Below are 60,098 nucleotides of genomic sequence, written 5' to 3'. Positions count from 1 at the left end.
GTAGCTAGGATATATGGACTAGTCACTCATCATTTGGCTGTGTAGGAAGGGCTGATGTTTGTGTGGGCATAATAAACTTTCTTGATTTTAATATTATGAATCATGCAATCTTAAAAATTAGAGAAGTAAAAAGCTTTCTTCTAGTTCACCCCTTGCCAGTGCGTACAGTTTAAATTACTGGGCCCTGGAATGAACACGGCTTCTATTGCATTCTAGACTCACCCTACCCTCCCTGCCTTGGAGGGCAATCAGCAGTACAAATGTTGGGCTAGATTGTTTTATGGGTATTTTGGTATCTCTTGTTACATTGCACAATACTAGCAGGCTTTTTTAAGCTAATTGTGATATGTACTGGGTTGGAAGTGGTGAATACATTTGTCTTGTATGACTGTATACATGGCTGCTTCCTCAGTTCCAGGTATCACTTGTGCCTCATTTTACAGAGCTAAAAAGAAGTCAAAGTGATTATAACTATTTGATATCAGTGCTTCTCAAAGAACCCAGTTCAGGGTTTTCCAGCTTTTATTCAGCTGACAACTTTGCTGGAGAAATATTGACTCACCTCCTCTGCCAATTCTTCACTTTGTGGTTCTCAGAACATTGTGGACCCCCAGAAAAGACTCCAAGGGCCACGATTAGAGAACTGTTGCTGCAAAGGAATCAAATTAGCTTGCAGTTACATCAAAGAATTCCTTCATTAATAAATCAATATATGTTATATTTAAACAGATGCAACACTAACAACAAGCAGTCTGCTTTTAAATTGGGTGTAATGAATGTTATGTATAGAGTACCCTGTGAACACCTTAATGCCAGCCTATAACATTCTCAAAATGCTTCATTTTTTGTGGCCAAAATTTTCCATGCTTGAGTCCAAAGGCTGAGTGAAGTTAATTCATCCTGATTATGTCAGCGTTAAGGGGGATGGTGGGAAATACAGTTTCTTCTTGTTCTTTCGCTAACTAATAACTGAGAAATAATTGAACAAAAACATTTCAAACTTAGAATGTGGCTAGTCCTCCATGAGGAAGAATCTTTTGGCTAGGGATCTGATCCTGCAAACGCTTACTGTTGTTCATAGTCCCATTGACATCTTAGCCACTTTATTTCAGCTAAGAATACTGCTGGAAAGTTTCCAGCAAACAAGCAACAGATATTTATTTTGAAGTTTTGAGTTGGTAGGTCTAACCTGATTGGTGCTTCAGTGTCTGTTTTACCTTAGTTTGAAAAAGCTTGTGATTACTCATGGTAGTAAGCACTATACCCACTAGTAAGAGTCGGGGGAAATCTCATATGAACCTGTTCAATATACTAAGATTTTTAACGGGACCTAATGAGGTCATTCCCACGTTGACATTATGCAGGTGGCAGAAAGGACTGTACATTCTCCCTGTTGCTACTCACTGGGACAGTATATAGTCTGAGTAAACGTGGCAGGATGTGACCTGCAGTGTTTAGCATTTAAAAGGTAACAGTGCAGTATGTTAGACATTTGTTGTAAATTCACTGTAATGGAAGAACAAAGATGCGTGTGCTAACTATTTGCTTCTGTTTGCACTGATCATTGTAAATTAAATTTGCACTCAGAATAACGTCTGGTATATAGTACCAGCTACAGGAGCAGAATAACATTTTTAATAGCTATACAAGATCCACTACAGGGACATCATGGAAATGAATGTCACTTAGTTAAACTTCTCTTTTAAAGACTCTAGCTAGATAGCTCTCTGTATTTGTAACTTGTTATACGTACAGATGTGCAATAAACATTTTGTAAGACCAATAGAGAAATGACTGGTTTTAACAAAACTAGAAATGGTATGTACTCCACTTGCAAGCATTTTTAACTGATGTAAAGTAGGTCTTGAAGCATTCAGTCAAGCTAAACCCACATTTTAAAATAAATTTGTTATAATTCACTGGCTGGAAACTTTGTGTGATGGTGAACCTTAACTGAGCTAAAGTTTGGTCTGTTTTCATTTGTTGCATATTTAATATGTGATAGAGCTTGAGAAGGCAGAAAGGATTGGATTCTGAAAAGGGACACTTGATTCTTAATTAGTAAACCCTCAGTCATCTAATACATGTGATAGTCAGAGAGTTAGACTGCTCTGTGTAGATGGTGGGTTGGCTGGGGGAAGTATTGCATCTCTCTGCATCCTGTGGCAAGTGGGTCTATCCTCCTAGCAGCAGCTGAGGATAGGACACTGTGAAGCATTGTGATAGCCACCTATGAAGAAGCTGATTCCCGTCGAACAATCCAGTTCACTACCTGTTTACCAGCAGTTGAGTCTAGGAAGTATTTCAGTGCTTGCCTGCATCTATCCAGTTCGGTTGACACACACACAATCCAGGCCTTTAAAAATACACACAACTCTGTTCTCTTATGTTGGTTTAAATTAGTCGGATTTATTAGCTAGGTGTTCTCCACACTCAGAAGAGCTCATCTTGTTTGGTTTTTTCCATTGCTCTGTGGAGCATCCTGCTGGCCTCTGCCTCTCCCACTTCTGCTAGCAGTAGGGATTACACTATCAGTTTAAAAGCTCCTTCAGCATTTAAAAGAACAGAAGAGTGATGTCAACATGATCCACTCTGCTCAGTCTTTTCTACTAAAAAAAAAAAGTCACTGACCTTTTGTTTGTGGCTTATGCTGTGAAAGTGGAAGAAAAAAGTCAAGTTGCACAGAATCTGCTCTTGTAAATAACAAGTGACAATAAATGCCTTGTTTATTCCATCAGGACTACATGAGAATGTCAGTAGCTGTTGGTGAATTATCATCAGCATTCCATTTTTATGTAACAGATTTTGGCTCTCTCTTGTAGTGTGTTGTGCAATCTGTGGGACAGGGTTTTGGCTTCTGGAACAATAAATATACATAATATGGCTTCTAATCCAATCTCCCCTTCCCAGCTTGAAAGAATATTTTTCATGAGGAATTTTCCATAATAAAATTTCCAGATTCCTGTGCAATTGTTTACTAAAATGACAGTATCCTAATTCTTAAAGAGATAATACAAGTGCACTGCTGGTTTTGTTTGTCTATGGGACTGCTATTATTCTCTCTTAAATGATAAACCATTTTGCTGTTTTCATATCCCATTTGTGGGATGAAATAAACTTTCATACCACACTGACCATGGGGGCCCTTTATTAGCAGAATCCTCTCAATTGGCACTACATGGAGGAAACTGGATCATGCCAGCTCAGATTAGTGATCATCCCAGTCCTCAGAGGCCTTGTACAGATACACTGGATTGGGAGAAACTGACTTTTCTTTCATGCTATGCTTATGCAAACCAGAATGGCAACCAGTAGGGACTCCTATTTCAGCAAGGGAGGCCATTGATGGTAGCAGGATAGGTACTGCTACAGTGCCGCTCTGTGCTGTCAGGGCTCTGTGGTGATATCTTGAGTGTCCTGGAGAACTGAGATTTATTGCAGCTTTGGGATATACATTCTTCATGCTTTAACAAGAAACTTTTATCTACTATTCTCGAACTCCTTCATAGTGCACAGCACCCAGCTCCTGACTTTGACTTACAAAAGTGAATACACCTCACGTATAGACTCTAAGGTCAGAAGGGACCAATATGATCATCTAGTCTGACCTCCTGCACAATGCAGGACACAGAACCTCACCCATCCACTCCTGTAATAGGCCTCTGACCTAAGACTGAGTTATTAGAGTCCTCAAATCATGGTTTAAAGACTTTAAGGTACAGAGAATCCACCAGCAAGTGAGCCGTGTCCCATGCTACAGAGGAAGGTGAAAAACCCCCAGAGCCTTTGCCAATCTGCCCTGGGGGAAAATTCCTTCCCGACCCCAAATATAGTGATCAGTTAAACCCAGAGCATGTGGGCAAGACTCACCAGCCAGACACCCAAGAAAGAATTATCTGTAATAACTCAGAACCCACCCCATCTAACATCCCTTCACAGGCCATTGACATATCTACCACCAGTAGTCAAAGATCAGTCAATTGCCAAATTAGGCTGTCTGAGCATACCATCCCCTCCATAAATTTATCAAGCTCAGTTATGAACCAGCTAGATTTTTTTGTGTGCCCCCACTGCTCCCCATGGAAGGGCTATTCCAGAACTTCACTCCTCTGATGGTTAGAAACCTAATTTAAAATCTAAACTTCCTGATGGCCAGTTTATATCCAATAGTTCTTGTGTCCACATTGGCACTGAACTTAAATAATTCCTCTCCCTCCCTGGTATTATCCCTCTGATGTATTTAAGGAGAGCAATCATATCTCCCCGCAACCTTCTTTCGGTTAGGCTCAAGAAGCCAAACTCTTTGAGTCTCCTCTCATAAGGCAGGTTTTCCATTCCTCAGATCATCCTAGTAGCCCTTCGCTGCACCTCTTCCAGTTTGAATTCATCTTTCTTAAATGTGGGACCAGAATTGCACACAGTATTCCAGATGAGGTCTCACCAGTGCCTTGTATAATGGTACTAACACCTCACTATCTCTACTGGAAATACATCGTCTGATGCATCAAGGACCACATTAGCTTTTTTCATGGCAACATCACATTGGTGGTTCATAGTCGTGCTGTGATCCACCAATATGCCCAGGTCCTTCTCCTCCTCTGTCATTTCCAATTGATGCGTACCCAGCTTATAGAAAAAGTTCTTGTTAGTCCCTAAATGCATGACCTTGCACTTTCCACTATTAAATTTCATCCTATTTCTATTACTCCAGTTTACAAGGTCATCCAGATCTTCCTGTATGATATCCCGATCCTTCTCTGTATTGGCAATACCTCCCAACTTTGTGTCATCTGCAAACTTTATTATTACATTCCTACTTTTTGCACCAAGGTTAGTAATAAAAAGGTTAAATAAGATTGGTCCCAAGACCAATCCCTGAGGAACTCCACTAGTAACCTCCCTCCAGCCTGACAGTTTACCTTTCAGTATGACCCATTGTAGTCTCCCTTTTAACCAGTTCCTTATCCACCTTTCAATTTTCATATTAATCCCTATTTTTGCAATTTAACTAATAATTTCCCACGTGGAACCGTATCAAAAGCCTTACTGAAATCTAGGTAAATTAGATCCACTCAATTCCCTTTGTCTAAAAAATCTGTTATCTTCTCCAAAAAGGAGATCAGGTTGGTCTGGCATGATCTACCTTTTGTAAAGCCATGTTGTATTTTATCCCAATTACCGTTAACCTCGATGTCCATAACTACTTTCTCTTTCAAATTTTTTTCCAAGACAATGCATACTATTGAGGTCAAACTAACAGGCCTGTTGTTACCTGGATTACTTTTTTTCCCTTTCTTAAAAATAGGAACTATGTTAACAATTCTCCAGTCATACAGTACAACCCCTGAGTTTACAGATTCATTACAAATCCTTGCTAATGAATTTGCACTTTCATGTACTAGTTCCTTTAATATTCCTGGATGGAGATTATCCGCCCCCCTGATTTAATTCCATTAAGATGTTTGAGTTTGGCTTCTACCTCGGATGTGGTAATTTCTACCTCCATATCCTCATTCCCATTAGTCACCCTACCACTATCCCCAAGCTCATCATTAGCCTAATTAAAAACAGAGGCAAAGTATTTGTTTAGATATTCAGCCATGCCTAGATTATCCTTAACCTCCACCCCATCCTCAGTGCTTAGTGGTCCCACTTCTTCTTTCTTTGTTTTCTTCCTATTTATATGGCTTTAGAACCTTTTACTATCGGTTTTAATTCCATTTGCAAGGTCCAACTCTACTTGGCTTTTGGCCTTTCTCACTTTATCTCTACATGTTCTGACCTCCAAGAGGTAGCCTTCCTTGCTGATCCCTCCCATCTTCCACTTCTTGTAGGCTTTCTGCTTTCTCTTAATCACCTGTCTGAGATGCTTACTCATCCACCTTGGTCTACAACTCCTGCCTATGAATTTTTCCCCTTCCTTGGTATGCAGGCTTTAGATAGTTCCTGCAACTTTGACTTGAAGTAATTTCAAGCCTCCTCCACATTTAGATCCATGAGTTCTTCAGTCCAGTCCACTTCCCCAACCACTTCCCTTAATTTTTTTAAATTAGCCCTTTTGAAGTCAGAGATCCTAGTCACAGATCTATATTTGTTTATCCTTCCATTTAGTTTGAACTGAATTAGCTCATGGTCGCTTGAACAAAGGTTGTCCCCTATAACCAGTTCTTCTATGAGGTCCTCACTACTCACCAATACCAAATCTAAAATGGCATCCCCTCTTGTTGGTTCCGTAACTATTTGTTGAAGGAATCTGTCAGCTATCACATCCAGGAAAATCTGGGCCCTGTTATTACTACTAGTACTTGTCCTCCAGTCTATATCTGGGAAGTTAAAATCTCCCATAATCACAGTTCCCAGTAGTTTTTACTTCATTAAAAGTCTTAAAGAGGTCTGTATCCATGTCCAAATCAGATCCTGGGGGTCTGTAGCACACCCCAAGCACTATCCCAGGGGAAACTCTAGTCACTTCCCCCTCTCCTTTCCCCCTCCCCCCCCCTCCCTTCCCAAGCAGCATGCTATAAAAATTTGAGCAGGTAAAGGATGAGGGTCACATACTGAAGCCCAGATCCTACTCAACTGTATGGCCAGTTTGCTACATACTACCTGGGGAAAACAGCCCTAGGGCTACTGTAAGCAGCCACAGGAGGATCCCCCCTAGCATCAGATAAGCTTCTGGTGGCATAGAGTTAGTGTCATTGCATCTATGCTACCCCTTTCTTCCCTTGTTGCCAGGGTAGAGAGCATGGCTCTAGGAAAAGGGTGTGAGGCCGAAGCATCCTTGGAAACTAGAGCTGAAAGAAATATTAGATTATCTTTTGCGTACTTGAATTGGCCACTCCATCTCCTATGCACTCTGGAAAAAATTCTCACAACTAGTCCCTGGTTTTAGGGGCTGCAAATTCTAGGTGCCCAGCATTTAGGCACTTGGGGCTTGAAGAGCAGAAAGTGCAAAACACCACACATTCCCTCCAGCCACAATTATCATTGTGGTGCTGGGGATCAGCCCCCCTGAGAATCGTTTTGATACTGATGAGTTAACATTGACAGAAGTGTGTGTGTGATATTTTTGGGATTGAATAGCTGCCATCGCTTCAGAAAACAGCTGTTCAGCATGACTTGCATGAAGCTCAAAGAAATCTGCAGCCATAAATGATGTCTGCAGCAATAAGCAATCATTTTTACTTTCTTTCACAGAGTTCAATGTTTTTAAAAGTTCTATATGCTCAAATTCAAAGGGCTTCAATTTTTTTAAAGAATGAAAAACATTGCTTCAGAAAAAAATTCTTTTTAACAGATAGTGAAAGATGCCAGAACTCTAGTCATGGCCTGAAGCCCTCTATTTATCTACAGAACAGACAGTATGGGCAGTAGCACTGCAAGCTTCCTACACTCCCCCGCCAATGTGTGTCAGCAGGCGGGTATGTGCTATTAAGCACTTTGCTTTGAACAATCAGAGTGCAGACCAGCAATGCCAACAAGAACAGGTGCTGTACAAGAAACATCCCTAGATATATGAAATCTTCCTTCCGAAGCCCTCTTCGCTGGAGCATCTTTTCTCTGCTGCTGTTGACATCACCATCACCCTCCCTGGCTGTACAATGCACAAACCAGAGGTCATCTTTAACTCCTTCCTCTCCCTTGCCCCATACATCTGGATTGTGTTCAAATCCTCCCATTTCTTCCTCCACAGCATTTGTAAGGCCTGCCCTCTTCTTTCTGTCCTTATGAGTCTCATTCAGACTCTCATTGCCTCCCATCTTCATTATTCTAATCTTCTCCTCTCCAACCTCCCTGACATCCACATTTCTCCATTTTAGCCCCTCAAGAATACCATGACAAGGCCATCTTCCTGGCCCATCATGTTGACCATGAAGCATCCCTCTTCTTTGGATCCCTCCTCTGGCTTCCCTTTCTCCACCATGTTGAGTTCAAACTCCTTGTCCTCATTTTCAAGGTCTTGCAGAACTCTGCCTCTTCCTATTTATCTGCCCCTGTTCCTTTTTGCATCATTCAAGTCTCCTCGGCTCCATCAGTGATGCCAGCCTTGACACACAGTTGGTCTGCTCACCCTCCAAAACTGTCTCCACAATATCATTCACACCAGCTCCTACACATTAGGTGACTTTGTGAAGTTGCACTGCAAGGTCTTTACCCTCTCTACATTCAGGTCCTTCCTGAAGACCCACTTCTACCATGACACCTATATGAAAATGATTTCCATTGCTGTTCAATCTGGGACTTTGCTGAGCAACATTTGGATGCCACTTTGATGACATACCAGGGCAGACCATGAAAAGATTGTCATCACCTACCCCAGCTTTCTTAGACTTCTCTGCTGCTTACAACACCATATGGAGGAACAGCCTTCTTCTGAAAGCCAGAAAAGTTATCCTGTGCAGTGCAAGATAAAATTCTTCTGAGAAATTCTAACTAATCATAAGGTTTATGTTTTCTTTGGTGACCAGGCCAGCAGACCACATACTCTCAACAATGGTTTACTACAGAGATCAGTCCTTGCGACAGTCATGTTCAATATCTATACCAGCGACCTTCCTCAGTCCTCATCATGGAAATTTACCTATGCTGATGACATTGCACCTGGACAGGATTTAGTTACCATAGAACAAATCTCATTTCTTACTTTGGTGGATAAAACCAAACCCCAAGACTGGTGTAAGCATTTCATTTAAACAATCAAAGGACTAGGGTGGAACTTCAAATGGGCTTCTGTGGCCAGCAGATAAAACACTATCCCACCCCCAAAACTTCTTGGTGTGACATTAGATTGAAGCCTGACATACAACGCACACCTGAAAAATATCCACGACAAAATAAAGATGCATGTAAACTCATCCAGAAATTGGCAGGAACGACCTAGGGAGCCTAATGCAAGTACTCTGGATCTCTTCATTGGCCCTTGTTTACTCTACCACAGAGCTCCCACACAACACTCACCAATTCTCAACACTGCCATATGAATCATTATGGGAACATTAAAATCAACACCACAACTGTGGCTTCCCATACTGGCACACATCCACCTACCCCGAATTTGTCATGACATGAGCATCCTTCAGGAGTCCTATCATATTCAAGAGAATAAGAATCTCCCAATACATGACAGCCTAAATAGCATACCAAGATTCTGACTCAAATGTAGAAAACCTTTTTAGCTTTCAGTGCAAGACTCAGGAGTTTTCCTGTGAAGATCAGTGGCAAGCAAAATGGAAGGATGCCAACATCCTGAACAAACATCTCAACTAAAGAACCTAGGTGCCTTTTCCCTCCCACGGTCCACTTTGAATTGCATCCGCACATCACGTGGCAGATGCACCTACCTCCTCCATAAATGGGGACTGAGCTACAAACGTATTTGCGACTCCGGAAACTGACTTCAAACTGTGGAACATCTTGTCAACCAGTGTTCCAAATGATTATATTCTGGTAGTATCTCTGCCATCCACTCTGCAACATCTGAAGCAATCAAATGGGTCGCCAATTTAGACTTGAACATCTAACGTTGCTGTTTTTAAGCCATAAGAAAGAAAACAACCTACAAGAAATAAGCTGGCTAACAGTGACAATGCTGAGGAACTTCAGGATACCTATTTAAAAAGATATATGGAGTATCTCATCATCACTGTGTTACCAAGATGTGGTCAACCATTACCTTGATTACTTTACTTGTATATAGTTCGCCTTTCCCTTTACCCCTCTCTGTTTGTTTTCTTATATTACAAGCTCTTCAGGACAGAGACACTGATTTCCTTTGTTTGTACAGCACCCAGCACATTGCAGGCAATAGCAGAAACTAAAAACAACAAATTACAATAATACAAACAGGAAAGATCCTGGGCTCCCCAAGTTTAGAAATCATAGTTTTCAGTATGTCAAACAGATATATCTTCAGGTATTTCTTAGCTATCACCTTTGATATGGTAGTTAGTCCATTAGATTAAAGCAGTGGTCCCTCTCTCTAGCACCTGAGAGATTTTCTTAAATTTCATAGCTTTAAATATTAAATTTGATATGTTTCTCAGATTTACAGGCATGAAAATATTTACCTGATTTATTCTATTTATCAAACCCTGGTTAAATGAATCAGATTTGGTTTAAATTTAAATGACCAGAAAGTAGTGTTTTAATATGAACTGAGAAAAGGTTTTCTGAATCAAATTCTTTCAGCCTCCTTTTTGGTTTGACAAAGCTAGTGTAAAAATGGAAGCCAATGCTGACAGGAATTCTATAGATCACTGTCTTGGAATACCTGCAATTTAAGCTTCCTAAAAATTGGTGAATGTATTGTATGAAAACATTGAGAAATAGGATCAGGAATTCAAGATAAATGCTCAGAGCACTGTGGGTTTGATCAAGCTAAATCTGTCTACTACCCTTCAAAGTATCTCAAATAATTTAATTGGAAACAGATGCTAAAACATCAGCTGAATATTAGTTACGCAATATAGCTAGAGGTTAGTAGTGGTGGTGGTGGTTAAATCTGCTTTGAGGAATCCACAAATCAAGGACTTATAGCATCTCATTTACCATTACATTTTATTTGGCTGATCTCCCCTGGGCAGCCCAGGTCTCCATCTGTAACCAAGCAGATGGAAGCTGGCCAACAATTTAATAAGTAAAGAGAGACATGGATAATAGGGTTGAATCAAGGCATCTAAAATATGTTACTTATGTGGCAGAGTGCGTATCCAGTTTGATCCTAGAATAGTTCAAGATTTTTGGTAGGTCAAACTGCAGCCTCACAGCAGGACCAGATCCTGCACTCCTAGGCTCAGGCAAAATGCCCATTAACTTCTAAGTTTTAAGAGAATAAGGAATACAGGATCAGTCCCATAGCACAAAAATAAATAAACAAACAAACCCAGGAGGTGCTGTCATATACCTGCCAGTTCAGCTGTTACGGAGTGAAGGCAGAGTTGGAAGGACCATGTAAATGAAAGGTAACTTGAATTCTGTCTTTTCTATTTCCATAGGATCTGTGATCACTGATTACTAATAATGAAACCTAAAACTAAATATCAAATGGCACAGGATGGGCAAGTGCAACCATCCTTGAGAATATCACTTTTATCCCCCCAGAAGCCCTTTTTTCTCAAGTTCCCAAGCTTTTATATTCTTCTCTGTTTACAGACTGGGATCTCCCCCTTGATAAACGGATCCACTGAGCAGAAGTGGGACATCAAAACTAATTGTTCTAGCATTGGCCATTAAGTATTGGTAGACAAGCAGCTATTTGAAGCCACTGTTTTTCCTGCTTATATGTAAATAGCCTCAATTAATTTTACAATCCCCCCCCCCATACAAACATACAGTAAATAGTCCAATATTTCATCCTTTATGTTCATGTAGAAGACCCCTTTATAGCAGACAAACATAGAATGTATAATACTCTTGAATTATTACGTAGTCGCTCTATGTCCCATCACAGTATGTATGGGATCCTTTGGCTGAAAGATATTTTACACAAACAAAATTACAAAAAACAAAACTAAACAAAAACAACTTGTCTGATTGGATTATTTAGTTATACTGCAATCAGGGATAATTCTCTGTGAGCAGAATGCTAAATAATTGTATAGATAATGGAGAAAGGGTTGGTTACTGTTTGTTGCAAAAAAAACCCCCGCAAATTAACAGCTTCAGAAATAGCCCTGACTATGACAGCTAGCTCTATTATATTACTGAGAAGCTAATGTATTATGAACCAATGCCAAGATATTTCTGTGTATCACAGAAGAGATAAAATGGAAATTTCTATTTTGGGGATCTGCTTTGTAGTGTACATGTAATAAACAAATGCCTAGATAACAAGGAGTGCATAGAGAACCCTGCTAATTATGAATAATTATGTAAACGGTTATAATCAGAGCATTGTGCTTATCTGCAGGATGAAAAGTACATACAAATTAATAGATGAGTAAGATGCACTTTGAAAAGGAACTTGCAGAAAGAATAGATTTAAAAAAAATTCTTATTGCACTCCCCCATCCTTACTATGTTTTTCCAGCCACATGCCATTAAACTCCCTGGCTAACAAAATAGAGGGAGTCACTGTTTGGTAGGGCTAGACTACAACAGTGTGCCAAGATACAAGCTCAGTCAAATGTGACATACAGTACTAGCCCACTATTTATCTGTGATTATAATATAGCAAGCTCTAGAATGGGTTGCTAGTGACACTGACAAACATGGGTTTCTGGCTCTGTTGTATTTATGTGTGTATAACTCTTGGCTAAAGCAGTACTTATGCTATATCACACCAAGAGTGTGTACTTTGTATAGTATTCTGACCTTTCAACATAGAAAATGCATAGCTGCAAAAGAGCTGAACTTTTAAAATAGGTCAACACCTATTTCTTTCAGTTAGTAAACTGAAGAAGCAAATCTAAAAGAGTTACTTGGTTGGAGCATCTGATCTCAGAGAGATGGGCCCATACCTAAACAAAAGAGCCAAAGACCCTCTGCACTCGAGTTCAGATCCAAGCAACAATACCTATAGGCCAGCCAACACAACCTTTATATTTTTCAAAATTAAGTATACACATGCTCTCCGCAGGCACTAGGCAAGTATTTGGGATAACTGATGCAGGGAATGGCTCATTTAATATGCAGATAGAATCCTTAGCCCATTTGCTATCTTAAATTAAGAACAAATGCAGGGCCTGGTTCTACTTCCATTGAAGTCAATGGCATTTTTTCAATTGTACGGATTGGGAGAAAGTGGAGAGTTGATCCTGTCTCCAGAAATTAAACAAAAACAAAAAAGTTACACCAGGGATAAACTTGGCCCATACTAAATTCAAACTCTCTTGACAGTCCTGTAGTCATGGCTAGGGACATTGAACAGAGTGTGCCATGGAAATCCCACACTTTACATGGAGTTAGTATGGCTGGTTTGTATCTTTGCTTTCTGACTAGGTACAACTTATTCTGCTTTTGACTGCTGCAAGAAATGGACATTTGTCAACTTTGTTAATTAATTTACTGATGATTGTCTTAGAAACATCCATCAACTGCATTTGAATAGACATATCATATGAACATCTTGCACATTTCAAAGTATCAATAACTGAACACTCCATAGAATGTGTACTTTGTTTGGTTTTATTATTTATTTATTTGGTTCACAATAGGGCACTCTGGGTAGAAAAATAAGATTGAGTGGAATTGAAACCTCTTCAGGGAGAGGAAAATTCAAGAGAATTGGAGGAATGAAAGTCTCAGGGAAAACAGGAATGATTCAAAGAGATACAGGATTAGGTGAAATAAAAATCCAGTTCTGTTTTAAATTATACAAAGATCTATTCAAATACATTTCCAAACAACTTGTTAAGGTGTATAGAGGTTTTGAGGGTATTTATTTGAAGGAAAAAACTCAAAACTTCCCTAAGATGCTAGGGGAAAAAATCCACAGAATTTGTCTATTTCTCCTCCCCTCCCAAGATTTCTAGTACCCTAGTTTCATTTTAGAACATAACTCTGGGACTGAGATACCAAAGTCCATTCACTAAAAGCAGAAGAAAGAGATGGCTTGGAAAAAGATTTACTGGGTAATACAGTCCACCCCTTCAGTGTTTGCTGTCATCCCTAGATAAATGCACCAAACTTTTCCATAGTATGGATCTCCTGTTAAAAAAGTGTGTGTCCATGGGCATATACTCAAAGATATTTAATTGATAAGAAAAAGATAGTTAGGGCTTGATACTCTGCTGCCATGCACTTTGTGTAACCTTTTGCACCTGTTCAAGGGAGGGTAATGTTACCATTCTGATGTGGTAATGTTTAACATCAAATTGGCATTCACTTTGCACAGGTGCAAATGACAACAGAAAGGACAAGAAAGCAAAGAATCATGCTCCAGTTATCTACCTTTCTTTTAACTTTATGTTGAAGTGAATTGAAATTCATATAGTATTGTGCACATGTATCCATAATTAGTACAGTGATGAGAATTAAATTATGTTTCCTTCAAAAACTCCCAGAATCTGACTTAAAGAGCCTGTGAACACTTGGAGAATTTCAAAAACAGGCCTACATTAGGACCAAAACTGAACCTAAGCCACAGTGTTTGGATACAGATTTGAATCAGAGTCTATAAACTTTCCCACAGTTTGTGGAGTGGAGGATTCATATCAGGGATTCCAGCTTGATTCCTTTAGAGAGAGAAGCCTGAGGTGCAGAGGTATCATTTGGGGGGAGGGGTTGGTTTTGGGGGATGCAAAGTAGAGATTGGAATTCAAGCCTGCCTCTAATGAAAACTAAAATGCATTGTTATATGCATTGCAATAAAGGCCTGACAAGGCAAGGCATTTCACAGCTGTCTCTGAACGTTGTATATGTCAAAACAACATGTTAATACATTGCTTAATGCATGTTATTCTGATATGAACACAGTAATAAAGAGTGTTAATGCTGCCTCATTGTCACATAACTATTTCCTTCAGTAAGAAACCTAATGATTTATTACATACTTATTTCTGTATTTGTAATATAATAGTTGGTTTTATTTACAAGTCAGTTTTTTGTTCATGTAATTTTTTTTCTAAAAGCTCACCTTGATTTTCTTTTAATCAGTTTATTTCCTGTTTAGAACCAAGAATCCCCTAGGTCACACGTGTCCCTTTATATATTCTGAAGGTGATTAAAGCCCAGTGCTTAAGAAAGTACTACTATAAACATTCTTAAAAGTCCACTTCTAAATCTGCTATTTTCAAATATGTGGTGTTCTAAATGTTAAGTAGCAACATTTTCAAAAGCACCTAATTCCCACTGACTTTCAGTGAGATGTAGGCTTATAAATGTCTCTTAGGCTCTGAAGTCATCTAGTAGTGTTTGAAAAGTTTCCCAAAAATGTATTTGTTACAGTAAGATTTTTTCCCTGATGTTTCAGATAAGTCACTTGTAGCAAAAGGAAAGTTTCCCACTCACAAGTACAAGTCTCAATGGACTAAGTCCTTAAGCTTTACTCAGACAAAATTCACAGTTTCGTTTTGATTAGAGTTTTGCCTCTGAGTTTTTTTCAGGTCTATAATTGAAAATACAACATAGTGAATGATAGTTTAGTATAATGTAATGGCAAAAAGAAGAAGATAATGCCATAGTTTTAAAAATTCCTCAATTTTAAGGAATATTCTCATGGAACATTTTCCTAATCTAAATTCAAAGAGCCCACCCACTTTTATTTTGGCTCATGGCTTTTAAATGTTTTCATTAACTATGAGCCCAATCCTGCAACTGTTCTGGATTTCAAGGGGACCAACTCATGGGAGTGAGAGCTATTTCACAGTAAGTAAGGTTTGCACAACTGGGCCCTAAATGGAACGATGTTGCATATTATGGGCCAAATTTTGGCTATGGACAGTGCATAGACAATCTAAAGGAGCATGGCCAGAAAGGATAGCATGGAAACAGGAAGTATTCTGGCTGCATCAGACAGGCAATTTTATGAGGCCTTGGCATTTTCAGGGTATGAAGTTCAAAACACACAGCATAACTCAGAGCAGAATTTGGTCCTGGTTTTTTACCCCTATTTTGCTCCTTTCCCCCCCTTTATATTTAATGGGATTTTCCATTAAAGATAAGTAGTTAGTATTCAGAGATTTAGGCAGAAGGGACCAGTGTGATAATCTAGTCTGACCTGTCCAAAACAGGGCTTCCTTGAATTAATTCTTGCTTAAATTGGAGCTTATCTTTTCTTTTCTTTTTTTTCCTTTTTTCTTTTTTTTCCTCTTTTTTGGTGGGGGAGGGGGGGAATTACACTGCTGCTTTCCCTATCATATTAGAAAGACAAGAAATTACACTGCTGCTTTCCCTATCATATTAGAAAGACAATGGTAACTTAAATGGTAATGTCGTATTGCTTCCTCTGTTTTGTAAACATGAATCAGGCTATGGATTCTAAATGTAGTTTACCATATAAAAACTATATTAATACTGGCCCAGGATGGAATGTAGGTGGAGTTCCATAAAATTATATATAAGCAGCGGTTTCTTTGAGATTGAGTGTATATGACATGCCTGTGAATTTCTGTAGGGGCCAAATGCTGGCTGTCCTGGAGTCAATGGGAGTTTTGCACAACAGGATCAGAATTTGGCTCCAAAATTCTTACTATGTGATTGAATAATGTGAATGTTTATTGCTAGATAAAAGTGACTTCAACTGCATTTATAGCAAAATCGTAGTGACATGAAGTTGTAAATTCTTTATTTTCCACATAGGTTTCTCAGAGGGATTTCTCCAAAGGGTCCCCATACTTGTTTTTCCTATCTAAAGGTGTCAGTATTAATTAAAATAATTAGAATATTTTGGATTCCATTTGTGCTGCTCTGATGAAAGGAATGTTAATACATTCCTATTTTAAAGGATTTATAAATCTGCCACTCTGGATTGGCCATTTGTTAATCCTACGGAAAATTAATCTGGAAAAATCTCTGTCATGATCATGTACTAGGGGTGTGGTAGAGCAGGAGATATCTGATTTCCATACCAGGGCCTGGGATTTTAATAGCCAAGGGTCCCCAGAGTTTCTGGAACTGGTTAGGTCATTCTTAGGCTTCTGTGTCCAACAATCCGCTTTGAAACCAATGAATTTATAGGTGAGAATTATAAATTTAGTTACCTATGCCTAGGCCATACTACATTAGTATGGACCTCTTGCTGTGGACCTTTCCCCTAGGCCTCTAAGCCCAGAAGCATACAGTTGCAGGACATTTTGTCCCCAATATGCCACATACTGTATTCAAGATTTACAATTTCTAACTCTAGACCTCAGATATAGTAAAGGAATGAAAATATTGTCATAATGAAATATCAGCAACACAACATTGTATGACAAGATTGGCTTCATAACAGCAGGACTATAGGGGATGATACAATCTACTGAATCCAAGTATGTGTCTGAGGTACAAAGGATTTCATATTTTGCAGTCTCTGAATTATGCAGCTGATTCTAAATCTAACACATACCTGTAAATTGCCTGCATAACTTTCCCAATACTCATATTCTCCCTGATCCCTACATCCCCAACGTTTCTTGGCTGCCTCCCAACATGACTCTATGCACAACTGTTTTGAGAAAGAGTTAGAGAAATGTAACATTCCTTGCCATAGCCTCCCTTTGTTCCTGAGCCTGCCTATAGTAATGTGCATCCACTTTTAGGCCATGGGTAAGATCCGGTTTCATTGAAATCAATGGGAGTTTTGCCACTGATTTAATTGGAGCAAGGATTTCACCATTGAATGTTATGAAGCAAGGCTTAAATTCTCTTGAAGTATTTCTTGGAGCACCCCAGACTGCTCCCATTATCCACCTACCAGACTGGATCAGGGGGTAGGGAGCTTGGGGCTCCAGCCCCACAGTGGAGGGTGCTGGGGCTGGGGCTCTGAGCTTTAGCCGCGGGCCCTGTGGGCCACCAGAAATTGACTTGTGGCCCCCCAGAGCTGTGAAAATATTTATTGGAGCTAGGCTCTAGACGGTTCCGACTGAATTTAAGCCCTGTTATGAAGGCATAAATATAGGATCAGCCTGCCTGCTGCACACCATAGGACATAATGAGCTGGAACGGCTGACAATCCCACAATAAATCTTGACAAGAAAGGAAGCAAAGCTAACTCTGACTGGCTACCTCTGGCAGGACCCATGACTTTGGAGATGGTCACACATTCAATGTATGTTATAGTTCATTTGAGATTTTAGTGTGTTCTCCAATTTATGACAAGTATAGCAACTGTGGCATCCATTTGTGAGGTAGGTGCTGTATGTACATATCCTGAAGAGCTTATGATATAACTGTACAGTAGAACCTCTGAGTTACCAACACCAGAGTTACAAACTGGCTAGTCAACCACACACCTCATTTGGAACCAGAAGTACACAATCAGACAGCCGCAGAGAAAAAACAAAGCAAATACAGTACAGTATTGTGTTAAATGTAAACTACTAAAAAAATGAAGGGAAAGAAGCATTTTTCTTCTGCATAGGAGTGTTTCAAAGCTGCATGAAGTTAATGTTCAGTTGTAAACTTTTGAAAGAACAACCATAACGTTTTGTTCAGAGTTATGATCATTTCAGAGTACGAACAGCCTCTGTTCCCGAGGTGTTCGTAACTCTGAGGTTTGACTGTACATGATACCCCTCTAATTGTAATGACATTTTGGAGAGGAGGCGATGAGGAAAGCGGAGAGTGACAGCAATCAAAGGGTAAGGCTAAAGACTTCTTTCATTTCATTTTTAGTGGCTTGTTTGGGGAGTGGGGAGGAAATGAAGCATTATTTGTGGGAAGCAGCTAAGGGGATTATTTTTAAGCAGCACTTCTGGGATTTATTTGTTTATGAGCTAAGCTAAATGATTTGTTTCTAGGTATGGTTTTCTATAAATAAAAATGTGTAATAATAATATTCAGTTTATCCCATAACCACCATTTCTTCTGGTGTGTATCAGGAAGCTCCCAAACTATTATCACAGCACATCTGTAAGAAATTGCTTTGGTCTTTGTTAGATACTGAAGGTATCTGACATTTAACAGGATTGTGGAAATTCTCCAGAGACCCTCCAACCAGCAATACATTCTTTTAGCAGCCTAGTTATCATAACAAAATGACTGAGTTTAATTACTTCCATCATCAAGGCAGCTATTGTATGTGTCAAGCCAAGATGGACCATCTTGGATAGCTTTATAGATAAATGCCAGTGACTTGCTAGAGATCTGTATCTTCTTTAAGGTGATATTCTTTGCATAGGGTGTGAGTCACTATAGCTGGAGCATTTGTGTCTGAACCTACAATTTCATTTCCAGTCAAATGCATTTTGTTGTTATGTGCTCAAACTGTTTGTAACATTGATGCCTCATAAGTACCAGTTGCCTTATTAGGAAAAGGACATTCACCTGCTGTGTGCAGAAATTATTCTGGTCTATAGGAAGCTATAATTTCTGTCTCAAGATGACTGTCCACCCTAAAGTCATTCCCATAGATGTGTCTGCTGTCATCTGTCCGCTACTTGAATTGCTCAGCATCATTCCCTACCCAGTCCTCATTCCTATATAAAGTGATGTGAGTGTTCAGATTGTTTCTAAATAAAGCTAAGGACATTGGCTATTGTTGCCACTCACTTAAACACAAAATATGAATCTCTCACATGGTAATTGCTTTGGCTAATCAACAACACTGTTGTTCCATGGATTACATGTAAACAAAATATTTCTATATCAATTTATGTATTAAACTAACTACAACACATTAGTCAATTAATGGTGTGAGCCCCCACTCTCTTAGATACTGAATTATCTCCATGGCTCATAGGTTGAGACAACAGTTCTCTTGGATGATGCAGATCACAAAGCCCTGGACAAACTGCATAAGGGCTGGGGGACAATGCATTTTCAGTCAAAGGGATCTGACAGAAGGAGATTAGGTAAATCCAGACTCTGACCAGCTTTAGGAAATACTGCAAAATTTGCCTTTTGGACAAGGTCTTTCCACCATTAGAGTGACAATTGTAACACTGCTACCCCCATTGGCCCAAAACACCCCAGCCAACCAAAAAAAGAGAGAGAGAGAAAGATCCTGAAATAATCTTACCTACAAAATAAATTATTAAAAATCCTACTCCAAGCAGAGGTGTGATCCTGAAAAGGGAGAAGTGCCACATACTTCATGGAGGTCCGCTAGGGTCTTTGCTAATGCAACTGATTGTATGTGGACAGTGCTCAAATACTCTGGTGGTGAGCAGCTGTATAGAACCTTCTGACAGTCAAATCCTGAGGTCCTAGCACAGTTAGCACACTGTCTTCTTCTGGGTGCCACATTTTAGGAAAGATTTAGATAAATTGGAGAGAGTCCAGTGGAGAGCAACAAAAATAATGGAAGGTTTAGAAAACCTGACATATGAGGGAAAGTTTAAAAAAAAACGGACGTGTTTGGTCTTGAGAAAATACTGAGGGGGGACCTGATTACAGTCTTCAAATATGTTAAGAGCTGTTATAAAGAGGCCCGTGGTCAATTGTTCTCCATGTCCATTGAATATAGGACAAGAAGTAATGGGATTAATTTGCAGCAAGGGAGCTTGAGGTTAGATATTAGGAAAAATGTTCTAACTATAAGCATAGTTAAGTTCTTGAATAGGCTTCCAAAGGAGGTTGTGGAATCCCCATCATTGGAGGTCTTTAAAAACAGGTTGGACAAACCTGTCAGGGATGGCTTAGGTTTACTTTGTCCTACTATATGCAGGGGGATGGACTTAAATGATCCTTCAAAGTCCCTTCTAGTCCTACACTTCTATGATTCCATATTTGGTTGTATAGCTTTTCAGAATTAATTTAGATACACATTTCATTAAGATGATAACCAGGAATTAAATTAGATTAAAACACCCTGCATTATCAGAAAATATAAAATAAAATAAACCAAAGTATCTTTCTGGCTAAAGTCCTGGTTGTCATCTTAATGAAATCTCAGTCTAGGTTATTAATGCACTCTTTCACTTACTATTGGCTGCCCAAGGGAGACATTTGTTAATATTTTATTCTGTATGAATATCGGGATCCAGTTTAGTCAAGGAACATTGTGAGAGCGCACTGACATCTCTCCAGTCCACTGCAATAGGTGTCTGATGGTTTGAGTGCTCTGCTTGCATTACTTTTTTGAGATAAATGTATTGTCAGTTCAGCTAACTAAGGTTTGATAAATCCCCATCCCATAAATTAAGTATCTTAAGGAAAACAAGGGTATTAAATTGATGTTCACCTTCAGAATGCTACTACAGTGGTATTAAAGGATTTATACGTATAAAAATGTTCCAGGAAAAATGTTGCCCAGATATAGGACTTGATCCTGCTATAATCCCAATCAATGAGAGTTTTCATTAAGGATTGACCCCCTTACTGTGACACACCATAAATATAATAGGTTATTTTGCTAACCATTTATTAAACTTCCAGTTGACTTCCTAGATTTGTGTAGGTATTTTGGTCCATTAGGTCCTAATCCTGCAAAGTGCTGAAGACAATGGAAGATGAGAACTCTCTGCACCTCTCAGGATTAGACTTTATATATAAAGGAATATTCATGTGCAGTTAATAAAGGATTTCTTTTGCATGGGCGTAGGTGTAACATAACACATACACATCACTTTGTATTAACCATCTCTGGCTGTGAGTATGAATGATATGCTCCCATTGAAAGTGTGTGCTAACATCTTGCAATTGTATAGTGTTTTGTATCTCCGAAGCTCAAAGTATCATAGATTTTTCATCTGCAAAATTGAGATTGGTAAGTATTATTGTCCCAGAGTTGTCATGAGGATTCATTTTATAAAGCTCTCTGAATATATGAAGAGTTATGTAATGATTAAATATAGATACATTAAGCCCCACTGCTCCCTCATGAGGTACGTAGGTATTTTACAGATGGTTAAATTTAGATCTAGGATAGATTTGGGACAAAACCTGCCCACCCTTCTCCTGTTCATCCTTGTGAGTGTGCAAAGCCTGGACAAAAAGATCAGTGTCTGTACATGGGAACTCTGCACTCCTTGTGCACCTTAAAGCACTGCTCCACTTCAGCTCTGTCTATGACAATATGAAGAAGTGTTCAGGGAGCAGCAACACCACCATGTAAGGAGCATATAGAGAACTGTATCTGTTACAATAGCACCCAATGCATGAATAAATATCTCCCAATCTCAATGGATTGGATCCAAGATTGTAGGAAGATTCTGTCTTCCACAAGTTCCACATACACTTGGGATTTTATAAAGGACCTCCACTGAGAAAGTGGGACTATCGTAAATATGTAACACAGTCACATTCTAGTGGGAGAAGCTTAGCATTCATAAAAAGAAGTCAATCAGTGGTGCCATAGAGATTTGGAAGAGGATTAAACATCATAGTGTCCTACTGGACCAGTGACACAGTGTGCCAACAGCTATAAGGCATTCTGTTATACTGAAAACTGAATCACAGCTCAGTCCACCAGTGGCTTTTTCTTCATAGCTCTTTTCTTTTCTCAAAACATATTTTCTAACTTTTCTTTTAATCCCCAAATATGTATAAATGTAAAAGATACTTTCATTTCTGAACAGATAAGTCTGAATGTTTTGATTTTTTTAAAATAAAAAGTTGAGGCAATATATGCTTGTAAATGTGAAAAAACCCTAGATGTGATCCTGCAGCAGCTCTGAATGCAGAACACCCCTTGAGGTTAAAAGGAATTCCTTGAAGCCACTGCTGGATCAGGCCAAATACTGGCAGATTTGTTCAGACGCATCACTTTACTTGCACATTAAAAAATCCTTAGCAGGTAAGGAGAAACCATATACTCATTTAGAAACTGGCAACAGAGACAATTATAAAAACACCACCCATAAATCAGAATACACATTAGTCTAACGGGCTCTGCATTAACTGATACCTCTTTTAAATGTTTTAGAAATTTTCAAACAACAATTTGGATGTTAAGAACATGAATACAGGATTAACTCATCCAGCACTGATTATGTAAACGTCAGTCACCATTGGCTTTGTGACAGCTGCTCTTTAGGGTTTTATTTACACAAATAATCAAGCTAGATTTTTGGAGCACAAACAGAATCACTTGTTGAATGTCCCTATACAATTTTTGTTGACTTGTTAGAAAACAAATCCATCAAAAGCCAATGGAAAGGTTGTTTTTGGCCTACTGCCCAGTTTGTAGCAAGCAAAAGTCCACGTGGTACTGGTAACCAAGCCCCTGTAGGGGGATGTGTGTATGTACATGGACTGACTTTTAACCCAAATAAATTGCTTGTTTCGAACATACCTGAGCCTTTTTTGGCATCTAAGTCACTGATATTATGCCCAGATACAATATTTAAAAGTGAATAGGGTTCTCATGCCTCTGAAGTTAAAGTAAAGAAAAAAGGAACAGATTCTGCCCTGCCCTATACCCTGTGCAACGTCGTTGAATTTATGTTAGTCTTCAGATCTCATAATTATTATCCATTATTTTTCAAATTCTTCCAACACATAGGGGTTATGTTCTAAAATGGTGGTGGGTTAAAATATGAGCTCCTAGTTGACATTAATAGGAGTCTTGTCCTCAAATTCTGAAAGTTTACTCTTGTATCAATTCTCGCTTCTCCAGTTACTTGTAAAAGAAACTGATTCATACCGTAACATGGGTAGTTGAAAATTATACATTGTTTCTGTGGTATTGGCTCTGAACTGTGTTTTCATTTTAGTTGTTTTTATTAGTTGGGTCACTTTGTAGTTGCTATGTGCATTTCAAAGAGAGATTAATAATATTGTAACCCTACTGGCATAATTCTAGAGGAAACAGGTCCTTTTTTAAAGTGAAAATAAGTTTTTAATACAGATTCTAATTCTTTCTGAAATGTCATTGAATTACAGGCATTCTTTCCAAGGCATCCTAAAGTATTTTACATGAAACATATTTTAAGAACTTTCCTTTTGCACTGTAATAATGTAATATAAGGGCTCTCCCCTGGAGGCTTGGTTACTGGAATGGTGAAGTCCGAAGTACAAGTACAGTGACACGATACTCACAAAAACAAAAGGGACAGCCACCAAACTGGCAACTGATAGAGACCGGTCTAGTTACCACAGCTACATGGACTAAGCTAACCGGGTGACTAAAAGAGACTGGCTCTAGAGATGCTGAAAGTTGTTCTGAAGAACTTGAGGATGGAATTATTTCTGGGGGGAAACTGGCAGGCGCTCCTTAAAGTTGTTGGATCATAATCCTCTGTCAAGTTTCACGAGCATACACAGTAAACACCACTGAAAGTGATGGAATTACTCAAGATTTACTCTATTATGAATGAAAGCAAAATGTAGTCCATTGAATGTACATGGAATCCCCTCTGTGAGTGAACTGAGAGGTCAGGCTGATGTGTCACTTTTCTAGTTTCTCTAGAGATGCTTAAGGCTCATCTATACTGGGGATTCACCCTGGTTCCAGTCACTGGGGCAACTACAGCAGTGTAAGTCCCTTGTATGGGCAGGGTAAACTGCTATCAACAGCAATTTGCACTAGTATAGTTTACCCTGGTTTAAGGCAGAGGTCAGCTACATCAGTGCAAACCGTGGTTTATCACAAGGCTGTCTGTCTACACTAGAAGTTTGCACCAGTGCTGCTACACCTGTGGCTGGCCATTGATGGCAGAAACCCCCATTTAAAATAATCAGACACTTATATGTAGGTGATAAATAGAAACTTCGCTGCTCCTAGCTGGATTTAAGAGCTAGCTTGACTCACTCTCACCTCCTGCTAGCTACTTGCACCAGTGATATTCCCAGCCTTTATGGAACTTCCTGTTTCCAGTAGTCCATCTCTTTCAGTGAATAAAAGAGCCAAACAGCCCCACCAGGTGATCCCTGAACACCCTACGGCTTCCCAGGGCTCATAGTTTGTCCTTTCGCTTCCCAGTGTCTGTTTTGGCAATGTCTTAAGTGGGATCAGAGGTTTGGTGCTGATGACACTTACTAACTTTATAAAGACATTTGAAATGTAAAAGTGTACACGGAGCCCACCTTTCATCCATGGACTCTTTTAACAGGATATCCAAATTGTATGTTGGAATGTTTGGGATCTTAGATCCCCATTTCGCATATAAACATCCATATTAGCAACTGATGTGTGAAAAGACAGTGTAGAGCTGAATGCACATTTTTAGTATCAAAGGCTTAAATTCCATGAATCAAATGTAATCTGCCTCTTCCTTGGAGCTGTAGGGCCCCTGTGGGTGCTATAGCAGCCAAGTGGAGGTGCTTTGAGGCATTCTATCTGTGTAGGACAGACATAGGTGGAATGCTATAGGAAGCACAGTTATAGTGTTCCCTATACTACTTTCGAAGGGAGCTGCATGAGCTCTAAGGTGCTAGCAGGCATGGGACCTTGATCCTGTCTCTGACCCAGCAAGCCATGCTCCACAGGGGCCATGCACTGCCAGGCATGCAACCCCGTGCCACAGACTAGCACTCAAGGCAAAGTCAAGTCTCTCTTTTACTTATCTCCTGTGTGCACATGCTAGAAGGGGAAAGAAATTCCTTGCACCATCTCCCCCCTTGATGCAGAAGAACAGCAGAATGTTGCCCTGTCTTCATCAATATTTTCAAAGTGTTACAATAACCCCAGTGCTGTTGCTTATATACATGTGAATAAGATTTTTTTTTAAGTAAAAGCTTACTCATTAAACATAAGATAGAGCATCATTTTAAAATCCTTGCAAGATCTTTCCACCTGGTAGTTTAAATTTAGAACTTTGTTTCGTCATAAAAAAAATACTATTGCCTTTCATCTGTCTTCCCTCAGGTTCAGAAGAGTCAATCTCAATGTGGCAGACACTGCTATTCTATTTCTCTTTTAAATCTGGGACAGCAAAGCTATGGCACTTTTTCAGAGTCCTGGTGTCCTTGATAATATTTCTCCCATAGCAAATAAAGGTAAGCTTTACACAGTGAGTGTCCTAGTTTTTAGCGTCTGTTTCCACTAGAGAAGTTTACATTTTTTTGGCAGTTTCTTATATACATATGTATTAACTAATACATTGTGTGTGTGTTTGTAAGATATTTGTGCAAGACTGAGGAGATAAAATGTAAATAGTCCTAAAATTCACCACATAGTACCATTTATAAAATCTCAGTGGAGCATGCCCCCCTCTCCCCAGAACTTCCACAGCTAATTGATCATTTGCCAGACAGGTATGTCTAAGAACAGTGGAAACCTTTTCTGAGTTGTTTAAAGATCTAAAATGGAATAGAAACTATAAAGGATTTTATCCTGTGAACATAATTTCAACATTTTTGCCCAGTGTTAAAACATTTAGGGCCTCATTTTCAAGTGCTTAGCACCCACAGTTGGAGCCAGATTTTCAAAAGAGCTCAGCATTCAATATGCACCCAACATGCTGATCTCTTTTGAAATCCTGGCAGTTACTGAGGTGCCTTAACGGGTGCTGAGCGCTTCTGAAAACTCTCTTTTTGAAGAAGAATTAAGCAGCATCTTCAGTACCTGTGGAGTAAAGTCTCTCTTTATGAAATATTCTCTTCATCTGCTACACTCTTACAAACTTGGGAGTGACATTGAATTATGCTGGTATGCATCCAGGAAGCTGAAATACAAATATGGTGTGGGGTGGCTGCTGGGTTTATGGTTTGTTTTGTTATTGTTGTTGAATTGTGTTGACTTTGCCTTCATCAGCAAATGATTCATCCACAGCTGTTTTTAAATTAATATGCCAAAGTTACATTTTTGTAAGTAACTTTAAAAAAAAAATGCATTGTTTCTCTTACACATTGTGTTAACATTCTGTCTGTTCACAGGACAATGTCAGATCTGAACAACGGCTTTGTTGGAACTGATCTCAATATGCACACAAAGCACTTTTTAATATTTAATTCAGCAAATTCAGACCTAGAGTGGAACTAAAGAGCTGAAAGAATCACAATGGTGTCTTTTCTGGATTTCATATACATCAAAATCTGCCCTCTGATAGGCATCCCTCCATTTTTAATGACCAAGAACAATTTTGTTCGGCTTTTTTTACTAAACAACAGTTTCTGGTGGTCTCTTGTGTGGCTGATTAAGATAAATTTTACAGTATTCGTAATTCAGTGTTGCCATATATGTGTAACTTATGAGTCTGATTTTCAGCAACTAGAAAGGGGCACATAAAAAGACATGCCTACTTTGCACATGCAGACTGGATTTAATATGTGCTTAGCTAGTCATGTGTACCAGGGATTTACATGTGCACTTATATTCAGTCAGTATTATTCAAGATTGCATAAGCACTTCTATTAAATATTCCTCTTTTTGGTACTATACATCATAATTATTTAAACTAAACCTGCATTGCAAGATCTTTTTTTACACATTTTAAACACATTTTAAGAATTAAATTTTCTTTGTGGTTAATGTACTGTAAAACCTCTATTCAGGGAATGGGTCTCCCTTCTCTAATTATAAATCATGGAACACCAACGGAGGATATGCAGAGAAGGATACTCGTTGGACCCTCTCTCTCTCTCCTATGTATTTGTAGCCTATGCATAGGCTCAAACACCCCCCAGAATTTGACTGATGTGGCTTATTGGTACTGCACGTCTCCAGAAACATAGCTAAAAGGATAGTTTTAAGAGATGCTATTGAGATATGCCAAAAAGCTGGAGTACTTTCAAAACTGTCAAACGGGAGTGTCTGCTCTCTCACACAGCACACTTCAAAAGATTAATTAAATCCCTAGTCTACGTCCTTATGAACCCAGGTAAGCTCTTGAGCTACTAAAGCAAAAGGAAATCTGAGCAATGAGACAAGGAGAGAGAGAGAGGAGGAGTGGGAAAAGCACTGCCTGATGTTCATATGGATGCTGTTGCTAAGGAAACTACAGTGCCGTCTACATGTTCAGACTGTCTCATTTGATGCTGTGTAAGAGAACACGAGTTGTGGCATTGAGGTGAAGATTTATTTTAAATAAAAAAATTAATGTTAAAATATCAGTAGTTTATATATATATATAAAAATATATTTTTAAAAATACTGCTTTCCATTGTATTGGAAGGAAGTTTGGGGAGTGGAAGGGGTGCTGTAGGCTGAGCTTTAACTGCAGCTCAACACCTGCAAACAGTCCCTCACTCTCTCTAGTTCTTTTCAGCTGGTGTTAAAAATACATCCACATCCTCTTATGTTACTTGTATTATTGGTTCTTAGAAATGCAGCCAAGTTGGATGCTTCTGCCTTGCTTTTGTCCCTTTCTTTTGGAGATGGTTCTGTAATGCAATATTTGTTACTATGTTCAGTTGAATCCAGGTTATCAATGAGTAGATGTGACTACCTATCTTTGAGTTAAATTCTACCATGTCTAACTTCAGTGCACTAGGATAAAGGCGGCCCAAGGAGCCTCTTCCTCCCTCCTCAACCCTTTAGTGATTTGCTTATATAGGGACCTGATCCTGCTAGGGGACATTCAGTACAATAGGAGTACCTTGTGCAAATAGGTACAATAGGATTCAGTACAATAGGAGTACCTTGTGCTATTGTAATTTTTCACAGTTACACTAGGTCATCTGCTGCATCAGAGGCTATTCCATATGCTGCATCGGGCTGTGCGGGTCCACAACCAATTCTCTACAGTCCCACTGCACCCTGCAGAGCAGGAAAAGGGAACATAGTGAGAGTGGAGACACTCAAGCAGAGAACTCATGCTGGGCTCTAAACTAGGTATGATGCAGCCATTTAGGGGGTTCACATGGCAAGTGAATCTATGTAACATGTTGTAAAACAGGAAGGAATGATCAATCTTTTGTATGAAGTTAATAAACCAAATATACAGTATTAGATTTATTAATAAGAAGGAACAAACATTTTGTATTTGGCTTATGCTGATGAGAGTTAATGGGAGGCATGAGACTTCAGGAAAATCAGAAAAGTCTCCTCCATTGGTTTGGTGTCTCTGTTGGCCTCCATAGTCAGGGGATCTTCTGTAGTGAAGTGTGGAGAGCTGACCATTCTTCAGCAGAAGCCAGTGGCATACATCCATCCTCCTCTCCAGCCAGCCCTGATTGAACTGATCAGTTGCCTTTTATCTGCTCTCTCCACAGGGAGTATGCACAGCAGGAGTAAGAGGACATGCCTCCTCTGCCAACAGGGATTGGTTAATCCCCACCTGACCATTGCAGGGTTTATACACCCCGTCACAATGCCCGTAGTGACTGAAGTGCCAGGTAAGAAGTTTTGCAGAAGTCCAGCCTGCTGTAACTGATACTTTCCAAAGTGAAGGATTGATGATTCCCTGGTTCTTCCCCCTTTAAACTCTCCTCTAGTTTAAGCCCCTTCTGCAGTGTCTAGCACTCTTACTGCTACTGGAGGCCTTCTGGAGAATCAATTAATCCTGCAGGATTCTTTCCTTTTTCCATTTTAAAGAAAAAAAAACCCCATAACTTATGATCTCACAGCAACTACCCACAAATATGTAAATATGAAACTCATTCAAAAACTGAATTCAAAGCCAAGAAAAGAACTAAATTAGATTACCTGTGCTTTAAGGGCAAAGCTTTCAAAAGCATCTGACTTAGGCTCCTCTATTCCATCAACTTTCAATGAAACTTCTGTTCCCAGGCGCCTTAGTCACTTTTTAAATAGGATTATTTAGGATCCTAAGTCACTTAAGCACTTAAAAAAATGTTACCCTACTCTCATAAAAAACTCTTAGGGACTTTTTTCACTTGAGCAACCCAAGAATGATTCTAAGAAGAGAGTGTATGGGGGGGAGAGGATTAGGTGCGGAGATTGTTTTTAATAGGCCAAATCCTGGCCTCATACACGCCCATGTAATTCCACAATTTCAGTGAGGTTGCAAGGATGGCACTGAGGGTAGAATTTGACCTTTAGCATATATATAAAATGATTTTGTAAACTACATTATAAATGAAAGGCCAAATCCTGAGGTCCTTATCCAGGTAGTTTCCAGTATTTCATGGACACGTGAAAGCAGAAGCAGAAAGAAAGCTTTCCTTGAAATGGCCACCATTCTTTGCAAGGCCTGCAAATAAAGGTGGTTGTAGCATTAGCAATGAGAATACAGGAAATGGAATTCCAGTCTTCAGTGGAAGAACATCTACATCGTATGCTAATGGATCTACAGGATACAGCAATTTCTTTTGATACTATGTCCACAGTGCCTGCATATACCTTAAAAACACAGGAGCTATTACACACACACACACACACACACACACACACACGATTGAGATGCTATACTAAAATTGATGCAAAGTTACATAGCATTTATTTTAAATCATATCAATGACCTTGCATGAAGTCATGCTTATGCTGACATTTGTCAAAACATATAGGGGCTTAAAATGTAAGTTGGGAGAGCGTCAAACATACAATAAACCTATTTATAATCTGAACAGTAACAAAACTGTAAGGTAGAATTGGAATAGCTTTTACTGCTCCTGCCTGTGCTTTGCTTATTCTGGACTAGAATTTAGCTCCATGTACCAACCAAGGTGCAATGTGGAGCCACAGTGGCCCAGGAGTGACTGCTACAATCTCTCCCTGTGCTGCTCCACAATGTCAGTCCAGCGCCTTGGGACAGTGGGGAAGAATGTAGCTCTGGCTCCACCTATTTTCCGCCACCTTGCTTCCTAAAGGCAATGGGAGAGAGCACAGTCATTTCTATTGCATTCTGCCTTTAATCAGCATGCAAGGAGGAGTGGAGACTTTTTGCATGTCCCTCCAACCCTGTGCAGCTGAGCGAGGGCAGCACACAACCTGGCCATCTGTGAAAACATTACTTTGGTCCCTGCGTTATCCATACAAACCTTTTCACAAGCTCTACGTTCACTTTAAAGAAATGAAATAGTAATGCACAGTCAGGGATACGTCTACATAACAGGGGCACAGCTGCAGTGTAGACACAACAACAACAGAACAGGTTTTTCCCCTGTTGCTGTAGTAAATCCACACCCTTGAGAGGCAGAAGCTAGGTCGACAGGAGGATATTTCTGTCAAGCTAGCAGTGTCTACTCCAGGCTTAGGTCAGCTCAACTACATCTCTCAGGAGAGTGAATTTTCACAGCCCTAAGGGCCTGTAGCTAGGTTGACCTAAGGTATAGATCAGGCCTGTGTCCTGGACATTTTCATAAGTCAAGATAAGTCTAATGGCTGCAAAATTTTAGGCTGAAACTCAAGGCAGGGATCATAATGACAACAGGGAAAGTATTGTGGAAAACATTTAGCAGCAGTTAAGGGATTGGTTTATAGATTCCAAAACAAATTAAAAAATTGACAGCATCCGAAGGTCCTTTTAGGACCTCCTGAATGCTCTGAATAACTAAGCAAGGTCTAGGCTTTGTGCTTTCTCTACAACAGACTGCAGAAGTCTCAATTGCACTAGGGTAGCCAGCATTTCCCTTAGGTTTTTGCTCATTTTTGGCCTATGAATAACCACATATTTTAGAGCTATTTCCTGTTGCTGATCTGACCGCAATGAGCTATGGAATATATTTTCATAATCAGCATTGTATGCGTCCTTGACAACAAGTCTGCATTCTTGTTCAGAAATCAGTTGTTTTAAGATTATTTCCCTATTGTTCTCCTCATTTAACCTTTTACAATATTTGTGTCGATACCCAATAGAAACTACCACTCATTAGGATCCTATTGGTGCTAAATGTAATTGCTCTTTCTAAGGCCTGGTCCACACTAGAAACTTGGTATGATTTTAAAGAAGTGCACACCCACCACATTTTTATACTAACAAAAAGCCTAGTGCAGCTTATCCCAGCAAAAACTGTATAGCTTATTTAATTTGGTATAATCTATACTAGCAAAAGCAGTCTTGCTGAGATAAACTGTGTCTACACTAGAAAAGTTTCCCAGTATAGTTAGTATAGTACAGTTTCTAATGTAGACAAGGCCTAAGCCTTTCATCTGTGACATAAAGAAATCTTGCTAGTGAGACTTCAAACATTTGAAGCCAAATAATGCAAGACCTTTTCAGAAGATTACGAGATAGCTTTTGTGACTGCAGTTTAGCTTACTGGAGTGCTGACAGACGGCAGATAAAAAGGACAAACAATAGTTCTTCTTCAAGTGCTTGCTCATGTCCATTCAGAATTCAGTGTGTGAGCGCTGCATGCACCAGTGCCAGAAATTTTTCCCCTAGTGATATCTGTAGGCTTGGCTCTAGTGCCCACTTCAGTGGCACGTGTATGTGCTCATATATAGGGTGCCGCCAGCCCCCCACCCCCTCAGTTCCTTCTTACCGCCTGTGACAGTGCTGGAATACTCTCTTATTCCTGCAAGTTTCAGTATTCCTAGTGGTTCTTTGTTTTTATATAGTGTACATAGTTGTTATTTCAGCATTATTATTTAGTAGTTAGTGCTTAATTAGTTAGTAGTTTACCCAGGATTGGGGCATGCTCCTGTCCCCAGGGTTTAAACCCTGTGCTTCATGCAAGAAGCCTATGCCTTGATCGACCCTCACCAGAATTCTTTGAAGTGCCTGGGAGAAGCCCATCTTTGCGAGAAGAGTATGATCTGTAAAGGGTTTTGCCCTCAAACCAAGAATGACCGGGACATTAGATTCAAAGCCCTTCACATGGAATCGGCACTTAGACCGGTGCCGGAGCTGTGCTCAGACTCGACGCCCAGTACTGCAGCATCGACTAGAAGTGCTCCCACAGCATTGGGGCCCACACTGCACCATTCGTCACCAGCCCCGAAAAAAAAGACGATGCATGCCGAGAAGGAGCTGAAGTCGGTTAAGAAGAGCTCGGGCACTGCGGGGAAAACTGATTTGACCCTGAGAACACTTCCACCCGCAAGGATGTCAAGCCCAGCACCAGTATCACCGCCAACTCCTGGGAGTGGCAGAGGCCAGCGTTATTTACTGGTTCCTTCTACAATGAGGCTTTTCAGGCAATGAAGGACCTGTTGGCTCTGCCGGTGATGCCTACACCACAGGAGGGTAGGACAGAGCACCAAAGCTCGGAGGCCCAGACCAGAGGCCAGTCTAAAGGGAAGCCAGCGCTGGTGCCACTGCAGCCTCTTCCCTCCTCACCGGCTTTGCACTGGTCAATGGGATCCCAGCACTGCTCCCCGGTACTGCATCAGCACGGATTGGGTTCGAGTCTTTGGTCACCGGGGACCAGGCGCCGGTCACCAGAACATCAGTACCCATCCGAAGAGCGCTGACGTTGATCTCCAGAGTGCCATCACTCCCCGAGTCCACGGCATCACTTCGCAAGTCCCCGAGGGAAATCTCTGAAGCCCCGGCACTGCGAAAGTCCGTATAGAAAACTTAAGGACAAGATGTGGTCAAGGTGCCAACAAACGCTCAGGCTCCTGGCACCACTCGCCATCATCGGAGCCCAGATGCCCAAAAAGCAGTGTGGAAAGCCAGATGGCATCGGCGCCCTCATAGTCACCAGCTTTCTGCTCCTCAGAGTCAGGAGACGAGGTGGTCCTCCCCCCGAAAGGACAAGCCCCCTAAGCAACCCACAGGGTTTCCCATGCCGCTGGAAATCAGAGGTTGGCCGCAAGGGCAATGGCCAGGTCCCTGGCAATATTAGAACCCGGGGAGATTCTCCCAAGCCGTGATGCCTTATGCTCAGTCATTTGCGAGGGCTTCGGTATCACAGTCATCTAAGGGCCTGGCCGCAGCACTGGAGACAGCTATTGGATCGGATCGGGAGTATTCTCTTTTGGCCAGCCCCTCGGTAACCACCCCAACCAGAGAGGAAGATCCAGCCCCCCCTCAGATTCCTGCCTCCTCATCCTCCTTGCCTGATGAGGCTGTGGCAGGCCCCTCTCATGCCGCCCCCCTGGACAATTACAGGGCGCATCAAAACCTGTTAAAGCTGGTAGCAGCCAACCTGGCGCTCAAAATAGAGGAGCTTTCTGTGCCAGTGGATGAACTCCTTGTAGACCTGGCATCTGCAGCGCCCTCCAGAGTAGCCCTCCCGGTCCACGATGGAATGCTGAAGCTCGCCAAAGCATTGTGGTAGACCCTAGGCTCCCTGCCCCCCACATCTAAACAGGCAGAAAAGAAATATTATGTGCCCGCCAAAGGGTTTGAATACTTGTACATGCACCCATCGCTGGGGTCGCTGGTCATGGCGGTGGCCAACAAATGTGACAGGCAGGGACAAATGAGCTCTACACCCAAAAACAAGGAAGCCAAAAAATTAGATTTATTTTGCCACAAGGTATATTCAACAGTGAGCCTACAGCTGAGGGTGTCCAACCAGCAGGCACTAGGCCGGTACCATTACAGCATCTGGCAGTCACTGGAGAAATTCGCCAGCTCCCTCCCACAGTCCTCCAAATAGAAGTTTGAAGCAATCCTGGAAGAGGGAAGGGCAGTAGCCAGAGCCTCCCTGCAGGCAGCTTTGGATTCAGCTTCCGCGGTATCAATGAGGATGGCATCGTGGCTGCAATAGTCTGGTCTTTCGACAGAGGTCTAACAATCCATCCAAGACCCTCTGTTTGATGGTTCCGCCCTCTTTGCAGATGAGACTGACTCCAGGCTACATGGGCTAAAAGATTCAAGGGCCACTATGAGATCGCTGGGCCTCTACACCCTGTCTTCATCCAAGAGACACTTCAGGCCCTCCCATCAGCAACACTTCAGGGGTCAGACCCAGACAGAGCCCTACAGAAGGAGGCATAAAAGTTATAAACGTAGTCAGGGCAATTCGCTGGTCTCGACCTTGAGCTCAGGGCCCAAAAGCCACCCCTCAAAGGGAAAGCAAGGCTTTTGAAGGTGCACCTGAGCGCGGTCTACTAGACTTTACTCAAGATCCAGATTCCTGATTCTTCCTGCCTAGTGCCTTTCCTCCCCACTTGGAGGGCCATAACTACAGACTGGTGGGTGCTGAACACAGTGGCTTTTGGCTATACCCTCCAGTTTCTTTCACTCCCACCTTCTGCCCTCCATTCCTGTCCCTCTTCAGGGACCCCTCTCATGAGCACGAGGTGCAGGCCATACTACATGTGTGGGCGGTGGAAGAGGTCCCTCAACCATTGAAAGGAAAGGGCTTTTACTCCTGCTACATTCTGATTCCAAAAGCCAAAGGAGGGCTGAGGCCCTACGTGCTTTGAACAAATTCCTCAAAAAGCTAAAATTCCGTATGGTCACTCTGGCAGCTATCATTCCCTCCCTGGAGCTGAGCGACTGGTATACCACTCTCAATTTAAAGGATGCATATTTTCATATTGCAATTTTCCGGGCCACAGGAGATTCCTGCGATTTACTGTGGGCAGCCAGCACTACCAGTTTGCAGTCCTTCCATTTGGCCTCTCCACCACGCCATGGGTATTCACCAAATGCATGGCAGTGGTGGCGGCCTGCCTCAGGCACAGGGGAGTACAGGTTTTTCCTTACCTGGATGTCTGGCTGACCCGAGGTTGGTCACAGGGGCAGGTCCAACACAGCATCAAAATCATGAAGGTCACCTGCCAGTCACTGGGCCTGCTAATAAACGAGAAAAAAATCAATTCTTACACTGGTTCAAAGGATCAAGTTCATGGGGCAGTCTTGGACTCTATGCAAGCCAGAGCACTCTTGCCCATGGACAGATTCTTGACAATGTCATTGCTCATAGCCTGATTAATGGCCTACCCCCTCACAATGGCAAGAGTGTGCCTCAATCTCTTGGAGCACATGGCGGCATGTACATACGTGGTCCGGCATGCCAGGATGCGACTTCAGCCACTTCAGTTGTGGCTTGCCACAGTGTACTCCCTAGCCAGCCATGCCTTGGACAGAGTGCTCACAATTTCCTCTCCCTCCCCCCCATGTCCTTACCTCCCTCTCATGATGGCTGGAAACTAGGCACATAATGGCAGGGGTGCCTTTCATGGCCCCAGACCAACCCTGTCGTTAGTGTCAGATGCTTCAGATGTGGGCTGGGGTGCCCACCCTGGTGCCCTACGAACCCAATGTTTTTGGTCCAGGGAAGAGTCGTCTCTACACATCAATCATAGGAATCTCCTGTTGCCCAGGAAAACTGCAATATTCCATCCTGTGGGAGAAGACTGACCTGCCCTGGGTCGGAGGGTGAAAGGCCAAATTCGCTGCCAGGTGCACCTTGATAGATGAGGAGGCCAGGCCCTCCTGTTTCAGATGAAGCATATAGTCCAGGATCATCTGAATAGGGGATTTTGTTGGCAAGACATTTTGAGCCATTGCCCAGCAGATAATGCATCTCCATTTAGCTAAATAAAGATGCCCTCGTGGCCAACTTCCTGCTCTCCAACAGGATCCTCTGAACTTGGGCCAAGCAGTGGTGCTCATACTTGCTCAACCACAAAGCATTCATGCCATCAGGCACAGAGTGGTCATATTTAGGTGCAGCAGCCAACCTTGGTCTTGAGAGAGAAGGTGCGGTCTCAGCAGGAGTGACCATGGCCTGGTCATTGAGAGTTCCAACAGCATCCCGAACCAGTGTTACCTGGTTCATGCCAGGGCTATCAGAATGACCCAGGCTCTGTCCCTCTTGATTTTCAAGAGGACTCTGTGCATGAGAGGTATCGGGGGAAAAGCATACCATAAACCCCTTGACCATGACAGGAGAAAGGAGTCCGGCAGAGAGGCTTCTTCCGCTGCCAGGAGTGAGCAGTATTGGGCGCACTTCCTGTTCTCCTTGGTCACAAATAGGTCTACTGGGGGAGTTCCCTGCCTCTGGAAAATGCTGTCAGCTACCTCCTGGTGGAGAGACCACTCATGGTGAGAGCAAAAGGTCTTGCTTAGATGATCCGCCAGAGTTTTCTCAGACCAGGTAGGTGCACTGCTTCCAGGTGGATGTTGTGGCTCACGCAAAACTCCCAGAGGCACAGGGCCTCACAACAGAGTGTTGAAGATCTGGCCCCCCCTTTCCTGTTGATATAGTACATGGTAGCTGTGTTGTCCGTCAGGACTCTCACCACTTTGCAGGAGAGGTGCGGCAGGGATACCCTACAGGCCAGGCGAATTGCCCTGAGCTCTCAAGTTGCACCTGGCGGTGATCTTGGCCTTTCACCCTCCGATCCAGGGAAGGTCAGTCTTCTCCCATGGGATGGCATCCAGATTCCTCAAAGGCCTGGAGCAACTTTTTCTGCTAATACTGGACCCGGTCCCTCAGTGGGATCTAAACTTCGTGCTCTCAAGACTTACGGCACCGCCATTTGAGCCATTGGCCTCTTGCTCCTTCACACATCTATCCTGGAAGGTGGCATTTCTGGTGGTGATCACCTCGGCACAGAGGGTCTTGGAGTTAAAAGCTCTGACCTCGGAGCCACCATACACAGTTTTCTTTAAGGACAAGGTGCAGCTTCATCCTCACCCATCCTTTCTGCTGAAGATCGTCTCCCACTTCCATGTTAACCAGGACATATTCCTGCCGTCTTCACTCTCTTGATATGAGGGAGGGGATTGGCCTTTTACATTGACAGAACCAGGCCCTTCTGCCACTCCATGCAGCTCTTCATTGTAATCACCAATTGGATGAAGGGACGTCCAGTGTTGTCTCAGCAGATTTCGTTCTGAATTACAGCTTGTATTTGGGCCTGAGGAAGCGGGCATCATGCCCCTGGCTCCCCTGTCCTCCCACTCCACAAGGGTGCAGGCATCTTCAGAAGCCTTTCTGGCATGTCTACCCATTCAAAACATCTGCAGAACCTCTATATGGTCCTCAATTCACACGTTTTCATCCCACTATGCCATCACCCAGCAAGCATGGGACAACGCTGGGTTTGTCAGGGCGGTGCTGCAATCATCACATCTATGAACTCCTGCCTGCCTCCAGAGGTACTGCTGGTAAGTCATCTAATTTTGAATGGACATGAGCAAGCACTCGAAGAAGAAAGAATGGTTACTTACCTCATAACTGTTGTTCTTTGAGATGTGTTGCTCATGTCCACTTACAACCTACCCTCCTTCCCCTCTGTCAGAGTTTTGGCAAGAAGGAACTGAGAGGGAGGGGGGTCAGTGATGCCCTATATACAAGCACATACGTGCACCTCAGCAGAGGGTGCTAGAACCAGCTCTACGGATACCACTAGGGGAAAAATTTCCAGCACTGGTGCATGCGGCGCGCACAACCTGCTGGTAAATCATCTAATTCTGAATGGACATGAGCAACACATCTCAAAGAACAACAGTTATGAGATAAGTAACCGTTCTTTCTGGAAGACTAAGTGCTGACATTACTGTCAATGTAGATTTCACCTGGAAGTTTGGAACTGACTTCCAACTTCTTTGTCCAGTACTTGCTGGCAATGGACCATTGCATGAATTCAACTATTTATTCCTTTTCTGCTAGTGAATTTCCCAGATCACATCAAAGTAAGGATACTCAAGAGAAAAATACTTTTCATTTAAAAAAGAAATACCACCCTGCTTAAATATTCCTCAATATGTAGCCTATATCAAGTGAAGAAATATGCACTAGATCTTTGGCTATATTTAGTATAAATAACTTCTCATGTCCTTCTCTTGAATAATAGCAGGCCAAATTCATCCCTGGTTTAACTGAGTTGAATGTCTGCTTTGGATGCTGAGAGATCAGATGGTTTGGACTGACACACCAGAGTCCAAACAGGTTTTTTTTTTACAGTTTATCTTGACTCCCTGTCTAGTTTCTTGTCAAAGTAGTAAGAAAAAAAACAAAGCACACCTGTTAGCAAAATGTACCAGTGCACTTTTGGGGGCAGAGGGAAAGCAAAATAAAATATGGTTCAGAGATTGAGGATATACAGGTAAAAGAAAGTTCACTTGCCATAAATATTTCTCGATGTTATAAATTTAAACTCAACATGAGTGCCAAATTTCAGTTTGCATACATAGTAGCATAATGCATTAAAGAATTTCAGTACTTTCTCTCTCTTTAGTCTTATCAATGACATACAGAGAAGGATGAAAAAGGATGGCAAATCAAACCCAGGGAATTCAAAAAGACAAATGAGTGGTTGTGTGACTCTCGTTGGATAGTCAATCCATATCCCATTGTGAGTCTTGAGGGTCTGCCCTCTGCCCTCCACATTTAGACTCACACTCACTCTCAAGGTTTTGCATTATGGCCATCGAGTCTCTGTTTTGAGAAGAATTTGATGAAACTGTGTTGATCCTATAAACGTCATTCTTTCTTTCATGAGTCAGAAAGTCACTGATGTATGATAGAGGCGCTCCATCACAGCTCATTGCATCCACGGACCTCTGAGTCTCGCTGACCTAGAAAGCAGTATGCAGAATGAAGGGGCAGGGTAATAAATGATTATACCTATCATATCTGCATCTTCTCACTTGTCCCACATTAATCTAGTGAGGCAAGAGTTTAAGATGCACTTGTGCAGTGAGGGGTATATTTTATTTATATATACACGTCAGTTATTCCAGGTTTTATTCTGGGGGGAGATTAGAATCTGATCTCAGGAGAGGGAATCAACCCTAGGTTTGCTTAGCAGTGCAAAGCACCATTGGTAGGTCACTGTGCCAACTCTTCAGCTGTATTTTTAAAATTAAAAATATTCTTCATATTTAAGTTTGTCCAGTAAAGCAAGAGCAAGAGATGCAGCCAGTACCATTTTTCTTCTACCCTCCCATTAGGATCATCATACAGAACTACAATCTCTTGGAGGTTGGAAAAGGGAAGTAAATCAGTTTAGCTCTAGAGTGTACCTTCTACATTATAGAATTCTTCACCCCAGCAAAGGCTCTCTCATGAAATAAATGCCATCATATTCTGCCCTCCTAAAATTGGGACTCATCTGCAAAATCTTTGTACAAAAGTTAGGACAGAGTCACAATCTGGGTACGAACAACAACTTAATTCCTGCTGCACACATCCAGACACCCCTCTCAGCGGTCTCAGCTATTTCATCAAAAATTCTCTCTGCTTCCCTTTTATCCAGTGTGGCCTCTCATTAATGACTAAGCAAAAAGTGACATATTATACAGTAACTGTGGGACTTAATTTAGAGCCACTTACGGCTGGAGATATTATTCCCTTTGTTATCCTTGAGTTATACCACGGAGAATTAAAGGTATGCACACAGCTAATAAATTCAGTTACAGGTAGGAACCTCTTTCCATTTGGGAGATTCAGGGACTTAAGCAATTAGTCTGCTCCCTTTAGGCTCAAATAGTTTAAGGCAAGAGAGATTCCAGCATCCATAACCCAGACTTCGTTATAACTTTCTCCTGAAAATACAAAATAATTAAAACAGTTGGTGAACTTTGGTAACAACAGAATAAACAGAACTTTACATTGAGACTAACAGGTGCCTGGGGAGATGCCTGAAAAATTGCATTTGGATTAATGGGCATAAAAAGACAACTTCCAGTTCAGGGAGAGGCAGACGGATGGACTGGCACACATAAAAGTACAACTGCAGGCAAAAATATAAAATGTTCTCTAGGCCATGATTCCAAACCCATTAAAACAAATGGAAGCTTTTCCATTGACCCCAGTGGGCTTTGTATCAAGTCCTTCAAATGTATGTGTTCTGTGAACAAAGGAACTGTTCCAGGATTCTGAACCCTTCCCCCAAACTGGTAAGAAGGTACAGAGTACCCACACAGCTGCTGGTGCAGTAGCATTCACAGCCCTTACACGACGTGTATGGATCAGACCAGTGGATCCACTTGGCAAGGGATCTGCTTCCTGGGCCCTGTCCTGTCCCCCGCTGCTCCTCTTAAGTACCTGCTGTGGAGATGGCATAGAACTTTGTTCCATAGCACAAATGAGATATAAATGCCTCCTTCTTTACCTCTCCCACAATGCCACTATATCAAAAGCCTTCTATGTATAAACACATGCAAGAAAGCTATTACACATATACAATAATGCATACAACATACTCAGGTCTACTTCTTCAGTAGTTAGGCACCAGCATACACTTTTGATAGACTGAACAGACTTATCATAGCTGCTTCACCAAATGAAGATACTGCCATACATAACTGAAGGAGACAGCTTAACTTCTCCAAACCAGACAGATCTCCTCGCTAAAGTTCATCCCTCCTAATGAGGGACCTGTATACACCAAGCATAAAAATCACTCCTTACAGCCGACAGAAAATATAGTGAAGGGCTTCAACATCTGCTGCTCCATGCCTAGGGACATGGAGAAAGAAAAAGGAAATGCTAGAGCCCTGAGGAGACAGACACCTCGTATCACTGAAAAATGGAGGGAGCGGGGGGAAAGGCAGCAAGTCACCTTGGTAAGTAATGTTATGTGCCTGATGTGGGGACTTTAATCACTGCATGAAAGACTGAGTGTACGCATGTGTTTAAGCTTGGGGTAATGCTTGAGGATACTCCTATTTAAAAAAATCAGATACCCTGTGGACGTGAAGTGCTTTCTAAACCCACACTGTAAGGATCAGTGTGATGCATTCAGCACTGTAAATCACTGCCTTCTCAAGAAATACAGCCATGTGAGCCAATATAAGTGTCAGATTTCTGACATGAAGGCATAATTATATTATGTGATTTACTCAAGTAATGCATTCAGCTGTAAAACTGGGTTTCACACACATTAGGCACAAACCTAGAAAACAAGTCAATGATCCAAAAAAGTGCACAAATATGAACAAGTTCTTTTGAACAATCTGGCTGACAAAAGGAGTCTCAGTCCCAAGGTGTACTTCAGTGTCTTGTAAGCCGCAGAGCAAGGTAGCTGCCAGCTATTGTAAGTTATCTGGGGGAGATGAGCAGACACAGTCTCCTGTTTCTCTTCCATCGCAGTGTTTGGGCCACGTGTAGCTGAACTGTGTGGACTATCTTTCCACTGCTCTGTTTCTGGGCAATTTCCCCACATTTCTCCCTCTGCATTCCCTTGCAGAGACCTTCCTCAGATGTGATATGAGGAGAGAGAAGTCGTCTATCAGCAATAGAGTTTTTTGGAGTCTTATGCAGATGTACAAGGCTGTTCAGTAGGACTGCCCCACGAATTACAATCATGTTGAGCTAGATTTTCCATAGTCCTTCTGCAGATACACAGGAGAGAGAAGGCACAAGTAGACCTTTGTACCTGACTGAAGGGGAAAATTGCAGTGCCTGCACTTGGGATTACACCATACTAGCACTCCTAGGGGACACAAATTTCCATATAGGAGACAGGCAAGAAGGCACCCTTCCCCCACACCAGCCCACAGAGCATGCTGCACCATCTCGAGAGGAAACCACATAAGCAGGTGCCAGGTGGTGGATTTAGCTGGCCTGACAGGCTCCCCACCTTTGGTACTCAGGGAGGCAGACACTCCCAGAAAAATCACAAAGCTAGTCTGGCCAACACCTCTAAACTGGGGTATCCATGCCCCTCCTTCATGTAGTATGCCATAGTCATTGGGGCAGGGCAGACTGCCAGGATGAGGGCAGGGCTGTGGGGGGTTGGCTGTGAGTTTGTATTTCTCAAAGATGTTCTTGACCTTCCAGCTACCAGTGCCTCAAACATTGACCCCAGGGGTCTCTGCCTAACCTCCCCAAATCCTGTTCCTGACACCAACTGTCAGGTGGGAGATTCCCTGAGCTGAGGAAGGGGTCCCAGGTTCCAGCCACACGCCTCTGCACAAACAGCAACTCTTTTCTCCTAAGGGTCAGAGTTAACCCCTGTAACACACACCACACTTAACAGAACACTTATCTAACCCAGGCAAAGTCAGGAATAAACCCAGGGGAAGATTTCTAGCAGGGCTCACACAGACTTCCTTACCCCAGTACAGTGCCACCGCTTCACCTTGCCTAGCTAGGCACACAGATTCTCCACCCCACATCAATACAAACCCCCATGGGTCAGTCTAACCTCTCCCTGTACTCTGACACTGTGAGCTCAGAATGGTGGGTCCAGGTGTATGGGCTCTGCTGCTCCAAATTGTGCATCGTCAGAGGGTTTTGCTATAACTGGTGCAGCAGCGAGCTCTCATTTCAACAGCTCCTGTCTGTGCCTATCTGCCCCAGTCTGCCACCTGTGATCTGGTCCTGCTCTATCAGCTCAGGCCTTTTGTTCCCCTCCAAGGCTTTGAGCTCCCTGGGAGCATAAAGGCTAGTCCCTCTGTTCCTTTATCCCCTCCACCCCCCATCTGCTTATTTGCCCAAAACCTCCTGGCTGGGCTGTAGCCAATTCTGTGTCCTTGTTCTGGAATGACACTCCCCATATCAGCCAATCAAGTTTTGTTGTTGGAGGGTTCTACTCTCTCCCACAGAGGGATTGTGCCTCCAAGACAATCCTTCCCATGCTATCCCTGGAACAGTGAAGCTTTGCATCACCCACTAGCCAGGGCTGTGACTAAATGCCACAACTATCCCCAAGCAATGAAGCAATGCTTCAATACCACACTATTGGTATAAGCTCTTAGATAAACAGAAGTGAACATTTCCATATTCTGCCTAACTCAGTGAACTTTACTAGGTTACAAGCACAATGTAACATGTTTCCTACATAGGTTGTGCCATGTTGATCATGATCAATATGTAGGAAACACTACCGGTCACATCTCAAAGTTGTGAGTGATTTGTTCACATCAGCCCTAAAATCTTAAACATCTCACAGCTCCACTGATAACTCCACATTGTTACAGTGTTTGGTTTATTCTAACCTCCAGTGATGCACAGACTGTATGCACAGCAACTGAGCTACGAGGCAGATACATCAAACTGAAAAAAGTTCACAATTTTCAGGGCTGCTGGCCCAAGTTATCATTTCAGATTCTGGGCCCCCCCCAAACTTCCCCTAACACACACACACACACTCTATGTGAATGGCTCTGGAAATGTAGACAAAGTTGTGTAGGTGTTTTTTAGAAGCCTTCTTTTGTATAGTATTTATGAAACCTAAAAGTTTGTTCACAAGAATGGTCTCATTTAGAATCATAGAAATGTAGAGCTGGACAGTACCCTGAAGTCATCTAGTCCTGCCCCCAGTGCTGTGGAGGGCCAAGAAAACCTAGACCACAGCTGACAGGTGTTTGTCTAACCCATTTTGAAAGACATCCAATGATGATAATTCCACTACCTCCCTTGGAAGCCTATTCCAGAACTTAACTACCCTTATAGTTAGAAAGTTTTTCCTAATATCCAACCTCAGTTTCCCTTGCTGCAAATTAACCCTATTACTTCTTGTCCTACCTTCAGTGAACATGGGGAACAATTGACCACCATCCTCTTTATAATAGCCCTTAACATATCTGTAGACATATCAGGTCACCCCTCTGTCTCTTCTCAAAGTTAAAAACATGCCTGTTTTTTGCCCTTTTTTTCTTTTTTAATTCTTCCTCATAGATCAACTTTCTAAGCCTTCTATCATTTTTGTTGCTCTCCACTGGACTCTCTCTAATTTTTCCATATCTTTTGTGAAGTGTGGCATCCAGAACTGGACACAGTGCTCTATCGGAGGCCTCATCAGTGCTGAGTAGAGCAGGACAGATACCTCCCATGTCTTATGTACAACACTCCTGTTAATATATCCCAAAATTACATTAGCTTTTTCTGCAACTGCATCACATTGTTGACTCTCGTTCCATTTGCGATCCATTATAACCCCCAGTTTCTTTTCAACAATACTACCACCTAGCCAATTATTCCCCATTTTGTAGTTGTGCGCTTGATTTTTCCTTTCTAAGTGTAGTACTTTGCACTTATCTTTACTGAATTTCATCTTGTTGATTTCAGACTAATTCTCCAATTTGTCAAGGTCATTTTGAATTCTAATCTTGTCCTCGAAAATGCTTGCAACCCCTATCAGCTTGGTGTCACCTGCAAATTGTATAAGCACATTCTTCACTCCATTATCCAAGCCATTATTGAAAATATTGACTAGTACCAGAAGCAGGACTGACTCCTGCAGGACCCCACTTGATACATCCTCCTAGTTTGACAGCAAATCATTATCACTGCAATAAAAAAAAACCTCAAGTTAAAAAATGATGACATGGGAATGAACTCAAATGTTATTTTACTAAATGAGTTAGTCCTATCAGCAAGATTCTTCCCTCCCCACCACAGGAAATTGCAAGTTGGACCTCCTTGGGCCAGCTTGCCTCACTGCATTCCAGAGGGATTCATCCCCTAGGTCCAAGGAGAAGTAAGGTGGTATTTCCATTGCCCCCACCCTTGTGGGGCAGGCCAGAGTCAGGCAGATTTAAATATCATCAGTGGCTTTATACATGCCCCGCTGGTACAGACTGCTGAGGGGGATACATGAAGCTTTAGTGCCCTAACCATACATCCTCCCCAGACAGCACCAAGCACTTTTTGGGTTGTGCCAGTGTGATGATCACACTCTTGACCAAGGAACTCTCAGTGGGTTCTGCTGGCACTCAAAAGGGATGAATTTCACCCTTTATGCAGCATTTAATTCTTCTGGGGGAAAAAAAAAAGAATGCATACTGTCAGAAGAACGCTTTTTATTTTCATTAATGGCTGTGTCTTAAGATGAGACACAAGCTCCAAAGATAGGTTAACTTTAGAAGAGTTTGGAAGCATTTCTCATAAAATATTTCATCTGTAACAAATATTGATTTTAGGAGGCCCCAGGCAATAGCAAACCCCATTCCCAAGACTCTAACTAGGTCTAATTAACTTCCATGACCATTCAACTGATCAGGAGTAATAGACTGTTCCCTATCCCAGCAGTATTTCCTTGTTACAGCTGGGATGTGGTGGTCTGACCTAGTGGTCAGAGCAGGAGTCAAGCCAAGTCAGATGCCAGGAAGCCAAAGTCCAAGACAGACCAGAGGGCAAACCTGGAGTCAGGCAACAGAAGGCAGGCAAAGTCAGGCTACTAGGAGATTGGGGTCAGGCACCAGGTTACAGATAGCAATCAGAGAGCAAGATCAAGGACAAATCAGGCTCTAGAGCAGAAGCAGGCAGGCAGTCTATGTTGTTGCTCAGACAGCACCTCATTATGGCTTCCTGGTTTGTATACTGGTATCAGCCAATCAGTGGGCTGTGTGGGGCTGCCACTTAGGCCTTGTGCGGTGGTACTTCCTGCCAAGCCTAGCTTTGCAAGATCCTCTATTACCTAAGCTTCTAGTGGTGATGTGCTACTGTCAGTAGCCCAGAACCCCCTGTGGTCACAGGTTCTAGCTCTTCAAGTTCTTATGTTCCCCATTGGTATCAACTATGGGGGTTACCTTCTTACTCTGCTCTGCTTAATTGCCATGCAGCAATCAGGATGATGGAAATGATATTGCAGGGCTTGCCATGACTTGACTGAATATCAGTTATGCCATGGGAAAAATTAGAAGGGGCCACAGCTCAAAGCAAGTTCCTCAATGGATCTGCCAACTAGGGAGATGAAGGAAGGTTTGCAACTCTGAAAAATGAATTGGTCTAAAACTTGCAGTGGGGTACTGCGTGAGTGCCCTTCAGGAGAAAGCTTTTCAGAGGGCAGTCAGTGCAAGAGGAGGCAAGAGCTTCAGATCCAATGAGGAAAGGAAAAGCACCTTCCAAGAGCCAGCTGCAGCCAATATGAAAGGTGTCAGTAGGTTCCTTCTCAACCTACCTCCAGGAATATGTAGTAAGTTGGGTCTCTCTCTAGTCTAGAGACAAGTTACTCCAGCCCGAGGGAGGTAGGAATTTCAGGAGTAACATAGCCCCAGAAGAGGGAGCACTGATTCCAATATAAAGAATTCTCAGAGAGCTTATTCACATGACCTCTCTTCCCCTGTCCAAAGCAAGTTCTTGTTATGCACCTGAGGGCTTTTGGTGGGATTTTTCTACTTTGGACTTCTGCAGCTGGCCAGTTGTGGCTTGGTCAGCCCTGCCAAAGAATCAGCATCCAAGGGTTTTGAGAGTTAGTGCAGCCCAGAAGGCCAAGGACATTTATTAAAGGGACAATGTGCACATATAGTGGTGGTTACTGCTTAAACAAATTAAAATTATCGCACATCCTAGGGAAGACAAAAGGCCAAATTCATCCCTGGTCTAACTGCACCAAAGTTAATGGATGAACTTGGGCCTCAAACTATAATTATTTTCAAAGGTTAATCTCCTCTATACGCATAACCACGGTGTCACTGTGCCAGCAGCTTCTGCTGCTGCTAGCCCAGAGCTTGTGGAGAGGCTGAGCACAAAAGTAGCTCTGCTGCTGCAAGACGTGTTCAGATTTTTGTTTGTTTCTTCATTTAAAAAAAAGAAAGAAAATCTAGGCTATTCTGGTAAAAAAGCTCTCTGAAGAGACTGTTGACCCTGCTTGTTTAAACACTAAAACGTAAAGAAATAGCAAGGCTGGGGCTGTGCATGCAGCCTTAACTCTACCCCATGTTTGTAAACATTATATAATCTGCAGTTACATAAGGGCATATGATTTCACAAGTAACTCAGTATAATATACTTTTCCCCCGGAAGACCTCGTGTAAGATGGGCAGCAATGGATATTGTATGGTGTGGTCAAAGCACCTCCCTATGGTATGCCTGTGGGAATCCAATCTGCTGATCCCTGGTAGGCCAGCCAGGGCAGGATTTAGTCCATACCTTATTAAAATGGATGTTTTCGTTTACTGTGCAGATGTTCAAATGATGTGACTGCTTTAGCTCATTTAGAGAGAAATTCACTTTTAATCAGTATCACAGCTAACTCAGACAGAGCTTACAAAGGATTTCTGTTTAATGTCTGGGTGAATTTTGTTGCTATGTCACCCAGAAAATACTTTGGAAGATGATATCTTTGTGCAGCTGACAAGCTATAAATTCTCTTATGCAGCCCTATAAATGTATCATCTTCCTACAAGTTAATCATAAAACCCCCACAGATTTATTTCGCATATAAGAGCTTGAGAGATTTTTGTATTTAATTGTGTTTTGACTTTATATATATATTTAACTTTTATGAATTAAGTCTAATAGTTCAATTAAAAAAAAAAAAAAAGACAATCGTACACTTTCCAAGAAGAACATTGAACACAGAAGTGTTTTAGCCACACACCTGAGACAAGCTAATAAAGCATTGCTGGAATCTAAAGAAGCAGTTTTAATATGAAAAATTATAGTGACACCACTGGCGAAGCTCAATATTACCATACCAAATGGGATGGCTAACAATTTCATCACATTACAGTTTTTGAATTAGCCTACTGCAAACCAGTATGCAAAATGCATCTCATGAGACCTAGGATAACATTATTACACGGACCAAACTAAATAAAAGGAAGCGTGTGATTCAAAGGTTTCCTGTACAAACGCAATCAATCTAGGGAAGGTTGGAAGAAAACACTCGGCAGTACAATTATAAGTGATGTTACTGTGGCTTGAAAGAGACTAGCAATATAAAATAGGCATTCATATCAAAGAACATTATAATGCCTCAGGCTCCCTTAGTACTCAGGTGGAACACAGAATGTTATCTTTTATCATTTTCCCACTGCTCTGGTAGATCAGCATTATAAGGGATAATACACAATCAGACTTCTTTGTACCAGACAGGTTCTTCAAGAAGACTCCTTTTTCAATTTGAGAGCTCTAGTTACAGTTTGTTAAGATCCAATACGGAAGTCTTTACTCAGGCAAAACTCCCATTAAAATTAGTGGGAGCATTCTATGAATAAAGTATGCATGATTGAGCCCTTAGTTTCAAATTACTTTAGAATCACCTGATGAAAGGTGCTATGTATGTGAAATTATTGGTGACAATGTAGCTTTGAGGTAGAGAAGAAAAAAGGAGTTATAAAGGTCTGTAAGTGCATTTCAAAGGGCAAGAAAGTGAACAAAAAAATCTACCCCTTCTCTCCAGGGCAGACTTAGCTATCGGAATAGAGCGTTCAGCAAATATGTAACTCACTGCCAGAAGAAATAAGAAAGACCACTAACCTTGCTGCATTCAGAGCTAAATGCAAAATCAACTCCTTTGCCCAAAAACTTTCCCACAATAGTACCATCATTCTCACTGATTCATTAAGAAAACAAACCACCAAAGCTTCTACACAGTGGTGTTCAGGTAAAAAAAATAGTGGGTAAATTAACCTTAATTAAACTCCATATTCCCCAAATTAGAAGTGGGTAAATTCCATTTACTCATGTTTACCCTTAACTGCACTACTACCTCTAAGCCTGTTTCTTTGTGACTCAGAAGGAAGAGAGAGCGCATTGAGAGGCCCTCTCTTAGTGTTGTTATACTGGAAGATCTTAAATGGCCACCATCAGTCACAGACCTGTGTGAGGTTTATGAGCATAAGCACCTCTTATTCAGGGTTTCCCTTAAGATTGGTTGCAAATACAGGGACTGGGGCATTGATTTGGTTGTAGCTGTGTGTGCTAGCTATGGGCTGCATTTAAACTATTCAGAAAGCTTCAGTTAGTGCAGAATGCAGCAGCTCAACTTGCTTAGCTATTTCAGTCACAGATCGTATATCATACCTGTTCTCCAAAGGCTGCACCAGCTTCCTATTTGTTTCTAGGTGGAATTCAAGGTGTTGAGCTTAATCTAAAAATAGTTATATGGCTTGGGTCATGGCTACCACCTGAGAAACCTCTTTATCCCCATGCTCTGTCATAATAGAAAAAGCACGCTATAGTATCTCTGCTAATAATACACCTAGATCCTCTAAGACACTTATGTACCTAACTCCCATTGATTTCAATAGGAGTTAGGCACCTAAATACCTTTAACCTTTGATCTGGACCAAAATTCCTAGATTTGAGTATCTGGGTATTGGAGATGGGGCATTCATAACAAAGGGCACCTGATTGCTTTAGGCTCCTCTCAAGTCTATCAAACTTCAGAGCATGGTACACAAGGTTCATCCTATTCAGTCTAGGCTTCCACCCAAATGTGTGTGTAGGGGGGTAGCTGTAGGATGATTATGGAATTTGGGAAAGGAATCCATTTTAGAGTGGTAATGTTAATGAGTTGTTCTGAGATGTTATACCTAATCTCCACAATTTCACCCCAAGTTTTGTATCTTCACTGACTTCTGATCATAATTTTACTTTCCCAAATAATTTGCCTTGCAAAAGGTGGGATACAACCTGCATTTGTATATGTACATGTATATTTGTGATTTTGGCATTTTCTAAATTATCATGTCATCGCAGTGCAGTGGAGTAGCATGCAGTGCTTGAAGGGTATGCTAAAAATTCAACAACTACATACCTCATACTGCATTGCTGACCACTCAAATGTATGCCTTTTTGGCTTGCTGCCTAGTTCCTATAGCATGCACATAATGTACAACTGTTGGATTCACTCTTTGAGGGGGTCAGGATCTACCTGGAGAAAAGCTGCACATGCAGGCCTGTTTCTCCTCTCATTTACATCGGTGTTACAGTGGTGTAATTACATTGATTATAGCTGTGTTACTCCTGATGTAAAGGAGGAGAAGAAAGCAAGAGAAGGATGATGCCTAGAATGTGTCCGGGCAATCCTCCCCTCCATATATAATTTGAAATTGTCAGGAGGTCTTCATGAATTTTCAAAAGTAGTGTAATCTGCCCCTGCTGGTAAGTGTCAAAGATCTCAATGTCTTATTTATCTCCACTGCCTATTTTAACAGATATTGTTGTGGTACACAGTGATCATGGGAATTGTCATAAGATCCCACTAGATTTCCCATGAAAGGAGCAACAAACTAAGGCCCTAATTAAGCAAAACACTTAAGCATGTGAGTAGCTCCACTGACTTCAGTATGACTTAAACATGTGTTTAAGTGCTTTTCTGAATAGTGATGGTTGTGTTTTGTTGAATTGGGATGGGACTATTTAACTGCTTAAAAGTAAACATGTGCTTAAGTGCTTTGCTGAATCAAGGCCTAATTGAGACTAAATGCCAATGGCCAGTAATGCAGTGTGGTAAACAGAGCTGTGTGATTTCTTGCAATAATTCCATTCTACTCAGTGAAGGAAAATAGGGTTATCATAAGGCTTGGTAAATAGTGTGACCCGTCCTGTGCCCAGGATACCCACCTGAAAATGCCAAAGTCAGGGCAGGCTATAAAAGGAGAGCAGATTCTCCCAAAACTGGTGGGTGACACTGAAGTCAGACTTCCCAACCAGCCACAAACTGCACTTCTGAATCCCCACAGAAGCCAGTATACAAATGCACACAGCCCCCTTTACTGCATTTCAACTCCTGGCTCCCAAATCAGCACTAGGTACAGTAAAGAGACCAGTTATTTAAACTCTGTGCTCTTTACTGAAAAGGTTCCCTCTGACCCCAAAGGGTCAGCCACAGTACCAGTTTAATATAAGTTTGGATCTTATCTAAAATACCACACTGCCAGCCAATCCTTTAGTAACTAAAACTAAAGGTTTATTGTAAAAAGAAAGAAATAAACCATAAGAGAAATGTTAAAGGGTCAAAGCAAATCAGATACATACAAACAATTCAAAGTCCATATACATCAGGTTTCTAGAAAAATTGTGAAGTTACAGGCTTGTACAGTTCCCCTGGTACACATCCAGTACCTGGATGGGTCTAAGTCCTTTGGTTCAGTTGCAGAATGAATAGATCCAGAAGTAGATGTGTGTCTGCAGCTGGACAGGAACAAAGACAAAATGGTTTCTGTGGCTTGGCCTTATATACCCTCTGGCCCTGGCCATGCGGTCCTGTGGGATATTACAAGAACTAAAATGGAGTCCAGAGTCACAGGCTCTAATCCTGGTAACTCTTCAGGTATGCCTTTAGTTTCTTCCTGGGCCCCTTGCATCCGGGAGTGTCTTAATGCGCCATTAAGCAGGCTATTGTCCTGCAGCCATCCTATCTGGGGTGTTGCCCAGGCAGCACAATTTGAAATACAGATATCTCAAATATATCTATAACTTCCATTTCACATATTACACATGAACATAAGTATTATCATCTGACTTAGCATATTATAACCTTCCTAACAGTACCTGACATGGCATATCTCACATGAATTATTATGATTTTGACATACTGATGTCAAACAATGTAACAAATGCTCTCCCCTTCATCTACCCAACATGACAAATACCATAAGATTCTGCACAGCATCTGTAAAATGGTAACATGCAGCAATTTCACAAGACGACAAATTTGAGGCAACATGTAGTGTCCATTGACAAAGCAGTTGCAAAGGAGAAAGTTCCTACAGAAAACATGTCACTGCCATTGTTTTTTCCATAATATTCATCAACCAAATATTGCCAGACTCTGGTATTACAGGAAGGGCCAGACTGACTTGTCATAGCCACACTGCAGTCTTAATAATTGGTAAAATGACCATCTTTGTGCATTAACTGTGTAAAAACCCTGTGTTTTTTCTCAAAAACATGCTATTGCTAATCCAGCTGTAATAGCTTTAGCACTAAAAAACTAAACTAAACCAAAATACTTCTAAACCCAAACTTTGATCCCCTGCTTGGCCGCTTGCTGCTTCTTTTAGGCAGATTTAATTACTGTTTTAAACTTGGGTCTAATTGTAGGCTCTTCTCCTTCTCTATCCCTTCACACCCACCCCTGCTCTCTCTCTCTCCCCTCCGCCCCCATCTTGAAGCAGTTAACATTTCAAAATTGGGGGATGGGGAGTAGCCACTGTGTGCATTTCTTGATTTCCTCCTAGCCTGCTTTACTGAGTTGTTTTACTGTTATTATATTGTGCCTGTTCTGTGGATAAGGGCTTTGGTCCCATAAGTATTAATCTGGGACATTTCACCAGCATTTTTCACCCAACATTCTTTAATAAATATTTGTATGTAATTTCAAAAGATCATCATAAAACATCAGAACATCTAAACTAAAAACAACTCTACAATTGATACATTGTACAATATTAAATTCCACTTCCTATTATTTTAAATTTATTATTGTACCAGAATGTTGAACAAAAAGCTATCTGAAAATACAAGTACTTAACTAAGGCCCCAATCCATAGGTGTTTGTAGTACCTTGCTCCAGCTAGTTAGCAGTATATAGTTTAAGTGCTAAGTGACTTAGTTTCTTATTCATTTTCACAGCATCATACAATAAAAATTAACCTCTTAGCACATGGATTTGTTAATATTTATCTTACACAACATAAATGATCACACATTATATCTGGATATCTTCTGCACTTTTGGAATGTATACAAACAAAGTCTAATATAGTTACTATATTAAACAGTTTTTTAAAGGTACTGTGAAAAAAATGGCTATGTACTTGTACAGTGAAACCTAACGCTACTATGTACTAAATGTTATTTTCTAATACAATGTTATAACAGCATCTTTAAATAATCCTCTCAAATATTTAATTGGATTTCATTTCAAAACTAGTCTGAAATTAATTTTTGGTTCTGTTATGAGAGAGTATGATGGAATCTTTATGCTCACAGCTGAGAACATATACAGTCACTGCTCTAAAGATTTCTTCCTCCAACCACGTCTTTTTATATAATCTCAAAAAAATATTCTTTTCTCACCAAAGAGAAAATTCATTTATTTAAATTAATTGTTGAAGAGAATGTTGAAACCAAAAAATGCAGCAAAAGCTTTGGCAAAAGTCCTACTAAATAGTATTAATATCAGTTGAGTTAAAAACAAGGGAACAGATACCCAGATAGTGTAAAGTGAGGTAATTCCATTTAAGTCAATTGAGCTATGCAGATTTACACCAGCTGAGGATCTGGCCAAAGAGATTTTGGGACAGATTCTGACCTCAGTTACACTAGTGTCATTAGATTAATTTCAGTGATTATTCTAGAGTCACATAAGTGTAAATCACATAAGAATCTGTCCTGCTCTCTCCTAAATAACAAAATAAAGTTGTTCTCTGGCAATAGAGAGATACAAAAGTCATTCCTGAAGCATGCAAAGAGTTGGACATGTCTGATGGGGGGAGAGAGTGAAAGAGTGAACTGCCAACTGTATCTCCCTACATAACTTTTGCTGCCAAAAGATAGAGACAGACCCATCAGCAGCACCAAGGCACCTGCTATTGCTGGAGACAGATGCAGACTGTTAGAGGCCTTTCCTGGGATTCCACTGTTGCCAGAGAGAAACATAACACCTGCAGGGCTCTCAGGCTCTGTGTTACTAGTAGAATGTGCTACTTATAGCCACTCCCTTGAAAATCCTAGCTGTTTCAGTGTAGAAGGGAGTCAGTCTCCCTCACCTGATCCTGCTAGATGAGGACTTTGTGGCATGAATCGTTTCATTCATCACTAGTTCATTGTTTTAAGTTTTTTAAATGATTTACTACTTTATTATATTTTTTAGGAATTTATATTATGATATATGCCTAAAGGTCCCTGTTGGGCTTTTGCTTGAATTGTGCTGGGCATTGTACAAATATAGAAGACACACTCCCTACCCTGAAGGTTTTATAATCTAAAGGATGTATTTCCCCCCATTTCTTTGTACTATATCTAAAAATCCATCAAGAAGCCACACTGCTAATATTAGTATTAATGGAAGTTGTGTGCATTAAGGAGACTACACACATAAGATTCCAGAACAGATTTGTGCAGCAAAAATTCAGAACTATAACCATCATCTCTAAAGATGTAATTTTGAGTGATGTTATATTCCTCTCCTAGGGCATCCCTTAAGGGCAAGGATGGGGACTTTGTGTGCACCCAACCTCAGATCTGTGACATCCAGGCATTGCATGCACCCAACCTCACATCTGTGACATCCAGGCATTCCAGCACACCAGTCAGAAGAGTCTCAGCCCTCCAACTGACCCCAGATAGTCCACTCCTGGGGATGTCAAAAGACACAAATGAACTGTCCCCCAGGCATGGTAGGACTCCTATTCTTCAGAGGGCTTCTAGTAAATTGTGGCCCTAACTAGGCTCACAGTTAATACAGAATAATAGTCTCACACCAGTGGTTCAACACCAAGTCAGCCTGCCTGCCCACCCATCCACATTTCCAGGAGGGGCTAAAATACAACAGTCACCCAAGAAGCACTTGCCCTCAGCCAGATTTTCTCTACACACTGAGGCATAAAGATCTCCTCTGGTCAATGCAACTGTAGTGTATTTTCCCCTTTTGAGTTTCTCCCTCCAACTCTGACATTTCTTCCAGGTGTAGGGAGGCAGGGCTGACTGCATCCATAACAGCTCAGTAACTCCATATTGCCCAGTGTGGAGTTTGTATATCCCATCACATTGACTTTTGAAAATTATATTGGGTTAAAATAAGAACTGAGCCTTGCTGTGGTGCAAGGAAATATATTGTATTAGCTATTGAATGCTAGTGCTTAAATAAAGAAATTTAATAACAGGAATTTACATGGGCTACTTCAGCCACATATTAGCAGATACCCATTTGTTTCCCTCCCTTGCTAAAAAAAAGCAAGACAGTAGTTGCCTAAAGGGTATGACGCACTTAAGCATTTCCACTGAGCTCCGTGAACTCACAATGAGTCACATACCAGCATAAGGTTGAAAATAAAAAGAATTCTTAGAAACCCTACCATATACATTTTTGTTTCTAAGAGTGTGAAAGTCACATAAAGAAAAACCATGAGGACAGCCTAATTCTGAAATTTCTGCATAATAAAACAGCTAGAAGAACTCAAGATCCAAAGCGCAGGCATCAAAGAGGGAATAAACGTGGAGTATAAAGTGGTGGAGAAAAGATGAGACGTAAACTGATTACACAACGCTCCTAAAGAGCTAATCCAAAACTGCAACTTGGGCCCTGATCCTGCAAACACTTATGTACATTCTTAACTTCACAAACATGAGTAATTTCATTGACTTCAATGGGACTATGCATGTCATGCTGGGCAGATGGGGGGAGAGTATTTGTTATATTGTTTGACATCAGTATGTCAAAATCATAGTGATTCATGTGAAATATGCCATGTCAGGTACTGTTAGAAAGGTTGTAATATGCTAAGTCAGATGATAATACTTATGTACATGTGTAATATGTAAAATGGAAGTTATAGATATATTTGAGATATCTGTATTTTAAATTGTGCTGCCTGGGCAACACCCCAGACAGGATGGCTGCAGGACAATAGCCTGCTTAATGGCGCATTGAGACATCCCCAGATGCAAGAGGCCCAGGGGGAGAAGCTGGAGATATGCCTGATGAGGCACCAGGACTTTCCCATGTGACTCTGAACTACTTGCCCATGTGACTCTGGACTCCATTTTGGTTTCTGTGAAATTCCACAGGTAGCATACCTTATGAAGCACCAGGAGTGTCCCATGTGACCTTGGACTCCATTTTAGTTCTTGTAACATTCCACAAGACTGCATGGCCAGGGACAGAGGGTATATAAGACCAAACCACAGAAACCATTTTGCCTTCTGTCCTAAGCTTCAGCCACCTACCTATTTCTGGATCAAGTCATCTGCAACTGAAGCTGTGTAACAAAGGACTGAGGCCCATCCAGGTATTGGATGTATACTAGAGGGTACTATACAAGCCTGCAACTCCACATTTCTTCTAGAAACCTGATGTATATGGACTTTCAATCAGTTGTATGTATCTGATTTGCTTTGACCCTTTAACATTTCTCTTATGGTTTATTTCTTTCTTTTTACAATAAACCTTTAGTTTTAGTTACTAAAGGATTGGCTGGCAGTGTGGTATTTTAGGTAAGATCCAAACATATTAAACTGGTACTGTGGCTGACCCTTTGGGGTCAGAGGGAACCTTTTCAGTAAAGAGCACAGAGTTTAAATAACTGGTCTCTTTACTGGACCTAGTGCTGATTTGGGAGCCTGGAGCTGAAATGCAGTAAAGGGGGCTGTGTGCATTTGTATACTGGCTTCTGTGGGGATTCAGAAGTGCAGTTTGTGGCTGGTTGGGAAGTTTGGCTTCAGTGCGACCCACCAGTGCTGGGAGAATCTGCTATCCGTTTGCAGCCTGCCCTGACCTTGGCATTATCAGATGGCTACCCTGGGCACGGATGGGTCACAATGCACATGCGTAAAACTTACACATATGCATAAGTATTTGCAGAATTGGGACATTAGTCATTTCCTAGGAAACTCTGAAGAGTGGTTCCTATGAGGTCCTAAAAATCCATATTGCAACACATACCTATATGTTTCTAATAAAAAGGTGTTATGCCAAAGTATTGAGTAGTTATTAAAAGGTCAGTATCAATTAATTTTTTTAAATTGATGAATTAGGAAAAAACAAACCAATTTTTGGACAGAACACTTTTAAAATAGTCTGGTTTTTTTAATCAGTTAATGTTTTGTGAGGTTCTCTTTTTGTTGTTTTGAAGGATCCTTTGGGCAAAGCCATACCAACACTAAATATTCTTGTATTTCCCCTTTCTCTTTGTATAATGCCTGTCTTCTGCCTCTTCTCTCTCTGTTTCAGCTCTATTGTTGCTGGTACTGGAAACATCCTCTTGCAGAACCTGATGATGGACACACATCATAAGCCAAATAATTAAAGTAACTATACACACAGTACTGTCAAGTACACAAAATTAAAAATAAAACAGAAAAGAGAATTTTTAAAAAATCATAAATCTTTTAGTTATAGTAAATTGCTTATGACAATTTTAGGTACAAAATGTTCAGATGAAAATGTGATTTTTCAAGTTGATTATGTCTTTTTAAATGATGATGGATGACTTGCCACTGCAGATGTGCTCATCCAGCTACACTATAACTAGAAACCAAACACTTCCTGTGTGGCTGGTTGATAGTTAGGCTCTGATCCTGCAAATATTTACACATATGCTTAACTTCATTTACTATGAGTAATCTCATTGAAATCAGTTGGCACATCAGGATTGTCAATCCCAAATAATCCAAAATGATGACTCAGACTCCAGAAATCACAAGATTGGTTTAAAAATGATGAGACATTTTAAAATAATAAAGTTTGGGTTCTTTTTCTTTGTCTGCTTGTTTTTGAAACTTTACAATTTACATTTTCAAGTTTTTCTCTATAACACCTTTTTGAAATGTAAACTGTGATTCTCATGTAATCACCTGAGTGCCTGAGATAGGCCCTTAGAAAAGCATCAAATATGAAAGACTCTTGATAAAATTATGAGAATTGGGAACACTGCACATTTCTAAATCTTTGCAGATTTGGGGTCTTATATCTTACATTTTTCAGGGAATCTGTAAAAATGTGTAGAAGGTAGGTTTAATTCAATAGTCCTTATATGGAGATCTTTAGCCTATCCCTAAATTCCTTTCCTGTGGTATTTTATATTGTTTGCTCAGAATATTATGCTACTATGTAAATTAAACTACCACATCTAAAAAGTAGCGATCAATGTTTACATGTGAAAAAGTAAGAGAGGTTTTTTTATGAACTACTCTAAACGTATTTTGCACATTTAAGCATATTATGATACTGTCAGCTTCTTTGCCTTCCACGTTTCTACATAACACAGATAACTTACTCTAGGATAGAGGGCTTTTGCAGAAAATGCACTAGACTGTGAATAAATCAAAGTAGTCTTCCAAGCAATGAGAGACCAGTAACAAATTTATCATCTTGTCAATCAATATTCCTGTACCCCCAAACACTAAGAACACTCTTGAATGTTTGCACTCACAATTGCTATTGTCTTCCTTTCCATGATACTGGGAGATGAGTACTGCAAAAACCAGATGTAGTTTATCCAATGGGTAATTTTCCAACAATAGTTACTATTTATGGGGAGGATGATCATTGGTTAGATCAAAACAAAAATAAAATGAAAAAGATTGGGGCTTGTATTTTTGGTAAATAATGTACCACTTTGCCAAAATAGTTTAAATATGCTAAAAAGTATAGTATTTTTTCTTGCAAAATGTTTAAAAAACAGATATTCAGAATTAAAGTAGATATAATTAAGGCCAAGTAATTTAATGTTGTCACCCTCTTATTGCCTGTTTTGCATTGCATTCTCGCTGCTTTGTTCAACTCTATAAAATATGCTTCCAAAATTTTAATATTTACATTGTTTTATTCCACAGAAAAGATACTATATTCAATCTTTATATCAATGGTTGGCCAAGAGTTCCTGCACCTCCAATTTGCCCATCATCCCACTGACAAAATGGGTCTTTCTACAATCCATGTACTGTATTATCTTCAACAATTGCACTTATCCATATCTTTCTCAAAGAATGCATACATAAGTTGTAAGTCATTCTGAACTTTTAGGTGCTGAGCATTCTGGTCCCAATCTAGCAAAGCACTTAGGGTGGGACTTTCAAAAGTGCCTAAGGGAGTTAGGCACCCAGTTTCTTTAGGCATTTTTGAAAATTACACTCTTAAGCAAGTAATTAACTTTAAGCCTGTGGTACTACTGACAAACTTAAAATTAAGCATGTGCTCAAGTGCTTTGCTTAGTTGGGTCTAGAGTGCTCAGGACCTGGCACTATCAAGCCTTGCATGAATGTTGAGAAAGGATGCTGGACTTCTGCCCTGGACCCAGGTACAAAATCTGAGCATCCAGCTGTCCAACCACTGGCTACCATACTTCTCAACCTCAGTGAGAAATCTCAAGACAGACCTGCCAAGTTTTACTCACTGTTGAGAAAAGATTAATTCATATGTGCTTAATTTTATGCCAGTTTTGAAAGTATTTAACTCTTGTAATGAAGGTCTTCAATGTGTTTCAATGACACTTTTAAAATACCATTAATAATTTTTAAAAATCGCATTCATTTAAATTGTTACAGTGTGAATGAGCTGTGTCAAGGGTTTTAGCAATAACTAAATAAAAATGGATATGAAGGTTTTTGTTCTTTTTAACTAATTAAATACAAAATAATTATATCTGTAAGGAAGGGAATGTTGTCTAAAGATTAGAGGAAAAAACAAGTCTATTCTCAGCGTGATATTCTATATGACCTTGGTTACATTAATTAACTTATCTGTGCTTTAGTTTGCCCATCTGTAAAATGGATATGATAAAATGTATTAGATTTACTGAACTGAGCCCCAATCAACTGCACTTGGATCCCCCTGCAGAGTCCCATTCTCCCTGCACCTGGGCCCCCCACTGAGCTGTCCGCACCCAGATTGCCCCTCACAGAATCCTCTCACCTCAGGATCACCCCACACTTGGATCCTGCTGTGCTGTGCCTGCCTGCCCCACACCGGGATTGGGGGCCAGGGCTGGGTATGTGTTTGAGACTGTCCCTCTTGCTTGCTATCTTGGTGTGGAGGGGCAAGGCTGTGGCCTGTTTTTGGGGCAGGCCCAGATCTTGCACTCTGTCAGGGTCAGATGCAGCCTCACCACGGAGTCCATGTCCCAGAGGATCTGGGGGCTGCAGGGTGGTTTTCCACCTCCGTGCTCCCCACTGCCATGCTGTGGCCTCCACATTTATTAACAAATAAAATATGTAGAATTTTGCAGAATTTTAAAATATTGTGTGCAGAATTTTTAATTTTGTGGCACAGAATTCCCTCCGGAGTAATAAAATAAGGGATAGTGGTACCAGGAGATCACCTCTCTCCTTCCCCATTTAGTCTGAAGGAAACAAAAATGCTGGGAAGACAAAGACTGAATTGAGGAGATTGGTCCCATGTGGAGAAGAAAATTCAGCTTGTGTATTAAGAACAGTAACCTGCCTGAAACATCCAGTGGGGTGAGAAAAGTTGTTTGATTCAAATTTTGCTTAGGCTGAAAGTTTAGGATTTAGAACATGTGTTAACTTTTTATTTTCTTAGGTCTGACACGGTCTCTGACATTTATGCCTGCCACTTATAATCAATTAAAA

The 60,098-nt window shown here is 41.1% G+C and overlaps 1 long non-coding RNA gene across 2 annotated transcripts; it reads right to left on the bottom strand.

Annotated features, from left to right (window-relative positions):
• Positions 1 to 33,699: 33,699 nt before the first annotated feature.
• LOC137153931 (uncharacterized) lies at positions 33,700 to 48,401 on the bottom strand. 2 transcript variants are annotated; one of them, XR_010919959.1, is made up of 4 exons: positions 48,316 to 48,387; positions 38,567 to 38,738; positions 34,914 to 35,003; positions 33,700 to 34,181 (listed from the first exon to the last, which is right to left on the bottom strand). It is a non-coding gene; the product is annotated as an uncharacterized lncRNA (long non-coding RNA). The 2 variants fall into 2 exon arrangements; XR_010919961.1 differs by lacking the exon at positions 38,567 to 38,738 and having other exon boundaries at positions 48,316 to 48,401.
• Positions 48,402 to 60,098: the final 11,697 nt, after the last annotated feature.

This window comes from Emydura macquarii, unplaced genomic scaffold (assembly GCF_026122565.2).
Source record: "Emydura macquarii macquarii isolate MOO-44397 ecotype Brisbane River unplaced genomic scaffold, CSIRO-AGI_Emac_v2 contig_295, whole genome shotgun sequence".
NCBI lineage: Eukaryota > Metazoa > Chordata > Testudines > Chelidae > Emydura > Emydura macquarii.
This window is presented reverse-complemented; position numbering and strand designations above follow the sequence as displayed.